Source organism: Lepidochelys kempii, chromosome 3, assembly GCF_965140285.1.
Source record: "Lepidochelys kempii isolate rLepKem1 chromosome 3, rLepKem1.hap1, whole genome shotgun sequence".
In the NCBI taxonomy this organism is placed as follows: domain Eukaryota; kingdom Metazoa; phylum Chordata; order Testudines; family Cheloniidae; genus Lepidochelys; species Lepidochelys kempii.
This window is the reverse complement of record NC_136382.1, coordinates 14,565,103-14,635,608: the sequence shown is the minus strand read 5'-3', so window position 1 is coordinate 14,635,608 and position 70,506 is coordinate 14,565,103. Positions and strand designations below refer to the sequence as shown.

The 70,506-nt window shown below is 43.1% G+C and overlaps 1 protein-coding gene across 3 annotated transcripts; it reads right to left on the bottom strand.

Moving 5' to 3' along the window:
- Positions 1–9,882: 9,882 nt before the first annotated feature.
- Positions 9,883–52,489, bottom strand: LOC140908504 (serotriflin). Of its 3 annotated transcripts, XM_073335742.2 has the most exons (9): positions 52,234–52,489; positions 51,726–51,757; positions 22,313–22,371; positions 18,442–18,564; positions 17,273–17,363; positions 15,851–15,996; positions 15,014–15,108; positions 12,299–12,387; positions 9,883–10,511 (listed from the first exon to the last, which is right to left on the bottom strand). In XM_073335742.2, the coding sequence occupies exons 3-9, from the start codon at positions 22,367–22,369 to the stop codon at positions 10,384–10,386; spliced, it is 729 nt and encodes a 242-aa protein (XP_073191843.1). In that variant the 5' UTR covers positions 22,370–22,371; positions 51,726–51,757; positions 52,234–52,489; the 3' UTR covers positions 9,883–10,383. The 3 variants fall into 3 exon arrangements, with proteins under 3 accessions (XP_073191843.1, XP_073191845.1, XP_073191846.1); XM_073335744.1 differs by lacking the exon at positions 52,234–52,489 and having other exon boundaries at positions 51,726–51,767; XM_073335745.2 differs by lacking the exons at positions 51,726–51,757; positions 52,234–52,489 and adding an exon at positions 28,148–28,225.
- Positions 52,490–70,506: the final 18,017 nt, after the last annotated feature.

Sequence of the window (70,506 nt, the reverse complement as noted above, 5' to 3'; positions counted from 1 at the left end):
CACGCAAAGACCAAAAAAAGTCCAACAACCCAAAAGTCCAGCCCCAGAGTTCAAAAGTTCATCTGCAGAGTGTTACTCCCCAGTCTGGGTGAAAATATGCGTTGGGGGGGGGGGAAAGAGGTAAGGGGCACCTTACGTGATCTGAAGCCAACTGCCCCGCAGCTCCATAGGGCTTCACTCCGATCTGCTCCACAAGCCGCTCTGCTCCGCTCTACCCCACCAGCCGGTCCACGAACAGCTCTGCGGCGCTCCGCGTCCCACAAGCAGCTCCCGCTGCCCCATGAACTGCTCCAATCCGCTCTAGATCTTCAGGCTCCCCACTACTTAACACAGTGCTCAGTGATTTCAGCTTGTAGTAGTGGGTGCCTTAGTGCTGGTGCACCATAAGGGCAAAGTGAATTCATCTCAGCACCTGTAGCTAGACTCTTAATAGACCCAAAATTAGCTCTGATAGTTTACAGTGGAGAGAGACAGAGGTGCAATTGATGTTTCAGACCCTCACAAAGGGGCCCACATCACCAGGTATTAATACCTATCTCCAACCTCTCTCAATTCACAGAGTTTTGGAACCCATGTCCCTTGCCTAGCGAGTGCTACTTAGTTGATGGCGCGTCCCTCCATCATAACAAAAGGCCAAGTACAGTTCCACTGTCCTTGATTCCCATAATCAGGGTAATAACAATTTATTCTTCCTGCCCCAATAACAGGCACTGGGGATCCCACAGCAGCCATTTGGGCAGCTATAGCCTCATTCTAGGTGGGGTGGGTGTGCCTATGCAAATGAGATCAGCCCCTGAAGTTCTTTTCCACAACTTGCCACACCTCACCACCAGATGTCAGGGTGGAGCTCATCCTGACTCTGCTTACATGTACGTGCACATATTTTGGGTTGAACTGACTATGGAATATCAGGAATATGAGTTGGAATATCCTTTGTCATTCCTAATTCTCCAGTTCTTCAGAAGTCTACGCTAGGGTCTCAGTTTCCTACCATGTGAGCTGTTGTCTTAGTCTGATGTGCTTTGTAGCTGTGATTAACCCATCTTCTGCCTATGTAGCCATGTTTAAGGGAGTTATTTTATGAGGAAGGCTGTTGCTGTAGTTTAGAATCCAATTCCTGATTTGATCAGCTAAGTCCTTAGAAGTGGCTCTCTCAGCAATAGGACATATGAAGAGAGTTGGGAGGCATGTGTATTTCCTACTCATCGTCCATATCCTTTATTACTGCACTTTATAATGTGATATGCACAACAGTATTTTGGGGAGAGCAGAGGATTGCTTTACAACTATTTTTCCACATTCTGCTGTGTGTGAGTGTTTTGGGGCAAACTTCTTTGGGGGTTGGCGTATTCTGTTTCAATCTGAAACCCTAACATCAGCATCTAAGAATCCTAGCAGTAGATTTTGCAAAAAGGTGACTTCAGGGACTGGACATCACAGGTGCCGACTTTCCAAAGTGCCAGGGGGTGCTCGACCCCAGGCTCTGCCCAAGCCCCGAAGCACCCACAGAGTCAGAGCCTATGCTGGACATAGGGGAGGGGCTGGACAGTAGGTGGTGTTGGCTGCACATCATTGTTATACTTCTAGCATGTCACTGGGGGGGCATGGATCAGCATTCACATCTCACTCCCTGTCAGTACCTGGCCCAAATCGGGGAAGCTAATGATCCAACCAGCGGTCCAAATTCAGTGATGAATCCTGGTCACGTGCCACCTACGGCACGTTGTGCATATGCTAAGAAGAATCACATCACCCCACCAAGAAATCTATGCAATACTCTTTTTTTGGGAAAGAGGACTAATCAAGTTCTCTAATAAGGCCCAAGCAGTTTACTTGCTGTGTGTATACTGGGTTGAGCTGACTGTATGGTTTCAATATCATCTGTCATTCCTAAACCCCCAGTGTTTCAAAAGTTTATGCTTCAATCTCGGGATTCTGTGGTGTGAGCTATTGTTTTAGTTTCAGGTGCCTCAGAGTTGGGAACATCCCATCTCCTGCCCAATTATCCCATGCTTAGGTGTTATTTTATGAGTTTTGGAATCTGGAGCTCAGCTAAGGATCAGAGCAGTTGAGTTAGCATGGAGGTGTCATGCTCAGCAGTACATTTAGAGAGTTGGGATTTACGTGGTGTTTCCTGCATATCACCTATTTATCATCAGCGCTGCACTCAACCAGGGGATTTACTCAATGACACGTAGGATAAAATGGAGAACTAATGTTTTAGAACTGGGTGGTCACATTCTGCTGGATGAGAATTTGTTGGGCCCTAACTTGTTTGGTGGTTGGACTATTCTGTTCCATTCCTAATTATCCCATTTTCCCACCAGCCTAAGACTAGGCCCCAACATTCTGCTCTACGTTTTTCATTTGTTTTGATTTACCTAGAGCCAGGAGCAAATATTCAGTCTCATTCCTAATTACTCGTTTTCACAAGTCTGCTAATGGACTCTCATATTCTTCTGTGTATTTGTCTTTTTAAATTTGAACCAATTTTTGCTGGGGATGTCTTGTTTCCTTTGTAATTATTCTAATTTTCCAGAAATGAATTTTTATTATATTTTGCCAGGAAAGGCGGCCCCTCCACTTTTGGAATCTTAAACACTTTGCATTGGGGTGACACTACCAAGCATTGGATGTAGCAGGAGCATGTCTGACATGGTATGCTGTCTTCCAGGTGCTAAGATACGGGATGTAGACCTGAGGTTGAAAAGGATCCTAAAGGGAGCAGGAAAGAATCCCCTAATTATCCTTCATGTGGGAACAAATGATACGGCTAGATTCTCGCTGGAAAGTATTAAGGGAGACTATGCTAGGCTGGGGAAGACACTTACGGAAATCGAGGCTCAGGTGGTCTTTAGTAGGACTCTGCCTGTTCCTAGAGAACGGCAACAAAGGTGTGACGAGATTATGACTATCAACAGATGGCTTAGGCAGTGGTGCTATAAGGAGGGCTTTGGGACGTATGGCCACTGGGAGGCATTCATGGACAGAGGACAGTTCTCTCGGGATGGACTTCATCTGAGTAGGGAAGGAAATAGACTTCTAGGATGGAGGCTGGCACAACTGATTAAGAGAGATTTAAACTAGGAATTTGGGGGAGATGGTTGGGAGATGTCCAGGTAATCTCCACGCTGGATTTTAGCATGGAGAGGGAAGAAAACGAAGTAAGAAAGGATACAGCCGTGGGTAGAAGAATGTATATAAGGAGGAAGGGCAGCGTGGATAGCAGTCTAATAGGTTATACTGGCTGTAGAATGACCGTGCCTAATAGGGTACAGAATGTGAGTGAGGCCAAACCGCAAAAATTAAGATGTGAGAAGCCTAGGTAACAAAATGGAGGAACTAGAGCTACTGGTGCAGATATTGTAGGGAGAACAGAAACAGGGCGGAATAGTCGTCATGACTGGACTACAGGTATTGAAGGGTATGTGCTGTTTAGGAAAGACTGAAATAAAGGTAAAGGTGGTGGAGTAGCGTTGTATCTCAATGATGAGGTAGAATGTAAAGAAATAAGAAGTGATGGAATGGATAAGACAGAGTCCGTCTGGGCAAAAATTACATTGGGGAAGAAAACTATTAGAGCCCCCCCTGGGATAGTGCTTGGGGTGTGCTATAGATCGCCGGGATCTAATTTGCATATGGATAGAGCCCTTTTTAATGTTTTTAATGAAGTAAATGCTAATGGAAACTGTGTGATCATGGGAGACTTTAACTTCCCAGATATAGACTGGAGGACGAGTGCTAGTAATAATAATAGGGCTCAGATTTTCCTAGATGCGATAGCTGATGGATTCCTTCAGCAAGTAGTTGCTGAACCGACTAGAGGGGATGCCATTTTAGATTTGGTTTTGGTGAGTAGTGAGGACCTCATAGAAGAAATGGTTATAGGGGACAATCTTGGTTCAAGTGATCATGAGCTAATTCAGTTCAAACTGAACGGAAGGATTAACAAAAATAAATCTGGTTTCAGAGTAACAGCCGTGTTAGTCTGTATTCGCAAAAAGAAAAGGAGTATTTGTGGCACCTTAGAGACTAACCAATTTATTTGAGCATGAGCTTTCGTGAGCTACAGCTCACTTCATCGGATGCATCGGATGCTGTAGCTCACGAAAGCTCATGCTCAAATAAATTGGTTAGTCTCTAAGGTGCCACAAGGACTCCTTTTTTTTAAAAAAAATAAATAAATCTGCAACTAGGGTTTTTGATTTCAAAAGGGCTGACTTTCAAAAATTAAGGAAATTAGTTAGGGAAGTGGATTGGACTGAAGAACTTATGGATCTAAAGGTAGAGGAGGCCTGGGATTACTTTAAAACAAAGCTGCAGAAGCTATCGGAAGCCTGCATCCCAAGAAAGGGGAAAAAATTCATAGGCAGGAGTTGTAGACCAAGCTGGATTAACAAGCATCTCAGAGAGGTGATTAAGAAAAAGCAGAAAGCATACAGGGAGTGGAAGATGGGAGGGATCAGCAAGGAAAGCTATCTTATTGAGGTCAGAACATGTAGGGATAAAGTGAGACAGGCTAAAAGTCAAGTAGAGTTGGACCTTGCAAAGGGAATTAAAACCAATAGTAAAAGGTTCTAGCCATATAAATAAGAAGAAAACAAAGAAAGAAGAAGTGGGACTGCTAAACACTGAGGATGGAGTGGAGGTCAAGGATAATCTAGGCATGGCCCAATATCTAAACAAATACTTTGCCTCAGTCTTTAATAAGGCTAAAGAGGATCTTAGGGATAATGGTAGCATGACAATGGGAATGAAGATATGGAGGTAGATATTACCATATCTGAGGTAGAAATGAAACTCGAACAGCTTAATGGGACTAAATTGGGGGGCCCAGATAATCTTCATCCAAGAATATTAAAGGAATTGGCACCCGAAATTGCAAACCCATTAGCAAGAATTTTTAATGAATCTGTAAACTCAGGGGTTGTACCGTATGATTGGAGAATTGCTAACATAGTTCCTATTTTTAAGAAAGGGAAAAAACGTGATCCAGGTAACTATAGGCATCTGTAGTATGCAAGGTCTTGGAAAAAATTTTGAAGGAGAAAGTAGTTAAGGACATTGAAGTCAATAGTAAATGGGGTAAAATGCAACATGGTTTTACAAAAGGTAGATCGTGCCAAACCAACCTGATCTCCTTCTTTGAGAAAGTAACAGATTTTTTTAGACAAAGGAAATGCAGTGGATCTAATTTACCTAGATTTCAGTAAGGCGTTGGATACCGTGCCACATGGGGAATTATTAGTTAAATTGGAAAAGATGGGGATCAATATGAAAATTGAAAGGTGGATAAGGAATTGGTTAAAGGGGAGACTACAATGGGTCCTACTGAAAGGTGAACTGTCAGGCTGGAGGGAGGTTGCCAGTGGAGTTCCTCAAGGATCAGTTTTGGGACCAATCTTATTTAATCTTTTTATTACTGACCTCAGCACAAGAAGTGGGAGTGTGCTAATAAAGTTTGCGGATGATACAAAGCTGGGAGGTATTGCCAATTTAAAGAAGGACCGGGATATCATGCAGGAGGATCTGGATGACCTTGTAAACTGGAGTAATAGTAATAGGATGAAATTTAATAGTGAGAAGTGTAAGGTTATGCATTTAGGGATTAATAACAAGAATTTTAGTTATAAGCTGGGGACGCATCGATGAGTAGTAACAGAGGAGGAGAAGGACCTTGGAGTATTGGTTGATCATAGGATGACTATGAGCCGCCAATGTGATATGGCCATGAAAAAAGCTAATGCGGTCTTGGGATGCATCAGGCAAGGTATTTCCAGTAGGGATAAGGAGGTTTTAGTACTGTTATACAAGGCACTGGTGAGACCTCACCTGGAATACTGTGTGCAGTTCTGGTCTCCCATGTTTAAGAAGGATGAATTCAAACTGGAACAGGTACAGAGAAGGGCTACTAGGATGATCCGAGGAATGGAAAACTTGTCTTATGAAAGGAAACTCAAGGAGCTTGGCTTGTTTAGCCTAACTAAAAGAAGGTTGAGGGGGAGATATGATTGCTCTCTTTAAATATATCAGAGGGATAAATACTGTAGAGGGAGAGGAATTATTTAAGCTCAGTACCAATGTGGACACAAGAACAAATGGATATAAACTGGTCACTAGGAAGTTTAGACTTGAAATTAGATGAAGGTTTCTAACCATCAGTGGAATGAAGTTTTGGAATAGCCTTCCAAGGGAAACAGTGGGGGCAAAAGATCTATTTGGCTTTAAGATTAAACTCGATAAGTTTATGGAGGAGATGGTATGATGGGATAACATGATTTTGGTAATTAAATATTCATGGTAAATAGGCCTAATGGCCTGTGATGGGATGTTAGCTGGGGAGGGATCTGAGTTACCCAGGCAAGAATTGTCTGTAATGGTGAATCATGCCCACATGCTCAGGGTTTAGCTGATCGTCATATTTGGGGTTGGGAAGGAATTTTCCTCCAGGGCAGATTGGAAGAGGCCCTGGAGGTTTTTCGCCTTCCTCTGTAGCATGGGGCACGGGTCACTTGCTGGAGGATTCTCTGCTCCTTGAAGTCTTTAAACTACGATTTGAGGACTTCAATAGCTCAGACATAGGTAAGGTTTTTTGCAGGAGCGGGTGGGTGAGGATTCTGTGGCCTGCGTTGTGCAGGAGGTCAGACTAGATGATCATAATGGTTCCTTCTGACCTTAGTATCTATGAATCTATGAGCTGGGAAGCATGTGGTACATCCTACACATAACCCTTATCCTACCCAGCTCCCTACCAGGGATCCTACTGGTAAATGTACAGTCTCAGAGGTAGTACATATGAATAGAGGTGGGGAAAGAGAGAACGCTTCCTACTCACCAGCCATATTTTGTATTCCACCCTATTTCAAATCAAGACAAGGTGCCTTTCTGGGTGATATGCTTTAGTCAGTCACAGGTTACTGAGTTCCGTACAGGAATAACAAAATTCTGTGGTGAGTGTGTAGCAGAGATGCCATCCTAATGTGCCCCTTCCTGGAGTGCTGATACAGAAGATCTGCCTCAGTTTCCCTACATAGTCTTCAGCCCACTTGCACTGGAGATGTGGCTTAGCCCTCCAGCCAAGTTGCTGCAGAGAATTCAACCCCTTCCAGATTAACTGAGTCCCTCAGTCAAAAACCAACCGAGACACCAGACAAACATAATCTTGACCCCAGCCCAGCTCAGCTCTTAATCCCCTTCCTGGCAGGCAGGCCCCCAGCTGCAACAGCCTGTCCTAACACTTAATAGGCTCCTGGATCTTAAGAGGCCAATGAATCTAGGTCAGGCCCACCCTTCTACACAGGAGCTCTGGCAGGCTGCAATCTTCAGAGAGCTCCTAGACCCAGCCATGTTTCTTGGCCCACACAGGAGCAGCCTGTCTGCTCTCCTTCCTCATCAGGCCCCAACTAGTGGCCTTCCCTCCTTTTAAGTCCATCTCCCAGGCCTTATGCCCAGCACAGGTGGAGCAGAGCAGAGCTAATCGAGTCTATGTCTGGTGTTTAAGCCTTTCCTGCCTGTTTCAGGGTTTGTCAGAGTGTGGTACAGGAGGTCAGGCTTGATGAACTAATAATGGTCCTTTCTGGCCTTAAAATCGATGAATATCTTCGGTATTGTACCCTACCAAAAGCTCTACTCAGTAGCATGTGGTAAGCTGAGCAGGGGAGTAACTGAGTAAAGATGATTAGATTGGGACCAATGTAATTTCTTTCTGTTTTGGGTTGAACAGACTGTGTGGGGTGAATATCCCTTTCTTGTTCCCACTATCCAGCTTTCTGTAAGTCTGTGATTAAGTCTCAATACATTTCCATGTGTGCTTTTGTTTTAATGATCAAGTCTCTTCTTCTGTCTTTGACATAAAAAGTGGATGGTGTTAAGTGTCGTGTCTTACTCCTCACCCCTTGGGGATGATTTCTGATCACGTTGGGATGAGATTTTTCATATGACTGGACCCGATGTTCCTCTTATCCCTTAAAACGAGCAGGATGGAAAAATCTGCTATCAGATTTAAGCTATTAGTTTTAGATTCTGGCCAGCATTTTCAAAAGTGACTAGTAATTTTGGGTGTATCAGTCGTTGGGTGTCCAATTTGAGTCACGTTGAAGGGGTCTGATTTTTCAGAGGATAGGTGTTCAGTTTTTCTGATAATTAAAACCTGTTGAGGGAACAGAAGGAGGGTGCCAAACACTGAGGCACTCCAAATCACTATTTGCTTTTGAAAGTCTTGGCCTCTTATCAGAGAAGGTGGCTCTCACTTACATTGGTTTTAATTCAGTTGAGGTCAGTGGAGTTGCTCCTGACCCACAGTGATGTAAGTCAAACCTAAGGGTCGAGTTCCTTCAAACAGACAAAAATCCTTTCACCATCTATTGGTTTGATTTTTGTCTTGGGTTTCAATGTGGTGCTTATCTCCTTTCTGTAGTAGAAAATGTTACTTAGCATGGGGATTATATTTCTCTGGCATCCATTTTATTGTCAGAGCAACATTTTACAAGAAGGGCTTACTTCTTGTTTGTCTGTATGTGGCTCAGCCATTGTATGGAAAAATGGTCTTGAGATTAAGGCATTGGTCTGTGGCTTGGGAGACCACTGTTCAATTCCCAAGCTCATCTCAGCCTTACTGTGTGGCCTTGGTTTAGTGTCTTAAACTTGAGCCTCTCCCACTGAAGCCAATAGAAAGGGTCTCATTGAATTCAATGGCCATAGAATTGGGCTACAAGTTTGTCTAGCCTTCAGTTCCCCATTGTTAAAAAGGGGACAATGATATTTCTTGACCTCAAGGGAATGTGAGGTTCTTGGGTATTATGGTGATGGGGACTAAGATCTCAGCTAGATTTTGTAGAGGAGCACAAACATTGTCCCATTCTAGGGAGCTTGCAGGTGCTAGTTTCCTAGATGAGGGTAAGGTGGATATGGGGCCAAGGCCCTCTCCATACCAGCTTGGACAGCCTATAAGGCACATCAGCGGCCCAGGGCCTGAGCTTAAACTTGATCTAACAATGGGCAAAGTCAATGCACATCCCTGATCTTGGCTGTACAGATGTACTCTGGAAAAGGAGGGTGGAATAACTTAATTTTATCTCCTCTGTGCCCCCTTTTCAGAACTCATGCAGCTCCCATAGCGCTCGAAGAATGTGAGACATGGCGGAAATTTCCAATTGGAAGGAGCTAATCACAGCAGAATCTAAATAACCGTCCCTCATCTTACTATACACTGCTCTCTCATCAAAATACAAATCACTGCACTGCAACACACCCTGCGTATCAGGCATTAGACCCTCAGTGGTAATGGATATTAGAATTTTGGAATACTTCATACTTTAAAAAGAAAAGGAGGACTTGTGCCACCTTAGAGACTAACCAATTTATTTGAGCATAAGCTTTCTTGAGCTACAGCTCACTTCATCGGATGCTGCAGCTCACGAAGGCTTATGCTCAAATAAATTGGTTAGTCTCTAAGGTGCCACAAGTACTCCTTTTCTTTTTGCGAATACAGACTAACACGGCTGTTACTGTGAAATCTTTCATACTTTAATACAACGTGTTTAATACCCATATGTAGGTCTGTAACCATTGCTCAGGTGTAACACTAGCGCCATCTAATGATCAACTACAATATAGTTAGGAGGTGCAGGAAGAACATGAAACATGGATGTCTGATTATTATTATTATTATAATTAAATGTATGTGAGTAATATATGTATTTGTCCTGTTTGCTATTTTTTCAATGGCTTCACATAATCTTTTCGGTGAATCAGTTGCTCTTATGAAGGAGAGGTAATTTGCATAAGTAAAGTTTAACTGAAAGCATTCTTTGGCTTAAATTCTTTGTGAAATATTACCTTCATTGTGGCAAAGAATTACAGGCAAGAATTACTTTGCAATGATGGAGTTAAACAATGCTTTTATTTAGCAGGATTACATTCATTTTATAATCAAAGGTCAGTGGCAAATCAAGTGAAATTTAATGTGCAATACAAAAAAATAGTCAAGTAGATTATGACTCTATTTCCTGTTTAAGAATAAAATTCAGCAGGAGTTCCATGCTCTGAAGTAGACTCATTTAGACTTTCAGACCAGAAGGGACCCATCATGATCATCATGCACATTGCAGGCCACAGAACCTCACCCACCCGTTCCTGCAATAGACCTATGCCCATTAATAGCTAAAATAAGATTTTTGAATAATCTAAAGTAATTATGGAAATAGTTTCAATTACTGAACAATATTCAGGACATATAACACATAATGCAGAGCGGAACTTCATCGTTTTACCCAGAATTCAAGCGGTTATGAAAACATTGAGAATTGTTTTGTTTTATCCTTGGTTCTTTTCTCTTTCAAATAAAACAATCTCAAGGAAGAGAAAGTGATGGATAGCAGGATATTATTTTATTTCAGTGGTGCATTTGCAGGAAGCATGACAACTTTCCTTCACCACAGAATGATTACAGCCAAAGAGGTCTTTTAAGGTGGCACAGTTTGTGTATTTATCCATATACTTGCAAGGGTTGGCTGAAATAAACCAAATGGTAAACAGAGTTAGATGATAAAAGGATAAGTCAGTCCTAAATCAGTTAATTGTTTTCCTTTCAAAATGTATTTTTCAATCCATTGTCTTCATAAACCTATGTAGTCTTGTTTGCCTCTCTGTTTTTAACCTGCTGGGCCGCATTCTGAGCTCAGTTAAACTACCTTCAATGGATTTACACTGATGTAAGTGAAAGTAGAATCAAAGTTGTGCTCAGGCCACGGTAGAATTTAGTCACTGGCATTCACTGAATATCACTTTGAAACAGAAGATCAGCCATATCATACAGTGTAACAAGCCAAAATCAACCATTGTACAAATCAACTGAAGTTAGTAGAGATACAAAAGGACTGAACTGTAAGGTTGTACCAAGAATAGGACAGTTTATTTTCATTTTTGTTAGGAATTTATTGTTCTGAACACAAATCATTGTTGGTATAATAATAAGCACCTTTCCTCTGAAGATCTCAAAGTGTTCTTTAAGCTTTAATAAATTAAGACCCACAACAAAGTACAGTGAAGTAGAGAATTATTCTTTCTCTCAGTTTCAGAGACTAGGGTGGGAGGGGGGTGAATGCAAACCGGAAGGTGAAACTATTTGCACACTTAACCATATACACACTTTTGCTCACACTTAACTGAGGCCTGCAAAGCTCCAATGCATATGCAGAGCTCTGTGCATATGTGTAACCCACCAGCTTGTGTGTGTATTGGGTGTCTGTGTCCCCAAGTGTATGGGGCTGAAAAACTTTAGATTGAATACTTAGTACGGAGGTCTCCAACAGAGGGCACTTCTAGCACTACCTAGATTACACAGATCACTGATGCATGTCTAACGCTATGACAGCACTGATGGGATTTACTTTACCCCTGACTGTTTTAATGTGACTCTGATTTATTAAATATTGCCCAAAATAGCACTTATATCGTTTGAGAGATACCAGAGGATTTTATCGTACAGTTTGAGGAAGAGCAGGGGAAAGTTGTATAAGTGTCTGTTTTAAGTTTCTAAGGGATTATTGTGAAAGAGTTGAGTAAACAACAGATTTCAAAGGGATGAGGACTCTCTTGACAGAACTCTCATCACAATGTTATTCTTAAGGCTATGATTCAGTCAGGAAGGTCACATCAGTCACGGATTCCGTGACTTTACCGGACCTCCCTGTCTTCTTCGGCTTCAGCTGTCAGCGGCTTCAGCTGGGCCTGGAGGAAGGACTGTGCACCCCTGCCCTGCAACTGGGGCCGGAACCAGGACCCTGCAGCTTGCAGTGGGGGCTGCAGCCAGGGTCAGCCCCCCTCCCCCCCTCGTGGCTTCCCAGGGCCGTGTGACTCTCCCCATCCCCCCATGGCTGCAGCTGGGGCTGTGAGCCTGAGTGGCTATGGCTGGGGTTGAACCTGGGATTATGTGCCCCTGCCCCACAGCTGCTGCCAGCTCAGGAGCTGGGGGCTGTGCGACCCCCCCCATGGCTGTGGCCGCTGGAGCTGGGGCTGTGCCCGCCCCAGTGGCTGGGGGGCTCAGCCTGTCAGTCTTCTCCATGGGACTCCAGCTGTCATTCCTCCCCCCCACCTAGCTCTGCCCCCTGATTATTTTTAGTAAAGTCACAAAGAGGTCAGGGGCTCCTGTGATTTTTGTTTGTTGCCTGTCACCTGCCTGTGACGTTTATTAAAAATAACTGTGAGAAAATCTTAACCTTAGTTACTATCCAAGGTAATCTAGCATTATTTATTTCTTCAGGAAAGATTTGGAAAGAACAAAAGACCATTAACTTACTGCAGAGTCCTCGGTCACAGGCATCAGGGCAATCGCCACACGTTGGTCCCTGTTTGTATGGTTTAGATAAGTCTGCTACATTGTTTCCTCTGAAATTAAAAAGCAACCCAAACATAATATATCCCTTTAAAATAAAGTTAACATACTGTATAACGTAGAACTCATTCCATAGATTGTATGGGAAACCTCCTTCTAAACAATCCTGTTTTAGTTCAAATTATGCTTTGGATAGAGGATGTTCTATTTGAAAGGAAAGAAAGACATACATTTCCATGATTATAATTTTTTTAAATTCAATATAATAATTCGGCCCTTGTATAGAATATACAGTAACACAATTAATCCTCTGCATCTTCCATCCAAAGAGTTCCAGATATGTTTTGGGCAGTAATGAAATAACCCTTATAGCACCCCTTTGAGGTAGGTCAGTATTAGAGGTATACAAATATTAAAATACCCTCTCTCCCTCTGAATATTCATTTACAACTAAATCAAAACTTGCTTTTGAAAATATTTGTGGCCCTCTCCTGTTTGCTTTGCATGAATGTCTGAGCGCTTGAGCTCCGATTCAACTGCCCAAACCTGTTCTGCAAGGCACTTAAACGTAGGCTTTCATTTCAACATTCGATAAAATAAATATTAACAATGTGACCCAACATCAGTGCAGGACTGTTTTAGTTTCACTCCCTTTGTATCGAAAAGTGTTGAGAACATCGATGCTTGCAAATTTTTACCCAATTGAAATAGGATATTTCTAGGATATTTCAATTCTAGGAGCCACTATCTGAGCATGCACCTGCTTCCTTGTTTCCCAGTTTTTAGTCATGTAGATACCTTAGAAGTAGGGCTGTCAAGCAGTTAAAAAAATTAATCATGATTAATCGTGCTGTTAAACAATAATAGAATACCATTTATTTAAATATTTTTGGATGTTTTCTACATTTTCAAATATTTTGATTTCAATTACAGCACAGAATACAGTGCTCACTTTATATTTATTTTTGATTGCAAACATTTGCACTGTAAAAAAGAAACTTCAGTTCACCTCATTGAAGTACTGTAGTGCAATCTCTTTATCATGAATGTTGAACTCACAAATGTAGAATTATGTAAAAAAGAACAACTGCACGTAACCATAAAACAATATAAAACTTTGGTGCCTACAAGTCCGCTCAGTCCTACTTCTAGTTCAGCCAGTCGCTCAGACAAACAAGCATTCAGTGTTGGGGGAGGACAGCAGAGGGGGGAAGGAAGCAACGACTTGTGCAGGAGGAGGGTCTGGTAGGACAGGGGCTGACAACGGGGAGGAGCAAGCAATCACTTGGGCAGGAGGAGAGGGAGGGAGGTGTCTTGCTGCTACTTCTGGAAGGGTGGTTTCTGGTACTGGGCTCTCCTCCTTTTACTGAGCTAGCTGAGCTCCCTTCAGCTGAGTGGGCCCTTGCTTGCAAGGGAGGGTGGCTTTTACCTCAGGGGCTCACCATACTCAGGAGAGGAGAGGCTGGTGCAAGGAGGCTGAGCTCGCCAGGCCCACATTCTCTATGGGGTACCCCCAGAGCGAGCGACTGGCTAGGGGCAATGGGGCACGATGCAGGGGGGTTGGTCCCGGGAGTGAGGGGCCAGCCGGGAACAATAGGGCCTGGGCTGGCTAGGGTGACGATACGTCCCTTTTTCAGCTCTGTCCCGGCTGTCCCTACTTCTTCGCCAAAACGGGTCATTTGTCCCGGAGGCAAGGCAGAGTGGAGAGAGGCGGATGCTGCCTGCAGGTCAGCTGAAGGCAGCCCTGCCCGCCCACAGGAAAGCAGAGACATTTGCTGCTGGAGAGCAGTGCTGGCTTCAGAACTGACCCCTGGGTGGCACAGAGATGGGGCAGGGGGGAAATAAGCCTCAGTCGGGGGAGGTGCGACGCTTGGGGGTGGGGATCAGGCTCAGCCGGGGCAGCGCAGCACTATGGGGCGATTGAGCCCCAGCCATGGGCAGTGAGAAGCTGTGGGGAGGGTTCAGCCTAAGCTATGGGCGACACAGGGCTCTGGGGTGGGGGTCAACCCCTGAGCTCGGGATGGAGGTCAGTCCCAGCCCTGGGTGGCACGTGGGGGAGGGGTCAGCCCCAGCTGCAGGCGGCACAGGGCTGGGAGGGGGAGACCCCACCATGGGCAGTGTGGAGTTCTGGGGGAGTGGGGGCAGCCCCAGATGTTGGCAGCACAGGGTGGGGAGGAGATAGGCATGGGGAGGGTGGCTCGGGTGAACCCTGCAAGGGGTGGGGGGTGGCCCTGGCATAGGGTGACCAGATGTCCCGATTTTATAGGGACAGTCCCGATATTTGGGTCTTTTTTCTTATATAGGCTCCTATTACCCCCTCCCGCCCCACCCCCGTCTTGATTTTTCACATTTACTGTCTGGTCACCCTATGAGTCTGGCGAGCGCCTGGCCGTCCTGCTTCTACTTAAAAAATGCGGGGATGAGACCTACATTATTTTCTGTAGCCTCTTCTCTTCCCACCCTCTGGTAGCGGCTTGCATTACTGCGCCTGACCAGACAGGTTCTTCGGAGCAGCTCATGAGGGTTTGCCATTAATGCGCGTTTAAAAAAATCCGTGCGTTAATTGTGCGGTGCGTTAATCGCATGCGTTAACGGCAGGTAATTGACAGCCCTACCTGGAAGGTTTCAAAACATCTTACAGAGTGTTTCAACTTAAAGGAAATATATATTGGTACGTACGCGGGACAGTACTGGCAAACATAAAAGAACTGGAACCTATTCTGAGGACAGTAGGCAACTCCACATCCAATCTGGTAAGAACGATACCAAACCACCTGCAGGCATGAAAATAAGTACACTCAATCAGCAAGGTTTCATTTCATTCATGGATTGTCTGAGATCCCCTTCATGGTCTCACAGAGCAGCAGCCCTTCAGTTCATAAAACCATAACATCCCTCTGGGAACTGTAGCAACTGCTTACATGGAAAAGTAATATCAAGGAAATATTTCTGTATATTTAGCTTTTAAAAAAATGCAATTTAGCAGCTGGGAGAAGGAAGAGCCTGAACCATGTGACCAACCACCTTTTGTAGAGCACCTGTATGATTTTTCAGACAAGAAAAGAAATGTTTTGTTTCTAATCAATGCTTTGAAATATGTTGCTTTGACATTTCCAAATCAACATTTTTCAGAAATGGTCATTCCACAATTTAGTATATTATTAGTAATTTAAGATACGTTGACATTTGGTCCCATTTTGGGAAGAAGAAAAATATCATAATTTTCCGCTGGAATATATCTTATTAAATATCTGATCCAGTGCCCTTTGAAGTAAATGGAAAGACTCTGAATTAGTTCAGTGGACTTTGGATCAGGCAGTGAATGACAGATAACAGTAATGATAAGTTTCTAGAGGTGTAGTCTCCTAACTTTCCTTAATTACACAGACACTTTTCCATTGACTTTGATGGAGACACATGGGTGTTCAGATAAATATATTTTATTTCCAGACTGGTATCACTTTTCTTCCTAAAACAATATTTCATTTGTTGGAAATTTGTCATTAATCCCCATACCTGAGTGTAGCCACCAATAGGGGCATTGTTATTGATTGCTCCAGTACCATATTTGAAATTAGCCACTTGCTTATACCAGGATTGGATTGCATCAGACCAAGGGAGCGGATAAGTTGCCTGTAATATATTTTCACCACAGAGGACATCTGAAAATAGAAATGAGGCAGTTTCAAGACAGCATGAGGACAACTAGAGAGACTGTAGGAATAGTGGAGGAGATGTGAGTTACACCCTACAGTTAAGTTAACCACCAGATTTCCACCCTGTGCATTGTCTCTATTCAGAGAGTCATCAATTCCAAGGCCAGAAGGGACCATTGTGATCAGCCAGTCTGACCTCCTGTATAGCACAGGCCAAAGAACTTCCCCACAGTAATTCCTGTTTGAATTAGAACAGATCATTTAGAAAAAAACATTTCATCTTGATTAAAAATGTCCAGAAATGGGAAATCCACCACAATTTTTGGTACATTGTACCAATGGTTAATTAACCTCACTTGAAAATTTACACCTTATTTCCAGTCTGAACAAAGCAGTACCTATAAGCCTGTACCTCTAAGAAGGGAATTATTGACCTGATCCAACCCCAGTGAAGACAATAGAAAGTGTCCCATTAACTTCCATAGGCTTTGGGGCAGACCCTGTATGCCCAGAGATGTTCATTTGCAGACTTTTTAAACTAGAAGCATCTCATTAAAATACTAGATGAAAAGGGCAGATTAAAAATAATAACACTGATTTCTAGTTAAAAGATACCATCTGTTCTTGGATTAACAGGCTACCATTAAATATTAGATGAAAATAGTCTCCCCCCCCCAATAGCTGATTATGGTGTACATACCACCTGTGCAAATTTCTTTGTAAAATTCATTCCTGTGCAGGAGACTCACTCAAAGCTTGTGCCTCACTCTAAGACCCACTTTACTAATTATTTGTATTACAATAGCATTTAAAGGCCCTAACAGAGATTAGGGTTTAGTTGTGCTAGGCACTCTAATGACATAGTAAGAGACAGTCACTTTCCCAAAGAGATTAGGGTTCATGTCTCAACAGTCAAGACATGGCACACAGAATTAATGGATTCCTCCCCCTGGTCCATAGAAGATGTCTGGGTTTTTTCCCCCATGGATTTTGGTGGGGGCAAATGGGAAGGAAAAAAAAGTTTGAACCAATTTTTTCCATGGTGAAGAAAACATTCACTCTCTGGAGGAGATTGTGTGTGTCAAGTTTCAACTCAGGTGGATTTTTTCCTTTATTGCATTGTTGGCCCCTAACTATATGGATTTGGAAGTGAAATCTCAACCTGTCCCATATCAGTGCTCCTGCTCTGCTAAAATAACACTTTTGCAGTAATATGGTTGTACCTGTAAGTCTCCAGATGGTTATTTCAATCATTCATAATTTATAGTTACTCTTCACTTACCATTGACAACTCTCTCACTTCTAGGACTGATGGACATTTTACACTGATCTGCCCATCTCTGAGCATTGTCCGCAGCTTCGGGACTCCAAAACTCAAGAAAACAAGGAGAGACATCATATTTACCTTTTGGTAAAACCAACCCGCAATAGTGAATGTAGAACTAAATACAGATCTGGAGATTATGGCCTGGCTATTCAAGGGGTGTCAGTCAGAATAGGCCCATGGAAGTCACTGTAGCTAGGCTGGTTTATACTAGCTGGGGATCCTGAATGTTATAATGTCCTGAAGATTTCTTCTGCCTATTTGAAGTGGATTGTTCCCTTAAATGAAAAATCCTCAGCCCCAGAGCCTAAGAGGTGACCCTCTTGTCACCATGAATGAATAAACCAAAATCTCTATAGTTTAGAGCCTAGCCCTGAAAAGTGCCATGGTTTGTGATGGTAGCAATGTTTGGACCAATGGAAAGGTCAGTAAACCAGTTTCCAATCTGCTTTAATAATGGTTTGGCAGTCATAAAGGACAGGAAACCTGTATTGTACATTAGAAATATGTTGAGGCAAACCTTTTTTGAACAGTTCCAGCACACAAAGATCCAGGAGCTGGAAATCCCTGCAAAGGGGGCCTGGAGGGACAGCATCTGCTATTCCAGGCCTAGGCACCACTCAGGCCTTATTTTGAGGGCTTAAATGGGACATAAATGGTGCAGAGCCCATGTACTAGACTCCTGCACAAGAATGGGAATTTCTCTCCTAGAGCTCCTTCCATTCAAAGATCTCAAAGCAATTTAGAAATGCTATTGATGTAAGATTCCCGGTGATCCTTGGAGGTAGGTGAATATTATTAATTCAGTTCAGCAGATGGGAAAACTGAGGCACAGAGGTTAAGGGTAGGATTTTCAATAGCATTTGGGCTTCTAAGTCACTTCAGTGGTTTTGAAAAAATTCCTCTGTAATTGACTTGCAGCAGAGCAGGAGCAGATCCTGGCCTACCAGTGCCTAGGCCAATGGCCAACCACAAGGACATGCTTCTCTCCCACTCTACTTACATTCCCACAGCTTAGCAGGAAAGTTGCACCTTATCATGGAAAGGATTCTGACGGCCAAGTTTGCCACTCTGTGACGATGGGAAACATTTCAGATCTATAGGAACAGCAATACCACGTAGCTTACCATCTTCAGCATGTTTCTGGCAGTGGGATTCACCCCTCGCCGAAGGTCATTGTGCTTGTCAACGATCATCTTTTGGTTATTCTCATTTAAATTGGACAACTCAGAAAAACCCAGACCTGGATTCTAAAATGAAAATCACAGGGAAAGTTTCGTCTCATTTTTGTTTGCCAAATCCCACCACACTCAATGCATTAACCTATGATCCCAGTTGACTATTTTAACAACCACTGTTTGATGATTCATAGAATATCAGGGTTGGAAGGGACCTCAGGAGGTCATCTAGTCCAACCCCCTGCTCAAAGCAGGACCAATCCCCAACTAAATCATCCCAGCCAGGGCTTTGTTAAGCCTGACCTTAAAAACTTCTAAGGAAGGAGATTCCTCCCTAGGTAATGCATTCCAGTGCTTCACCGCCCTCCTAGTGAAAAAGTTTTTCCTAATATCCAACCTAAACCTCCCCCACTGCAACTTGAGACCATTACTCCTCGTTCTGTCATCTACTACCACTGAGAACAGTCACAACCCTTCTGAGCAAAAGGCAATTAGTGGCCCTGCATACTTGGATGACAACAGCCTCACAGTGGATTTACCAACTCCAAATTGATTCCCCACTGACCGGTAGCAGTCTGGCATTGCAACTTTCCACACAGTGATCATCACTCGCTTCTCCACTGTCAGAGCAGATTTAACTTCAGTGTCACTGCACTACAGGGCTGAGGAGAGCTCTGCACACATTTCCTGGAAAGTAGCCTTGTGCATATGGAACTTCTGCCGCCATTGCTGCTCATCCCATAACTGCATAATCCCACCAATCAGTGGGTGTTTCTCGGGACCAGAAACGGCGCTCACCTGTGTTCAGCTGCCGCACAGCTACCAGCAGCACCCGGGAATTGTTTTGTTCTACAACTTCCTGCAGGGCTGCTTGAAAGACACTGCAATGTTCCGCCCCACGGCTTTGGAAATATTGCAGGATAAGGAGCGTGGTGTTTGTAATGCTTGCAACAACGGTGCACAACTGAGTGGGGTCCATGCTTCTTGGGATATGGCCTATGCATGGCTATGCCAGTCTTTTGGAAAAAAGGCATGAAATATTATGGGTTCCAGCTGAAATCAGGGAAAGGAGGGAGAAAGTGTTGAAGCCATGTTCCCAGTCCCCCCGGAGAGAGAGAATGTTTTGGTGCCATGGAGGCATTGCAGGCCCTTCCCAAAAACCCCTGTGGTGTGTTGCACTGTGGGATAGCTACCCCCAGTGCACTGCTCTCTGCATCGATGCCAGCACTGCTAGTGAGGACATCTCCACTGACATAAGCCATGTGGTGTGGACATGCACTACCGACTTAATTACTGTGGCAGCTGGATGTCAACTTAACTGAAGTAGACTTAAGTTTGTAGTGTAGACATGCCCTCTGGCTTCTCCAACCACCCGAGCGGGTGCTGGGGGTGCCTATCTAATGTGGCTTCCCAAAGAAGGTATGGGAAGCTGAGCCACTGGAGCCATCTCCAGGGAATAGACTTAGAGTGGAAGGAACCCAATCTGTGTCTCCGCCTCCTCTCTCACCACAGCTGTTTGAACAGCAGGCAAAAGGATTGCTCTCCTGGTATATACCCTACTTCTCTTCCTACTGGTTGGGCTCCTCCCAAAGGGGAAAGAGTTGCAAGAGCCAGCTCCTTTGTTAAAGTGCCAGTCCCAACCCCCATCTATAAAATGGGGATAATGAAACTTTCCTGAAATTCCTCCCTTTACAAGGTGCTTTGTGACCTATGAAGTAAAAACCCCATAACAGAGCCAAACATTTATAGTTTAGTCACCTTAATCCTCACACTAATAAATTCACACCCAAGTGAGAAAGTTCCTGTGGCTTACTATGGTATATGCAGCCATGATTATACTGTACTCATCATGTTCTTAGGATTTGTTTAACTGGCTCTCACTGGTGTTGGAAGCATACCCTTGGGTTATGGAGCACTGTCAGTAAATGGCTCTCCTTTTTAGTGAGTAGCAGAAAACCCATCTCGCAGCATTCAGCCCCCCACTCCTCCATTTAGTGCCTTCCCTTCTGCTTCCCCAGTCAGTAGGTACCCAAACTCCCTAGCTGTCTCTTGGTACCCCAGTCAATCTCTTCTGACTCTGCCCCCTCCCACTGTCCATCCTAATATGCATATATTTGGCTTCTTCTACCTCCCGCTTTCCTGGCTTTTCTGGCTTTCCCTTCCATTCAACCAGTTCATCAACTCCCTGCTCCTCTTTGCTCATTGCAATTTCCCTGGCTGCTTTACACTGCTCCTTTCCACTGATACTTCTATACCATCCATCTAGTCACCTCTGTCTGCCACTCCCACTGGTTAGCGTCATCCCTCCCATTCCCTTAGCATGCTATTTTCAGTGGTCCCCATCTTGCTGATCCCTCCCCTTCTACTTCACCAGTCAGTGGTGACCCATTTTGTTTTTATCTGCTGGTGAATTCCCTCTTATTCCTACAGCCACTGAAGCCCTGCCCCTCTCCCGTTCCTGTTCAATTGACCCTCTCAATCTGAGAGCTGGCTTTGGGAATGCAGAGATGGGCCTGAACAACATCCCCAGATCCAAACATCCCTGAATGTTTGGAAAGCACGGATGTCGATCCAATATTAAACTTTGCAACTAGCCTCTGTCTCTAGAATGGGCTGAACAAGCTGCTGGGGCCCAAACACTTCCCTACTTTGGAAAAGCTCATGTCTGGATCAGCACTCAGTGGATTCCTGGCATTTAAGTTAAATGGCTTTAGAGTGAAACCAACTTATGACCTGCCAGGGAAAGGTTTGTTGTCAGTACATCAGTGAAGAGAAGAGTATGGCTCACAACTAATAGGGAGAAGTATCAGAAATTTAATTTTAAAAGATGTTGGAAAACTGGAACTTTACACGTTTTTGAATTGAAATATCCCAAAATGGGACCCTTAATTCTCATAATCTCTACTGTACAGTATTTAGTATATAGCACTGAGATCAGAGCAATCAGAGATTTGTTCTGTAGCTGCTGATGTCAATGGAGATCCTGTGTGCATCTGTCTACATCAGTTTCAAAGAAAGAAAAACGTTTTAAAGGGAAAAAAAGTATTCTATTCCTGAAGGGACAGTGCAGGTAACAAAAGAGCAATGAATGAACCCAGTTTGCTATGGATCTCATTGTGGCCTGCATTTTTTTGTTTAATCTGTGATTAGAAAACAGTTTTATTGAACAAAATAGAATTGGAGTTGAATATCAGGAGGATGCTGAATGCATGCAAATGATGTTTCAGATCATTGTGGGAATTTCCAATGTAATTAATAGGTGTCAGAGGACATGTCAGGGGACATGGACAACAGGGAGTTTTGGATAGCGGAGATTCAGATAAATGAAGGTGCTCTGTATGTGAATAGCTATGAAGTGTCTGTCCTCTGTGAACAAGCAGTGCCTTTAGAAACAGCCAGCACTAAACCACCTGCTTTTCCACTTGTTTCCATTAGGATGGCAAAGTGCCAGGAAGGAGTTCCAGAAAATAATGGAATCACCACAGCACCAGCATTTCCATACCAACAAAGTTTGATTCTCCTCTTGCTTGCACCAGTTTAAATTAGATATAATTCCATTGAACTCAGTGGAATTACACCAGTATAAGACTAGTGTGAGAGGAGAAGCAGACCTTACTAGTGGTGAATATTTACATAAACAAGGGTGGATTCTTTGAAGGGGAAAATGTGGAAATGCTTAGAACACATGCTGAGGTAATGGGTACTGGTGGTCAAATACCATCTGTACTTATGGAACTCCAGGCAACTAACTATTTTGGAGGTGGCTTAGTACAAAACTCAGTCCATTCCTATTCCTCTGCATAGAAATAAAGGTACATACCTGTCCAACAGCTTGGTGCAGTGCAGCAAGGCACACGATCACAGTTAGCAAACCCATCTCTGTGAAAAAATAAACACCGTGTCATTTAGTCTCTTTTCTGTCAAAGCTTTTGGTGCACTTGCAGAAGCAGCATTTTTGTTTGTGGAATATATTTCTGGAGCAAGATGGGGTGATTTGGGATGAAGGCAACTTGGGTTCTAACATTTTAATGGGAAAAAAATCTTCTTTTGTCTCCATTTCTCTTATTTGAAATAACTTGAACATGCAGCAGTTTTCTGCCTGTCTTCTCCCCACTTTATTAAAGGAGCCTGCTTTGTTCATTGATGCAGTAGATCAGGATCTCACCACTGCCCTTCTCAAAGAACATAGCATTGAACAACTGTGTGCAGGAGAGAGGGGCTGTTTTAACAGATGCTGCACTGAGATGGATATGCTAGTCCTCAGTTCCTTGCCCTTCCTCGCCCATATCAACCCCACACTCATTCCTCCCACAGGTGACCCAGTCCTCTACCAATTTACACATAGACTCCATTCCTTGTTAATGTTTTTCCACTCCCTTCTCCTGCCCTGCTAGTTGCCTTTTTTCTGTATTGCTTCCTCACTGCTGATTGCTCAAACTCCCCACTGTTTCCCAGCTTGGCCCTAAACCATTATGTTTGACTTGCCTCCCCTAACTCTCAAGTCAGAGATAAGAAGCAGGGAGGGGGGTGAGGTGTAGAGCTGGTCAAAAATAAATCAGAATTTCTGCCCTATGGGAAGTTCTGATATTTTGAATTCCGCCCCCCCAAATTGGGTAGAAAAGTTAGAATATCAACATTTCTTATTGAACAGAAAGCTACAAAAAATTCATAAATGTTGAAACATTTCATTTTAGTTTATTTCAACACTGAACTGAGTCCACCTGAGCTTTTGCAGTGCCTCGTGGAAGTTTTAGTTCCAGGGTGTCTCATCCAGATTCTCCTCTCTGGACTGGGCTTCCTGGCTGGACTACACCTCCTATGATGCACCATGGCAGTTCAGAGGGGAGACTGGGATACATGATGAGAGATGTAGTCCAGCCAGGGAGCCCAACCAACAGAAGAGAATGGGTGTGTGCAGCACCCAAACTACAACTCCCTTGAGGCAGTGCAGCATCTTAAGTGGACATAGAGGAATGTTGCATTGACCTGAAATGAAACTATTTGATTCGATTTGACAAAGCAAAATATTTTGATTGGGGTCAACTTGACTCAAAAACAAAATGCTTCTTTGATTTTCCTGACTGAAAAAAAAATTAAGGCACAATTGATATTTTCCTGCAGAAAATGTTGATTTTGTGGAAACTGCATTTTCTGTCAATGTTTTTTTCACAAAAAATTCTCACACAGCTCTAGTTATGTGTTGGGGGGGAAGGGGAGGAGGGTGTCATATCAGAAAGCAGGCAAGAAGATCAGGTCTCTACCCTCCTTGTCTCCCCATTACTAGATATTTTCCCTGATTGCTTAATTAGCTTGCACTGGTAGGGAGACTGGCGAGATGACGCCTGCTGAATCTTTTCCATGTTTAGATTCTATGGGCCTGATTCTGCTCTCACTCTAATGCGACTGAAGTCAGTGAAATTATACAAGGGTAAAACTTGTGTGAGGAAAACCAAGCTCTTAATATCCCACCATCTCCTGGATTTGATCAGCCCTGCTACATTCACACATTAAAATATATATTTCTAGTACTGAGTAGGGATACCCTGAATACAGGTGCCATGAGTAGCACAGGTTACCAAGTTAGGAAACATAGCCTCATTTTTCACACCAGCTGACTCCTTGGCTATGCCAGGTTTCTCCATGGTTCCTGCCATGGCAGGCCTGCAGAGCAGCCGTTCAGACTTTTCCGGGAAGTTGGGTTTGGGGTTGATAACTTCTGCATTATGGTGCTGAAAGCAAGGGTGTATGTGTCTGTGTGTTTGTTAGTTTTTTGTTTTCTGTTGTGACCAGAATTGGAGTGAATATTCACAGAAGTGGTTTTTGCAGGATTTAACAAAGCTCTATTCACCTTCATATGGATGGATTATTCCCTCTGTGCATTTGTATAATACATCCATCCATACATAAGGTGAGATTATTTTTGCACTATTGCTTTTTTAGTTGGTCAATGTATTTGTTGGAACTCTTGATTGAAACTGGGTCATAAGGCCAGGTTACTTCAAACAGATAACACAGTACAAGGTCACTGTGATACCAGAACATATTCATGGGGTAAAATTGCTCCAGATGTTGAGAGTTAAATAGCAGATGCCGCTTGCCCTCACAGTGCCCAGATTATGAAAAGAGACTATTGTTCCTTGGGCTGATAAAGTGACTTCCATAGGACAATAGCCAATTGAGAGAAAATTTCAGCTCATAGAGCAATATTATATATAACAATAAATATTAGCTTCAGCCTGTTGTATAAACACAGAAACTAGGTAAAAAGAAAAGGAGTACTTGTGGCACCTTAGAGACTAACAAATTTATTTGAGCAAAAGCTTTCATGAGCTACAGCTCACTTCATCAGATTCATGTAGTGGAAAATACAGTGGGGAGAGTTTATATACACAGAGAACATGAAACAATGGGTGTTACCGTACACACTGTAACAAGAGTGATCAGGTAAGGTGAGCTATTACCAGCAGGAGAGCCGGGGGGGGGGGCGAGGGACAGGCGGGGATGGGGACGACCTTTTGTAGTGATAATCAAGGTGGGCCATTTCCAGCAGTTGATAAGAATGGTGAGGAACAGTGAGGGGGTGGGGGAATAAACATGGGGAAATAGTTTTACTTTGTGAAATGACACATCCACTCTCAGTCTTTATTCAAGCCTAAGTTAATTGTATACAGTTTGCAAATTAATTCCAATTCAGCAGTCTCTTGTTGGAGTCTGTTTTTGAAGTTTTTTTGTTGAAGAATTGCCGCTTTTAGGTCTGTAATCGAGTGACCAAAGAGATTGACGTGTTCTCCAACTGGATTTTGAATGTTATAATTCTTGATGTCTGATTTGTGTCCATTTATTCTTTTATGTAGAGACTGTCCAGTTTGGCCAATGTACATTGGCAGAGGGGCATTGCTGGCACATGATGGCATATATCACATTGGTAGATGTGCAGGTGAACAAGCCTCTGATAGTGTGGCTGATGTGATTAGGCCCTATGATGGTGTCCCCTGAATAGATATGTGGACACAGTTGGCAACGGGCTTTGTTGCAAGGATAGGTTCCTGGGTTAGTGTTTTTGTTGTGTGGCGTGTGGTTGCTGGTGAGTATTTGCTTCAGGTTGGGGGATTGTCTGTAAGCAAGGAGTGGCCTGTCTCCCAAGATCTGTGAGAGCGATGGGTCGTCCTTCAGGATAGATTGTAGATCCTTGATGAATACAGACTAACAGATGAACGCATCATCAAGGATCTACAACCTATCTTGAAGGACGACCCATCACTCTCACAGATCTTGGGAGACGGGCCAATCCTTGCTTACAGACAGCCCCCCAACCTGAAGCAAATACTCACCAGCAACCACACGCCACACAACAGAACCACTAACCCAGGAACCTATCCTTGCAACAAAGCCCGTTGCAAGGATACCATCATAGGACACCATAGTTTCATGATGTGACTAACAGTAAAATCAGTATGATGGTTACAGTTCCCTGCACTGCAGACATGAGTGATACCATTGACTGTAGCATGGGAAATGCCAGACCAAGTGGGAGGCAAAGGTTTTAAATTATTTTCATTTAAAGTGCATTTCTAATATTAAAGTCAGCTCATAGGACAAGCTCTGCTTGCTGCATTTGCAGAAGTAGCTACACTGAAGTCAAAATTTCAGTTTGTATGAGTGAGGCAAGCAGGATATGGCCATGTGTTGTAGCAATGAGAAGATGTTCCATCATCACGGAGTAGCCAGGGTCTAGGCACTGGGGAAACATTGTCCCCTCCCCTACCAGCCAATGGTATATTTATGGAGCCACTCATGCAGGCTCAAGCACCTCTAGTTTAGCTTGGCTGTGCTGAGGGGAGACCAGAGGATCCACACTGTCAGAACCTCTGCCTGGGCATGCTCTATCCTTCCAAACTCCATGTATCTTGCTACATAGGGCCCACACAGCACCAAACAGGGCATAGCTCATGTGCCCCCCACACCAGCTCAGACAGCCTCTTCCCCATTGTTACATAAGAAAACCACAGCAGGGGTTTGAGACTGTGCCCAATAAAGCTAGTGGCAAAGCTGTCATATAATGCAGGCTGAGTCTGAGTTCTGCAGAGGGAGGGAAATCTTTGGGTGCAGAGGTATTGTCTGGATTTCCCTCTGAGAACATACATTATCTTCACTTTTAAAAAGAAGACAATCACAGAATATCATGGTTGGAAGGGACCTCAGGAGGTCATCTAGTCTAACCCCCTGCTCAATGCAGGACTAATCCCCAATTTTTGCCCCAGATCTCTAAATGGCCCCCTCAAGGATTGAACTCACAACCCTAGGTTTAGCAGGCTAATGCTCAAACCACTGAGCTATCCCTCCCCCCAAGGGAGGCTGAATTTTTATGATGATTCAAGGCTTGATACAAAGTTAATTCTAAGATATTAATGTATAGTGCTTGAAATTCCCCAGATAAATGTATGTTAAGGGCTACAAAACATTTCTAGCCTTAGTAATAAATTAAATGTTTGTTTCACAAACTTAAAATATTAATACACATTTGCACTCAATAAGATCTGACAATCAAGCCCACCCATATTAATAAATTGGTCCATATCAGACTATATTATCCAAGGTTTTGAAACCTGGGCACTGAAGGTAGATTCTTAAATAGATATTTGTGCTCCCAAATACAATTTTATACCAAGTAAATGGGATTGATTTCAATGGAGTTAGGTGCCTAAACACCTTGAGGGATCTGAGCCTTAAGTGCTCTTGAAAATTCCAGTGCTAGAAGTCTAACATCAGGCACCCAGGTTTGAAAATTGTAGCCATTTTATGCAAATTGTAATCATACATTAAAAATTCCTAATGGTAAAAAATCTATTAAACTACAAAGTTAGAAACAAATTCATACATTTGCCTTTTTACAACCCAACACAATTTTTTTCCTAGCTGAGAAATTTTTCTGACCTGTTTTTAATGCTGGGAATTTTCTGATAATTTTGTGACTACCAGTCATTGGTAGGGTTTGTTTATTCAGTTTACATTGTAATAAATTATTTTCTATCTTTTATGTGTTTTACATTTATGTCTTTTAGTTTTTTTCCCATTCACTAAGAATATACAATTAACCTGTTTTTCACTGCAATATTTAATATACAGTCTAATATACTGTACACAGGAGCAAGTTGTTTAGTCTCTCTAGAGGAGAAAAACCTGTGCTCAGATACCCTGGTTTACATCAGGGGTAATTCCACTGAAATTACATCAGCATAAAATCAATGTAAGAGAGAGAAGAATCAGTCTTTCAGTGACTGAGCTTAACCACCTGCAAAGCAGGATAATAGATACCCACTGTGCAAAGTGATTTAAGATCCTTGCATGGAAAATGCCTTGAGATGATGGGCCAGATTTGGATCTGGATTACAATGGTGGGAATCAGATTAACTCCACTGATTTTTAGGAGAGTCATTTTTCATTTACACCAGCACAATTTAGATCAGAACGTAGCCTGGTAAACAGAAAATATTATTTATTAGTGTAGTTTCCCTGTGGGATTAGTGCATTAAAAGTGTAAAATTAAAAGTAAAGACATTTTGGTACTATTTACATTCTCAATAAAATACCATTGTGAGACAGTGCTGAATAAGTGTTTTCTCCAATATAATTTCTGTTAAAAAAAATTAGTTACCTTTCTCCAGTCTGAGTCTGTCTACCTTTGGAAGGGCTGTAAGTGTTTGAAGTTATCTCCACTCTAGAGGTGTGTATATATAGCACACCTACTTCCTGTTTTATAAACACGTGGTTTAAAAAAAATTACAATATCAGCACAGTGCAGCATTCTTTAAAAAGAACTAACTTTAATCAGGGAACAGCTGACTGAAATTCAGCTAGTCCACCTGTGGTGTTCTTGCCTTTAAAAAACAAACAACAACAACAGAACAAAACAAAACAAAAACAGAAATTGGCTCTCCTAACACATGCCAGGCCTGGGAAGGTCAGTCCTTTCACAGAGCAGGTGAAAATTCTTTGCCAATGTTCCACAAAGCTGACCTGTAGACACTTCTGCTAAAGGGGGAGGTGATGTAGCATTGATCCTCACAAAAAAGAAAGAAGGGTTATAGTGGCAATGACTGCTTTGTAAGTCTCATTTCCAGCCCTAGTAAAATAATGGAATAAATATTAAGGGGGGGAAATTACTGGGCCAGCTCACCCCTCTCTAACACAATAGCCTCCTTGCTAAGGAAAACTCTGTGCTAAGCCCACTTAGCGTTTTCCTGGAACTGTTTCCTATGTTAAAATATCTTTATTATGCTAGCTTCCAGAGGTGAGACTGGGGCCCCATTGTGCTAGATGCTGTATAAACAGAGAGTAAGAGAAACACGGATTGTGTTTGGAAAATGTCCAGTACATAGGTGCAAGTGTGTTTGGTTTGCACCTTTCCCCATGGAGCAGGACTCTAAATTCCCTTCCACAGCATGAAAAACTTTTCTACTTTATCACTGATTATTGCAGAACACCTTAGGGCATCTCACACCTCTGAGGCATTAAGGGTCCATAAGAAACAGCAACAAGACCTGGAGTAGCATTTAGAATTCTGATGAATGGAGCAAGGGGCTGAGCCAGTCACACTCTCCCCAGAAAGTGCCCAGGCTGCCAGCCCTCCTCCCTACAAGCAAATGGAAGAAGTAAATGGAAGGGGTCTAAGTATCTTCTACAGGGTTAGGACAGGACATGGGTCAGATAAATCCTAGAGTATTATGAGGAATAGGTCATTGGGCCTTTCCTCCTTCTTCCCATCAGAGCAGTGGTTCCCAAACTGGGGTTCGTGAACCCCTAGGGGTTTGCGAAATGTTACAGGGGGTTCTCGGGGAAAAAAATCCCTAATGACGGACAGAGCTGTCCCTAGGGACCCCGGGCAGCACAGGGCCAGCAGCCCGGAGCCCCTGGACTTCCAAGAGCTAAGCAGATCAAAGCAAGCGTATCTATCACACTGAGGAGATTTAAACTTCAAGACTCCTTATAAGAAATGGAAAGGGAGGTGGATATTTTTTGCCGTTTTTAAAATTAAATAGGCAGCTAGTATTGTTTTTAAAATTATTATGAAGAACAGGTTTAAGCTTTGTTGTCATGTGCGTTGTTTGCCTGGACTGCTCAAGACCTGAAAGCTTGTGTAGCAGTTGGCTTCTTAAGGGCAACAAAAATGATTAGGGGTCTGGAACACATGACTTATGAGGAGAGGCTGAGGGAGCTGGGATTGTTTAGCCTGCAGAAGAGAAGAATGAGGGGGATTTGATAGCTGCTTTCAACTACCTGAAAGGGGGTTCCAAAGAGGATGGCTCTAGACTGTTCTCAATGGTAGCAGATGACAGAACGAGGAGTAATGGTCTCAAGTTGCAGTGGGGGAGGTTTAGATTGGATATTAGGAAAAACTTTTTCACTAAGAGGGTGGTGAAACACTGGAATGCGTTACCTAGGGAGGTGGTAGAATCTCCTTCCTTAGAGGTTTTTAAGGTCAGGCTTGACAAAGCGCTGGCTGGGATGATTTAACTGGGAATTGGTCCTGCTTCGAGCAGGGGGTTGGACTAGATGACCTTCTGGGGTCCCTTTCAACCCTGATATTCTATGATTCTATGATTCTAAATATCTTCATGCTGTTTCACATCTGATACTCCTTGATAAAACATAGGAGCCTTGTCTTATAACAGCTTATTCAAAGTGATACAAGCTACGAAAGTGAAATCTTGGAAGAGTGTTGCCGTTTTCATAACGTAATAAAAATACTGTAATCATAAATAATAATAATAAATAATGTGTAATAAGCATGCCGTACAAACAAATGTTATGTTTCCAAGATCACTGCTTTTATAATTTATACGCAGGTAAAGGAGAAAATCCCCGGAAATATTCATTTTTAGGAGGGGGTTCACGAGACTTGACATTTTATTGAAAGGAGTTCACAGGTTGTTAAAGTTAGGGAACCACTGCATCAGAGGACAATGCCAGGCAAGAAGTGAGCCTGTACTCTGTAGGTGAGGATGCTTTGTGAGAAGACCTCGATCTATGGGGTTATGTCAAAAATTCTGCCACTCAAACCCTCTCTAAGAGTTCTGAATAGTTCAGATGAGCTTTGCATGAGCAATGTGCATATTTATTTTTGGATGCTTATCTGAACCTTTTGAAGTTCGTTCATCTAAGAGGCCTCACATTTCCTTTCATGCTCTGAAGTAGGAGCACAGAGGCTCCTGATTTCTGAGTCACTTGAGCTGCACTAGCTCTCTGAAGAGACCGGCAATTTTCCTTCAGGCACAGCACATTCTCCCAGGATACCAGGTGGGGAGCAGGAATGATCTAATATTAGCTCAGACCTACACCCAGGTAGCACACAATCCTTTCTGTGTGGGGAGGAACACTTTCACACGTCTAACGAGGCCCCTATTGAATATGAAAATACACAAGCCACAGTATGATAGATGTGAACCCGACATTCAGATAATCTGCAATGCCAACAGCAGTGCATTTATGTAAAACTATATTTCCATAAGCCAGAAAGCAAGGGCCTGTATAAAGAACAATATGCTCACAAACATTCCTTTACAAAATCCGTACTTGTATATACAGGCACATCCCTTTGGTGTACAGAACATTTTTTCCCCACAGCACTTTATAATTCATTACCCGGGGATGAAAGAAGGAGGAAGAACCCAAAGACCAATACACATGATGTCTGGGACTGAGGTACAGAAAACAATTTGGCACGGTAATTAGCTTATCTTGAATAGGGATAAGTGAAGGGGCGAGGCATTGGATACCAAACACTGTCATCAATTCCTACTGATCATTGCTAAATGTGGGTTGTAAATTGAGCTTTATGTATTTTGGACTGGGTCTATAATGAAGTGCTTCCTTCCCCATCCTACCCATAAATCATAATCACCAGAATCTGATTAGAATTGAAGTACTAGGGGTGTCATCTTCGTGCCATTAAAGTTAATGGGAGTTTTGCTACATTTTCTCTTAGGGTACGTCTACCATGCAGTTAAACACCCATGGCTGGCCTATGTCAGCTGACTCGGGCTCATAGGGCTGTTTCATTGCAGTGTAGACAATTCAGGCTTGGAGTAGCGCATGGGGTCTGGCACCCTTCCTCCTGGGGGTCTGTGAGCCTGAACATCTACACTGCAATTAAACATCCTGTGAGTGTTTAATTGCAGTGTAGACATACCCAGAGCCTGCCTGGTCCACCTCCCATTGAAGTCAATGGAAGAGTTCTAACTTCAGTGGACATTGGATTAGATCCCCGTCAGTTGAAGGGAAATAATGATGTTGTGAGGATTAATACATTGACCCTTGTGAGCTGCTCAGATGCTCTGGCAATAGGGGACATACAAGCACTCAGATCTTGCTAGGGAGCATAGACCCTGCTCCCTTCTGGTGCCTCAGAAGATGCTAGTTGCCAGAAAGGGGACAGGGTGGGTATAAGGCCATTCCAAACTAGCTTGTAAGGCACAGAGGAGAAGCAAGCTGCACTCTTGTATAGTGACTATGCAGGAAATATAGAACTTATTAACAGTAGTAATGCTAGAGACACCCACCCACCCAGATTAATATCTTGGCATAATTTAACCCTAAACCGTTAAAAAAACAGGAGATGCTCTTTCTGTGTTTAACTCAGCTTGAGTAATCACAACAGCTAACTGCCTAGGTAACCACAATCTCTTGCTAAATTGTGAAGTAACTTCCTCTTTTATCTTTTTCTTCTATTTTATATGCTTTAAACTTTGTAATAGAGATATAAGATCTCAAGCTATGCTAGTTGATGCAGTTTCATAAGGCATAATATAGATAGATACATTTAAAATGTGTTAATTACAATATCATAAAATTAAAGCTATCTAAAGTGATATATAAGAGCTAGGTATTTTATTTTATTTTTAAAGGCATTCTCTAGCAGACCCCTTCAGTTTGAAGAAGCTTCATCGCCTAGGCAACTTGATTACAATGTATTGCAAATAGTTCAGACCGTGTTGTCTATTTTAAAATAGAAATTGATTAGTAAGATATATAACTAATCTTTAACATAAGTATATCTAGCAAGGTGTTTATTTTGTATCAAAGAAGCTGATAAATTTAAATGGTATGTTGAGAAACCAATGTGAAGTTAAATCTTTAAGGTGAGTCAAAATGTTTTAAGGCCTAAATGATTGTAAGACCTGATTGACTGCATGATTGGCAGTTGCACAGAGAGAAAGTTCCATATATGCAGCAATCCTACAGACTATCACTGAAGTATAGGGAATAATCAAATACTGGTGCAGAAGTTTGCATTGCTCTTTTTGTATGATTTCATTAATTGTTATGTTTCAGAGTAGCAGCCGTGTTAGTCTGTATTCGCAAAAAGAAAAGGAGGCCTTGTGGCACCTTAGAGACTATCCAATTTATTTGAGCATAAGCTTTCGTGTGGTGTGGTCTGGGTGAAAGCTGGAGGCATGTAGGTAGGAATAGCGGTCAGTAGGTTTCCGGTATAGAGTGGTGTTTATGTGACCATCGCTTATTAGCACCCAGACCACACCACACGATCCACTGTCTACAGCCAAGCTCTATGATACAACCGCATTTGCTCCAACCCCTCAGACAGAGACAAACGCCTACAAGATCTCTATGAAGTGTTCTTACAACTACAATATCCACCTGCTGAAGTGAAGAAACAGATTGACAGAGCCAGAAGAGTACCCAGAAGTCACCTACTATAGGACAGGCCCAACAAAGAAAATAACAGAACGCCACTAGCCATCACCTTCAGCCCCCAACTAAAACCTCTCCAACGAATCATCAAGGATCTACAACCTATCCTGAAGGACAACCCATCGCTCTCACAAATCTTGGGAGACAGGCCAATCCTTGCCTACAGACAGCCCCCCAACCTGAAGCAAATACTCACCAGCAACCACATACCACACAACAGAACCACTAACCCAGGAACCTATCCTTTCAACAAAGCCCGTTGCCAGCTGTGTCCACATATCTATTCAGGGGACACCATCATAGGACCTAATTACATCAGCCACACTATCAGAGGCTCGTTCACCTGCACATCTACCAATGTGATATATGCCATCATATGCCAGCAATGCCTCTCTGCCATGTACCTTGGCCAAACTGGACAGTCTCTACGTAAAAGAATAAATGGACACAAATCAGACATCAAGAATTATAACATTCATAAACCAGTCGGAGAACACTTCAATCTCTCTGGTCACTCAATTTCTGACCTAAAAGTGGCTATTCTTCAACAAAAAGCCTTCAGAAACAGACTCCAATGAGAGACTGCTGAATTGGAATTAATTTGCAAACTGGATACAATTAACCTAGGCTTGAATAGAGACTGGGAGTGGTTGAGTTATTACACAAAGTAAAACAATTTCCCCTTGTTTATTCCACCCCCCTGCCATTGTTCCTCAGACGTTCTTGTTAACTGCTGGAAATGGCCCAGCTTGATTATCACTACAAAGGGTTTTCTCCCCCCCCCCCACGCTCCTGCTGGTACTAGCTCATCTTAAGTGATCACTCTCCTTACAGTGTGCATGATAAACACCCATTTTTTCATGTTATGTGTGTATATAAATCTCCTCACTGTATTTTCCACTGAATGCATCCGATGAAGTGAGCTGTAGCTCACGAAAGCTTATGCTCAAATAAATTGGTTAGTCTCTAAGGTGCCACAAGTACTCCATTTCTTTTTATTAATTGTTATGTTATTGGAGACTGACCAAGTGAATAATTCAAATGACATGATAGTGCTGCATGATAAATTACTAAACAAAGACAGAACCATCCAGGAGGGTGAAGACACTTTACAAAAAACCTCTAACTTCAAAATTGATGTTCCTACAGAAAGCTTACATTGCTGATGGAAAGAACATGGAATTGTGCAAGGTTGTCCAAGGGAACACACCACATAGCAGCCCACACAAAGTAATTTGTGGAAGTAGGTTACTAATGAGGGCTAAGGCAAAAGAAGTTCAACATATGGCCCAACGTGTCTTATAAAAATTGGCATGGCACAAAAAGTTTGCACAAAGATATGGGAATCTTCCAAACAAAGTTGCAAGAAGCCATAACGAGACACTCTGTTTTTTCACTGAGTCATGAGAAGGGACACAACTTGCATTCTGGTTGGACATTTCACATTTTTACCAGAAGCACTGGTCACTTTCCAATAGGCAGACATCAGCTTTGCCAAGGAAAAGAACGAGGCAATGCAGCCCTGTAGAAAATGTCTAAAATGTCCTGTGTTCTGCATATTGCTTGTTGAAGCTGAAACGTGTGGATGAGTGAGCTCACCTCCTCCTTGGAAACAACTAAGGTCTTGTCACTGACAAGCACTCAGTTAATTCTGTCTTTTAAAGTCCTGTGTTGGGAGACTGCTGCAAAACATTGAAAGAGAGGAGGAATTCAGCTATCATAATACCTTGAGCTAATCACCTGAATTAATTCTTTATCTATCTCGAGAAACTAGTAATTACAGTTTTGCAACTGAACTGGAGAACCAATCTTCCTGCCAGCTCCAGTTTATAAGTAGCAAAAGGACTTGTATTGTTTACTCATGTGTCAACTTGGTTATGTTAAGTTAAATGCTTCTCAGAAAGTACTTACGTGAGTTAAAAGCCTCTGAATAACTATAATGCACCATACGTACTTGTATTTCACCAATAAGTTTAGTCTCAGTTGTCTAGAAGTTATGCTAAATCAATAAGAATTGAGAATATTAAGGCTGGAGAAACTCCTTGCACTAACCAAGCCTAATATTGTTTGTAATAGGACCCTGTGCTACACTACAGCACAAGTTAGCTGTGAGAAATCCTGAGTTTTCTAATAATTCAGTTTAAAAAAATTTAAAAATCACAGATTGTGTGGTCAAGAGAATTGACAGCTTCTTAGACAAAAAGAGGAAGAAGTTTTGAATTGACTAGTAAGCTACAGATTTTACCACTATTTGAACCTTTGCTTAGAGTGGCATAAGAGTTTATAGCACTGGTGAAATAGATTGATAATTAAGGAACTTGTCCCAAATATCTAAATCCTACTTTGGAACTGTTCTGGTTGAAGTGACATGGGCAGTGACATCACTCCATTGGCAGATAAGCTTGATTGGAAGTAAACAAGTATCTATGTTTAGGATCAATACTTCTGTGTTGATGCTGAAATCATCTGCCTAGGCTAGGGTAAGATAAAAGTTGGCCTTTGGGAAAAGACTGTAATGAAACCTACAATTAATTGAACTGATTTCTTGTCTCTTGAAAATTGTAACATCCTGTGTTGAATTCAATTTGGACATTGTGAACACTATCATCTAACCAGCTTAATTTTTTTCCCGTAATTTCTCATTTGCTTTCAAAGCTATTTTGGCTAATTAAGATTTATACATTCATAATTCTCCAGTCTGTACTTTAACAAAAGAACACAGACCCAAAGAACTGCAAGAAATCTAGATGAGGTAACAGGTTATACTACACACAGTGGGATATAATTTAGTTAACCAATCTTTCTCAACCATTCCAGGGGGTCGGTTAACTGCCCTACCAATAGGAAATCTGGCTGAGTCAGACAGACTTCCTCTCAGAGATTCCAGGTGCAGCATGTCCCATATGCATCTCTGAGGGCACAATCTAGCCCGTAATATAGAGAAAGACTAACATACCAGATGTCACTGGACCAATGATTTCTGGGAAGGTATTTCTTTGATATATTGGGCTGCCCTTTAGGCCAGCTAAAGAACATGACCCAGATTATGCCAGCATGTGTAGGGCTATTTGAAAAGGATTAATACTATGAAGACTTTCTCCTTTGTTCCAGACCCTAGGTAGTACCAATAACCATTCTAGTGGGGTGAGGAAGGGAAGCCTAAGGACATTTTTTTTCCAGTAATGGATTTGCCATTACAATAAAGCTAAGCAGTTTAGATATTTATAATGATTTCCTAAATCTTTGTTCAAGAAATTTAGCATGTTGTCTTCTGTGAAGAGGTGACTGCTGAAGAAGAAGACAACCAACGAACTGTGAGGGCCTCCAGCTGAGTTAAGCAAACTGGGTCAGTGCTAGACTTATTTTCGTTCTACCAAGTAAAGTTTAGTATTTGTGTGTTTTTTTAAAAAGTTTTCTTTGAGTGATTTATTAGGATTTTTTCCTCCCTAATAATTGCATACTTTGAGAGACTCTATCTCTCCTTGTGGGAGGAAACCCGCTCAAAATAGAAGCTGAATGAATGCAAAGGAGAAGTATGAAATGTTCCAGGGTCAAGATGACATTATTGATTTCTTTAATTATTGCCTAAGGTCACTTCATTCTGGTCTGACAGCCTGATACTGGCTTGGTCCATTATCTTCTGTGGGAACTTTGCTACACAATCATGGATAAATCTCCTGGAAACATGCTTTTTATGTCCCACTGCTCACACAAAGATCCCAGAACCAGATTCTCATCTGGCTTAAATAACAATGGACTGAGAACTGGTTTACTGATGAATTTCAAAACACAATTGTTAATAGGGATCCTCAAGAAGAGGTGGTATTTCTAGTGGGATTCCACAGGGATTGTTTCTCAGCCCAAATCTAGTCAATATTTTTATCAATGATTTTTAAGAAAATATAAAATAATGGCTGATAAATCTGCAGATGATATAGATCAGAGGAGTGGTGAATATTGATGATGGCAGACCACTGACACAGAGCAGTTTGGGAAAATGGGCACTGCGAAAAAACATGCATTTTGTTGCAACCTAATGCAAAGTTTTTATTTATTTTATAGGAAAAAAATAATGTACTTACAGAATGGGGGATTGTATCTGGAAAGGCAGTGACTCTGAAAAGGACTTAGAAGTCATTGTAGATAACTAAATGTTCATGAGCTCCCAGTGTGAGGCTGTGGCTCAAAGAGCTAATGTGATCTTTGGTTGAATAAGCAAGGAAATATTGAGTGGGGGTGGGATAATGGTATTGGCTCAGTATATGGCATCAGAAAGATCAATACTGAAATACTGTGTCCCATTCTTGGTGTCTACACTTTAGAAGGATCTAGAAAAATGGGAAAAGGATTCCCAGAAAAGACAAAGCTGTGCTTTGAGGTCTGGAAAACCTGTACAGTGAGAAAGACTGAAGGGATTCAATATCTTAACTTGTAGAAGTTACTTGATCAGTCTTTGAGTACAATATGTGGAGAAGTGATCTTTAGTGTAATAGACAAAGGCATAACAAGATCCAGTTGTTGGAAACTGAAGCTACTAACATTCAAACTGAAAATAATGCAAACGTTTTGAAGTGAGGGTAATCAGTCACTGGAATAGTTTATCAAGGGATGTGGTAGATTCTTCATCACTTGGAGATGTTAAATTTGGAACTCCTTTCTAAAAGTTATGCTCTAGTGTTTTAATCACAAGTGACAGAGCTCAGTTCAGGAGTCACTGGGTGAAGTTCTTGGACCTGTGTTATTCAGTGTTGTATGCAGTGTTGTAGTAGCTATTGGTCCCAGGATATTAGAGACACAAGGCAGGTGAGGTAATATATTTTTATTGGACCAACTTCTGTGGGTGAGAGAGAGACAAGCTTTAGAGTACACAGAGGTCTACCTCAGGTCTGGGAAAGGTTCTCATAGGGTATGTCTACCAGGGCCGGCCCACAACATTTTGACACCTGCGGCAGGGAGCTCAAATGACACCCCCATGCCCTCTCGCTTGGGCCAAAACTTTGAAAGTTCTCAATTCTGCCTTCTTCCTGTTCTACTCCTCTCATGATACTGCTCTGCTACCTACCTCAATAAAGGAGAACTAACAACTTAAAAAGAAAAGGAGTTCTTGTGGCACCTTAGAGACTAACAAATTTATTTGAGCGGATGAAGTGAGCTGTAGCTCACGAAAGTTTATGCTCAAATAAATTTGTTAGTCTCTAAGGTGCCACAAGTACTCCTTTTCTTTTTGCGAATACAGACTAACATGGCTGCTACTCTGAAACCTAACAACTTAAAATGCCTTGTTCAAAAATTTTAAGTAACACTCAAGTTTCAAACGCCTGAACAGCAAATGTAACTTTTCTTGTCTGCATAGTAAACACTGGCATTTTTATCCATTTGAATAATCAAAGCGGTGCTTTCCGTGCTTTCTTGGCTAGAAAGATTTGAACTGCTTCCTTCTGAAGGTCCACAGTCTGGGCCAGCTCATGCTCTATTGAGATGGTTGCAAGGCCGACCAGCCTCTCCTGTGTCATTGTGGAGCGTAGATGTGTTTTTATTAACTTCAGCTTGGAGAAGCTGCATTCTCCACTGGCAACTGTTACAGGAAGTGTTAGAAGCATGCGCAGAGCAACAAAAGCATTTGGAAAGAGGGTGGTCATCTTATTTGTGCACATATATTCCAGAACAGCCTTTGGAGTTGATCCTGCTGAAATGTATCTTGAAAGGGCTTTCAGTTCATCACCTAAATCACTCATATCAAATATCACGCATGTCATCATGTGTTAACACTGTCTTTAGTGCCCTGCATAGCTGGTGTAGGTCTCCTTCAGGTATAGTGAGGAGTTTTGGAATATCATACAACATCCCAAACATACTGCTGTGTTCCATGAGCTTCATGAAACATTCTTCAACTGACTGTATTGCACAATCTAGCACCTGGTTAAAGAATTCAACTTTGAATTGTTGTTTGGGGTTTCTTATGGGATTATCCCGTGCCTCGTAATCAAAATGTCGTCTCCTTTGGTGACTCTTGTATTCTTGAATGGATGGAAAAATAGCTTCAGTGTGAAGTTCCTCTGCCAACTTCTGTGCACTCTTCAGAACATTTTGAAATCCCTCATCTGACCGGTAAGACTGTAGGTATGACTTTGCTTTGTCCAGTTATTCCATTGCTCCAGATATATCAAGGTCAACACCTTGGAGTCTCTTGCTTACAACATTTATTTCAAACAGTATGTCATGCCACAACACTAAGCCACACAGAAATTTGAAGTTATGTATGTTTCTGGTGATTCCATTTCCCTCTGCCACTGTTCTCCCACGAACGGTTCCTGTCATAGCATTATCCTCCATAATGGCAACTATGGCATCATCTGTCTTCCCAATTTGGTGTCTGATAGGCTTTATCGCTTCCACTTGACTTTCCCATCATGTGGCACTCAGTGGTTTCAGTGTCAGAGAAGATGTTCTCAGATGTTGCTTCGCAATTCCCATATCTTCCAGCTTTTTAAGAAGCACATTTGTCATATCCGCTCCTGTAGTATCATCAATGTCAATACATTCTAGAAAATGCTCTCTGACAGTCAGCATTGCAGGGACATTTTCACTAGGTTCTGTTGTTGTTACAAAACGCACCATTAAAGTCATTTGTTCCATATGGCTGATGTCAGGTGTGCAGTCCAGAATAACAGAGGAATATCTTGCTGACTTCAGATCTGCCACAATCTTCTGTTTGACTTTTGTTGCCAGTAACTGTATGATCTTATTTTGAATTGTTTTTCCAAGGTAGTGGTGTGTGTACATTTCTTGGGTGGTGACTATTTTTTTATATGCTCCTGGAGTACAACATCAAACTCAGCCATCAGCTCCACAATTTTAAGGAAGTTTCCATTGTTTGGCACATACAGCTGTCTGAAGTGCCACACAGTGCTAGGTTGTGCATAGCAAGCATTCTCACAAATGCAATGAGCCTTTTCAGCACATTTTGCCAGTAAAGAGACTCTGATGCAATCTTCTCTTGATGCTGATCATCTATGGTGGCCTTTAACCTTAGTCTCCTCTCAAGCTCTTTCCACCTATGGAAAGCTCTCTGGTGATTTGCTGCTTTCTCATGGCATGCCAGATTTCAAGCCAGATTTTTCCAGTCCTTTGTTCCTGTAGAACCCAATGTGGCTGGAACATTGGACTGGAAGAGTTTGCAACAAAAACAGTATGCAGCATTCTGGGTTTTTGAGTACATAAGCCCTGGCCTCTCCACTTTGTCACCATTGGGGATTTCACCCCAGTAATGTGTTGGATGGAAACTTCTATTTTCATTTTCTTTGGGGAACATGAAGTTTTTCACTTGTTGTGGCCCATGCAGTACAAGGAAGTCCCTCAGGCTACTGCTCAAGTGGGTCCACAGTCCTGGATCATCTAGACTTAAGGAACTAAACTCAGCAGCACCTGTTTCTTGCGCCCCACCACACTCTTCTCTGAACTACACTTTTCTTCAGGAATGTGCATGGTTACATCCATTTGAGATGGAGATACGGATGCTGCAGTAGCTGCCAGGTCACCTGCACTCTGACTAACTGGAAGATCAGGCATCTCCTCGCCACTCACATCCTCACTGGGGCCGGAAGGCTCACCGTGAACATTTGTGTCTGTATCTCAGGAGAGCTCCTTCCTGCTTAGATAGAAAAACTTCCTTTGCTTTCTCTCTTTTTCTGAATGCTGCCTCTTCTTTCACTCATGACTGCTGTTCTGTGCCAGCTAGAGTGGCTCTCAACACTCAGTTGAAGGGGACAAATAAGCAGGCTGGTAGCAGGGCCTAAGTGAGGGAAGACATCGGCGTCTTAAGGGCCTAACTGGCTCCTACTACTTCAGTTGACTGCCTGTTCTCCTCAAGAGGGTTCAGGGAAGCAGCAGGAAACAAGGAGGTCCCTGAGAAGCTGGTGTCAACCAGTCCAGGCTCCTGGGGGTGCTAGAGAGGTACATAAGAGGCTTCTCCTCCTCTCTCTCTCTCTGCAGCTCCTGCTGCTTTCTGTTGTTCCCTCTCACCTTTTCTCCTGCCTGCCTGTTAGGTCTCTTGTGCCCTCCTTCCTCCAGCACAGCACTCCACCATCTCTGTGCATTGAGAGCAGAGAGAATACAGATGCACCAGCAGCAGACACAATTTTCTACACTCTGGGTCCTAGTGGCGCCCCCGCACAGTCTGACACCTGAGGTGGTCGCCTCAGTTCTCCTCATGGTAAGGCCCGCCCTGATGTCTATACAGCAACTAGACACCTATGGCTGGCCTGTGCCAGCTGACTTGGACTCCTGGGGCTCAGGCTGTGGGGCTGTTTCACTGCTATATAGATGTCTGGCCTTGGGCTGGAGCTCAGGCTCTAGGACCCTGTGAGTGGGAGGGTCCTAGAGCCTGGGCTCCAGAGACGGGGGAGAGCCAGAGATGTAGGAAAGGCTCAGGGGAAAAGCAGCAAGGCCTGGACCTTGGCTACTGATTAGAGGGTCCCTGAGCTAGACCCCCAAGCAGAGGGAAGGCCCTGGTTCTATTACAAGGTATTGGGGAAGGGGTAAGCCCAGGCAATGGAAAATGGAGTGCCTGGAACCGTTTGCCCTGAAAGATCTTGACACCCCAGAAGGGGGCAGCATGTGTAATGATCTGGCCGGAGGGCCAAGTTGCAAAGACTTGGAGTTGCAGAGATGGGTGAAAAGCCTGTGAGATGAGGGTGCAACACCTGAAGGAGCTAATGCCGAGTGGCCAGGAGGAGGTATCCCAGCGGTGAGTAGAGTGCCCCGGGAAAGAAGCACTTCAGTATGTGCTTGAGACACACATTTTGGTGAAACTGAAGCAAAAGCTTAAAGCTAAGCATGTGCTTACCTGGCTTCCTGTGAATAGAGATGGGCTAACATATATGCCTAAATGTTTTCCTTACTCAGGGTCTAAGGGCTTCCTTAGAAGTGTGTGAGTAGGGTCTTAAGGTAGCCCTGTGTCTTCCTACATGTCTGGTTCTAGATGAATAGTCATGCCTTTACTCTGTTTCCTTACAATCATTTTTTCCTTGAAAATAAATTTTCCTTTACCTCTGATTTTGTTTTCCTCTCCACATCTTAAGTCTCTTCAACAGGGTCTCTATTAGATCAGTGTCTCAATGATCACTGATTAGTTTCTTCTTAATAGCTCTTTATTGCACATGTTGTTTTTTCAGAAATCTCCTTCTTTCTTCCCTTTATAATTGGGCAACAGCAGGACTTCAACAACTTCCCTGTTCACTTAGCCATTGAAAAATATGCTTTCCTCTTACTCTGACTGCCTCAAGTGCAGTTGTACATACCCACACTGGTCCAATATATCATGTAAATTGCCAGATTGCAGCCAACTGGAAATCTCCTATTTCCTTTCCAGAATAATTACAAGTTTCAGAAAGCTTTGTCTAATCCAGTCTTTGGAAAATGAATCAGAAAAGAGAAAGATATTTACACAGCACTATGCTGTTTGTGACCATTTCAACAAAAACACCCTTTCCCCCTCTAAACACTTTTAAGCATCCATAGATTTCCCACAATTAACTTTTCATGTTCTGCTCCTCATTCATTTCTCACTCTAGGTTTACAAAATGCTTTCCATATACTCTTCCCCCTGTTCAAGCTCACTGGTGGCAATCTAGTGATATCTGACCTTTTTATTAAAGCCCCAGCTCCTGGACTCATGCTTATGAGAATTTCAGTTTTCATTTAAAAAAAAAAAAGGAGGAAAAAGGAAGTTTCTAGCCCTCATGACTGCAGAGAAAAAGCATAGAAACAAGAACTTTAAAGGATTGAAAACTAGAAGGCAAATAACCAGACAATCTGCTCATATATTTATATATTTTTCAAGTCACTTGATTTTGGGGAGCTCTGACTCGTGATTTTGAACAATTAAGTTTGGCAGTGCTCACGGGGCTCATCTCACTTGGAATTTGTAATGCCGATGGCTGAGTTGTCAGCAGTGGCTTGCATGTTAATTTGCTAGCCACTGTCTCAGTCTGGTTAGATGATTTCTCCCCTTTTAGAAAAGTGCATTGTGGAGTTTAATGGTTCATAATTTGTTTGTGTGTATGATTCACATGCTGTGTCATTTCCTGTCTTTCTGTCGTTTATGCACGTTGGTATGTCTATACTTACAGTTAGAGCAAATCAAAAACTTTTAATTGAAAGCAGTTTTCCATTGGAAAATGCCATTTTGCCTAAACCAAAATTTTTCATGAGGTAATACCAATTTATCCAAAACTTCTTTTCCAAAAAAGATTGGTAAAACATTTCGAGAATGTCACAGCAGCTCAATCTGACACTTTCAGAATGGAAAGTTTTGATTTTTTCATTTTGCAACTACTTTATTTTGTATAAAAAAGATCAAAATTGAAAAGATTGACCCAAACAATAATATTGTGTGTGTGTGTGGGGGGGGGGGGGGATTCAACTTAAAAACAATTTTAAAATGTTGACTTTTTTCCCAATTAAGGATGGTGGAAAAAATGAAACCTCAAAATATTTTGCAGGATAGAAAATTCCTTTTCCAGCCAGCTCTACCTATAGTCATCCTTCTGCTACAGTTCTAACCAAACATTATTCTCATACACCGTAGCAGTGAATGAGTGTGTGCACGTGTGCTCCAGGGGGAGCTTGGGAAGGGCTTGCCTCTTGCAGCTCTAAGGAGGATGATGGCAATTGTTGGGATTGTACAGGACATTCAACTTGCTTCTGGCCATGACCTCATCTTCTTCCCTATCCCTCCCTGCCTGGCCTTGCTGCTCTGCATCCATCGAGTCCATCTCTAGTGAGAATCTGTTTGACCTAGGCAGTAGCAGGAACACACACAAACAATTCTTGAAATTAAGTCATAAATGTTTGCCCAGGGAGAGACACTTGTCTGCAAATATAAATACTTGGATTCTTACCTCTGCCCATCAGAAACATGGGCTGGGATAGGACTAGGAGACCTGATTCTGTCTCATCTTGCAAATATCAATTCTAATATTATTGAGTCCATATTCTCCAGAGGAGAGGGGCAGAGAAAAACAACCATGGAAACAGGGCAAGTGATGAGAGGCAATGAGCTCTGACAATATTATTACCTATTGATATCTTATATGATTCTAGCTCTGGACATTGTTGGGCTAAGTTAATGTCTTCTCCTATTGCAGTTTCTATTGCCCATCTTCTTTTGCTAAGTCTCTTTTGTTACATCTACCGTTGCATGGTAAAAGTATCAGGGGGTAGCTGTGTTAGTCTGTATCCACAAAAACAACAAGGAGTCTGGTGGCACCTTAAAGACTAACAGATTTATTTGAGCATAAGCTTTCATGGGTAAAAAACCCACTTCTTCAGATGCATGCATGCATGTGGGGTTTTTACCCATGAAAGCTTATGCTCAAATAAATCTGTTAGTCTTTAAGGTGCCACCGGACACCTACCATTGCATGTGTCTTGGTTTAAACAGACTTAGAACAAGGCCTGTCTTTCTATTGTTTGTCCAGTGCCTCATGCAACAGAGGACCTGATAGAATATTAATACAAATAATAAATTAAAGAAAGAAACTGAGTGGGCAGAGGAAGACAGAGGGAGAGAGCTGTTCTAATGAAAACACAGATACAGCCTGTAAACAAAGGATCCATTGTTACCTAGCAAAAACAATGAGGAGTCCCTGTGGCACCTTAGAGGCTAATAAATGTATTTGGGCATAAGCTTTCGTGGGCTAAAACCCACTTCATCAGATGCATAGAGTAAAAAATACAGTAAGCAGTATATATATTACAGCACATGAAAAGATAGGAGTTGCCTTACCAAGTGGGGAGTCAGTGCTAACGAGGCCAATTCAATTAAGGTGGAAGTGGCCTACTCTCAACAGCTGATTACTTTTGTAGTGCTAATTATTACCTAGAAATATGATTTTTTAAAAAATCGAAACACTCTTAGAAAAACCCGTGGATTTAAATTATTAAACCTGACCAAGCATTCTCTCTGGGTGGGATACTTTTTACACTGTCTAAGCAACGTAGGTTTTCTAACAGTAGTTGCACAAGAGGAGAAAAACTGGCTGTACCTGGAGGAGGAGGAGGAGGATATGCTCAGGATAATAACTGTGCTGATGCTGTGGGAGGCAGAAAATGTTCTGATATTGTTCAGTTCTTGCCCAATCATCATCATGTTTTGAGGAGGCAGCTTGATACCAACTCGCTCCTAGTGGCATAGATAAAACAGAGAGCAGGATTCTCCTCTGACACAGCTGTACAGCAGAAGTAACTCCAATAAAATCAGTGGAGCTGCAATGTGTAGTAAGAAGAGAGTTAGGCCCAGAATCTTTTACTGCCTTCACTCCTGTAGTAAATTTGTTAGAATCCCTTTGTCTCTTTAGCACATGTGTGTGTGGTCAGCGGATTTGGGCTCACCGTGCCCTACCACGAGTATCCGGGGGAAATTCTGCCTCCCACTGCAGCTGCAGAGGCCTGAAAACCAGCAGGGCTGCTGTGACACACTGTAGCTCTTGCATGGAGCTTCCTGTGCAAAAAGGAAGTGAACTCTGCAGGAGCAGTTCCCAACCAGGGGTCTGGAGCCCCTGGGGTCTGTGAGCAGGTTTCAGGGGGTCCACCAAAATAAACCAGAGAAGAGCACCAGCATTAGACTCACTGGGGCCCAGGGCAGAAAGCCGAATGCCAAGCCCTGCTGCTCGGGGTTGAAGCTGCAGCCCGAGCCGCTCCTCCCTGGGCTGAAGCCCAAGCAATTTAGCTTTGCTGGGCCCCTTATCGCATGAGGCCCTGGGCAATGGCTTTGCTTGCTACCCCCTAACGGTGGCCCTGGCTTTTAATCGACTGAAAACCAGTTGTTGTGGTATGTGTGGGCTGTGGCATTTTTATGGGGGGTTGGGGAAGGGGCCTCAGAGTTGAGAACCCCTGCTCCACAGCGTCCCACATCTCGGCAGCAAAGAGAGGGGAGTGGGCATGGTGGGTGGGGCAGGTCCATATGTGGTTGGTCCATGAACTGCAGGGATCCACTGGCTCATAAAAGCCAGAGAGTGAGGGTGGCTATCCATGTTTGCTACCCCCGTCTATGCCCTGCTGCAGTGGACTGGGGTCTTTCTGTGCTTGTTGCTGCAGGTTAAAGCTGAGGACAGACAGCTTCAGTGTCTGCCTTATCCAGCCCAGACTGTGCATCAAGTGTGTTTCCCAAAGTATAAGTAAGACTAGGACCTTGAGAAGCAAGCCAGCTGAGACTCAACATTGAACTGAATTGAGATCATGAGGGATCCATAAGAAGAGCTACATTGGGTCAGACCAATGGTCCATCTAGCCCAGGATCCTGTCTCTGACAGTGGCCAGTGCCAGAAGTTTCAGAGGAATGAACAGAACAGAGCAATTTTGAGTGATCCGTCTCTAGTCATCCAGTCCCAGCTTCTGGCGGTTGGAGGTTTAGAGACACCCAGAGCATGAGGTTGCATACCTGACCGTCTTGGCTAATACCCATTGATGGACCTATCCTCCATGAATTTATCTAATTATTTTTTAACCCAATTATACTTTTGGCCTTCACAACATCCCCGGCAATGAGTTCCACAGGTTGACTGTGTGTTGTGTGAAGAAATACTTCCTTTTGTTTGTTTTAAACTCGCTACCTATTCATTTCTTTGGTTGACCCCTAGTTCCTGTGTTATGTGACGGAATAAATAACTCTTCCTTATTCACCCTTTCTACACCATTCATAATTTTAGATATCTCTAGCACAGGGGTCCCCAATGCGCGGGGCATTTTTGTGCGCCCGCAGGACACCCCGCCGCCAATATGCTGCCGAGAAGTGTTGCCGTTTCTTGGCGGCATTTCGGCGGCGACGCTTATTGCCGCTGCTGCTTGTTGGCGGTGGCATTTTGGCAGCGGAGTGTCTGTCGCCCGCCACAGTCTTCTGGGAATAGCAATGTGCTCTAGCAGGTCTGAGGTAGCAGATCCCTTCTATGACCCTCATTGTATGGGAGGTAGTAGAATCTTGTGTCTGGTCAGCAAATTACCATAAGAGGAGATACCTCACTCCAGTGAACACTTGTGTGTCCAAAGAAATGCAGTCATACCACAAGGAGGAAGGAGTGTGTATAGATTTGGAGCATTTGCATGCAAACAGGACAGGATTATTTAGTTTGACTGACAACATATCTTACAGATCAGTGTTTCCCGGGAGGCACCTTACTCCTGACTATGACTCCTGAGGCTTCAGTGATTCCAGAGAACCTGAAAAGAGGAATATTGATTTTGTCTTGCTTGCTTAGGGCCAGACTGATCACCCGCTGTGCAGGTGTGCAAGGTATCTTGCCTGCTTTGTGCAGCCTTTGATAGTTCCTACAATGACGTGCAGGGACTGCTTCTCTAATGGGTCCCTGGGGATATGCAGGACCTCAAAGGGGACAGGAATGAGGCAGCAGTATGTTTCCCCTCTGCACTAGCCCAGAGTCCTCCTCTCCCCCAGTGCCCTGGGTTAATGGGGCCTACTCAGAGCAGTGGCTAAACTCTCCATCCTGTAAAGTGATGAGCAGCTGGATCCCAATCCAGCAAAGCCCTTAACCAGTTGCTCATTGAATTCAAAGGGTTTATTTCTGTGCTTAAAGTTAAGCACATGCCTATATGTTTTGCTGATTCAAGGCTAGTGTTCAGCACCTTCCAGGATCGAGCCCTTCATGTCAAGATTGACCCTTAATTTTCATTTAAGACTTAGCAGAGTCTGAATTGTCTCTTGTAAAGAGACTGTTTAATAGCTGTATCTTTAGTATTATTTTTTAAATTCTGTCTGGAAACAAGAACAAGCAGATTGTCCTCCACTCATGTTTAATAAACACACTTGGAATTTCTTCTTTTTCAGTATTGTTTTTCCTACCCTTCTTTTTTTATTAGGTTTCCTTATGAGTAGCTTTCAGAGCCTCTATTCATTTAGATTTAGGAGAGGAACTGATGTAAGTGGCAACATTTGTATTTATCTTTGAGAAGATATGAAAGGTTTATAAACTTAATATTCACATTAATTGACACTGTCAGGTTAAACATGCATGAGCCAGAACCTCACCTTTTGTAAATTCCTTGAAATCAATGGGCCTATGTCAATTTATACCAGCTAGTATAACCTTTAAAAAACAGTTTCCTTAATTACATTACAAATAGCACCTTTAAACAGTGAAAACAGAATTCTAAACGTCTAATTTAATTATACTATTCTATTTGGTTATCCTGTGCCTTTATTTCTTCTTGGATACTAGAAACAAACCAATTGCTAGACAATTACATTTCCAGCTTCTTGTGCTGTTGTACAATACTGAAATGTTTGGATTGAAAGCACTGAAGTCTAGCATTTGTTGATAAACCATTTCCATTTAAAGTATATACACATGCACACACCTTGAGGGCATTTTTATTAAGCTCAGGCTTTGTAATTATCTTGCTGTGTTGCTGGAGAACATTTAAAATATGTCTTGTTAGCATGCAATAAAAGTGTCATGATTCTTAGTCATCATGCTTGCTTAGCTGATAATCATTTCATAAACTGATTTAAAATCCTGGGGAAGAAACTCTCACCGAGTTGGAGAATTTCAAGATTACCAGAGATTTCAGAAGCTGCATCTACAGAAGCCCTCGGGTGCAGCCTCTTTTTTCCCTCTGGGGCTGAATGCAATTAACGTTCTAACACTGCATTTCAAGGCTTAACTCTGACTAGCTTGTATTTACTCACACAAGTAACTTCCATTGTCTTCAGTAGGATTAATTGTGTGCATTCTCGCCAGCAAGAGTAAGGAATGCTCAGTTGTGACCCTAGTGAGTATACAACTGTGCATGGAAGATGAGAGACAAGGCAGGTGAAGTAATATCTTTTGTTGGACAAACAGCTGTTGGTGACAGAGAGAAGCTTTTGAGCTTACTTAGAGCTCTTCTTCAGCTGGAAAGCTTGTCTCTGTCACCAACAGAAGTTTGTCCAACAAAAGACATTACCTCACCCACCTTTTCTCTCTAATATCCTGGGACCAACCAGGCTACAGCAACACTGCGTAATGGAAGATGAGGCAGAAAAAGTTTTGCCCCGAGAAAAAGTTTAAACAATCAAGGTTGGTGAGATTTCTTCTTCTGTACTGTTTCCAGCTCGGGATTCCATTATCTGTGTTCACTGTTATTTCTCTTTTAATATTTGTTTTGTTACTCCATTAGGAATAAATGGTTGATTCTTCTGCAGCATGGGCCGTGGATCACCTTATGGGATCATCTGGGCATATCCGTCAGGTGTGAGGCCCTCAGCTGTGCCTGCTCAGTACTTCTGATGCCCTAACAAGCCTAACATCCACAGCCATGGACACTGTCTCCCTGTGCTCATCTCTCCAAGCTTTACTTCTCCACGGCTCCAGCCCAGATCCTGCCCTGCACCCAACCTTGTTCCCATTCTTGCAGGGGCATTGGGTATTGGTGGTGCCTTGGTTTCTCCTGTGGCACACAAGAATTTAGGGCGTGCCTATACTGCAATTACAGGGTGTGGTAGCGGCTACGTACCCAACCTAGCTTTAGCGGCTATGTACCCAACCTAGCTCTAATTAGCTCAGGTACTGAAGCACTGAAGCTACAGCATCACGTGCTTCAGCATAGGCTAGCTCTGCATTCTGGGCGGGCTTGTTGAACCCCCACTGAAGACCAAACTGCTTGTGGCTTTGCTACTCTGATCTCTGAGCTAGCTAGATTAAAGCTACCTCCAATATGTCTACACGAGCTACAGTCACACCCTCTTGTTGCAGTGTAGACATACCCTTTGTCTCCTGAAGACTGAACTTTGCTCTAACTAGAGTCATTGGGCCTAATATAGGGGAAACTGGCTTGTGTTACTCAGGAGATCAGACTAGATGATTTAATAATCCCTTCTGGCCTTAAATGCTATGAAAAGTATGGGTTAATTACCAAGATCACTCTTCTTTCTTTCTTTGAAAATTGATACTGCTTTTACTTATTTCCAATCTTTGGTATAGCCCAATTAGTACATAATTTTAAAAAATGTGTTATTAGTATGCCCTAAGTTGCATATGTTCAAATTTTGTATGTATCCGTTAACCTGCTCTTAAATTATTACTTTTACAAGATCTTTTCCTTACTTGTTGTTCAGTTTTAGCTTTTATGTTTTTCTTGTTAGAGACTTGTTGGGAGAAGTTCAGTCTCAATCGTCTCTGGTGGGGATCAATGAGATCTTTGCTACAATTAATGGGCCAGTTTTCCTCTAGTACAACTCTGAATGCTTGGAAGAAGGATATTGGGCAGCATGGCCAAGCTCATGATATATCTTCAGGGGAGGACCTTTAGTGGTATGAACATTAACATGAAAACAAAGGTCAGAAATAATGAGTGATGCATTTTTGGTTGCAACATACAGGGTACTGTTATACATTAGGCAAGAATAGTATTTGCATCAATATTACCTTCAGTTTACAATGAACACACAAGTTAGAATCCACCTGTGTGTTATAAAATTAAGCTGGAGATTCTGTGGAACTGAACTATCCGGTGTGAATATCAGTGTACTAACATTTACAGAAGCCAGTGGCAGTAGTAAAGAATGTGTAATTATTTTATAATTCTTTGGAAAAATCTGCTCTTAAATATGCCCAATTCCAGCTGTCAGATAGAACATTGCAGAGTTTAATTGTTCATAATTTATTTGTGTGTATGATTCACATGCTGTATCATTTCCTGTCTTTCTACCATTTATGCACATTGGTCTGTCTATGCCTGCAGGTCGAGCTAGCTGAAAACTTTTAATTGAAAACATTACATTTTACCGTGCTGACCAGAAGGCCCACCCAACCCACAAGCTTCCTTTTTACTTCGAGATGGATTGCCAGATCTTTATCTGGAGTAAGCTGGCATAGCATTACTGACTTCAAAGGAGCCATGCTGCCTTAAATCAGCTGAAGAGTTGGCTTGGAAGGCTTCAGTGAGTGGGCGGATGCTGAAGCACACTCAGAAGATAGCCAGGTTTTGGCCTGGTCTTACCTCCTTCATTGGCTCACTCCAGTGTTCTTCATTGTTCTGCTGATGAAACGTCCGTGCTGTTGAAATTTGGACCTCAGACATACATAGTGGGGTAGTCAGGGCACAGGCGCATATGGAACAATGACATCTTTAGCTCCAGTGGACAAACAAGACGTTATCTGCCATTTCATTGAATGGGAACTCCCATGCCAATACAGAATGGGCATGGAGCAGAGTTTACAGTGCAAGCACAAGGGACTAAGACAGAAGAGAGTTAAAAAGAATTTTCTTATCAGGACTTGTGGGTTTTAAACAATTTGTATCAACTGAGTGCCAAGTTAGTGACACACCTACCATCTCAGATAGTATTTGCAAAATGTCACTGTTTACACAAGGACTTTTAAAGAAGCCATATGTATTTAAATAGCCTTATTAGAAAGGCGAGGGTTTTTTTTATGAGCTGAAAGAACAATTGCCATATTTCACTGGAAAACATTAGGTTCCTGTCAGCTGATTAGTAGTTTGATCAACTGAATGTTACATATATTTACCTTAAAGGGGCACCCTCAATGTGAAGTATAGTCTGTAAAAAGGAAAAGATAGCACTAGTTTCAGGTAATACACATGCCCCTAAGTCCTCCTCCAAAATCCCCCCTCCCCGCCCCTGCTGTTGTGAGAGTGACCCAAGCAAACAGGCCAAACATAGCCCAGCCCAGTGGTCCTTCTAGCCCAGTGCCCTGTTTCTGACAGTGATCAGTACCTGCTGCTTCAAAGGAAGGTACAGGGAACCCCTTTGTGGACAGTTCTGATTTAGTATGAAACTTTCCCTCTGAGAAGGTTAACTGTCATCAGTTAGTGGCTGGTTTTTACCCTGAAACATCCGCTTTAATTTTCATTTAATCCCATGTATTGTAACAGTGGATGCTCTCATTATCCCTATATTGTCTGATCCCTTTTTCTGAATTGTAGTAAATGCTTTGCTTCAGTTATATCTAGTGGCAATGAGTTCCACGGGTTAATTATGCATTGTATCAGAAAATGATTTCTTGTGATGCTCACCGTAAATAAGCTTAAGGCTTGATCCCAAGCCCCTATGGCAGTCAGTGGGAGTCACTGTGGACTGGAACAGTCATAAAGCAGTTTAGAGCACAGCAGGCAGGTTGTGTTTGATCTCTGCACAGCCCTTTCCTGGAGACCCAGCAGGATCAAGTGGGGAGCTGAAGAGATCTGTCTCTGTTCACTCTTCTCCTAAATTCTGTTCTGCTGCGTCGCGTTGTTTGCATCCTCTCTTGCTTAGCCCAGAGGAAAGGGGAACAACAACAGGCTGTGAGAGCAAAGGTCTCTCCATTCACAATGAGCATTCTCTCGTGGTAACACAAACCTTCACTGACAGGCATGAGACACACCAGAAGGGAGGGGCTACACTTAAACCATTAACTCTTATGAATTTGACCTTCTACGTGGCACATCAACCCCTTTATTCTATGTACTTTGAAACACTTGCTAATATTTGCATGACCTTAGTGAGTATACAACTGTGCATGGAAGATGGGAGACAAGACAGGTGAGGTAATATGTTTTGTTGGACAAACAGCTGTTGGTAACAGAGACAAGCTTTTGAGCTTATTTAGAGCTCTTCTTCAGCTGGGAAGTTTGTCTCTGTCACCAACAGAAGTTTGTCCAACAAAAGACATTTCCTCACCCACCTTTTCTCTCTAATATCCTGGGATATTAGTATGCCCTAAGTTGCATGTGTTCAAACTTTGTATGTATCCCTTAACCTGCTCTTAAATTATTACTTTTACAAGATCTTTTCCTTACTTGTTGTTCAGTTTTAGCTTTTATGTTTTTCTTGTTAGAGACTTGTTGGGAGAAGTTCAGTCTCAGTCGTCTCTGGTGGGGATCAATGAGATCTTTGCTACAATTAATGGGCCAGTTTTCCTCTAGTACAACTCTGAATGCTTGGAAGAAGGATATTGGGCAGCATGGCCAAGCTCAAGATATATCTTCAGGGGAGGACCTTTAGTGATATGAACATTAACATGAAAACAAAGGTCAGAAATAATGAGTGATGCATTTTTGGTTGCAACATACAGGGTACTGTTATACATTAGGCAAGAATAGTATTTGCATCAATATTACCTTCAGTTTACAATGAACACACAAGTTGGAATCCACCTGTGTGTTATAAAATTAAGCTGGAGATTCTGTGGAACTGAACTATCCGGTGTGAATATCAGGGTATATCTACACTACGAAATTAGGTCGAATTTATAGAAGTCGGTTTTGTAGGAAGCGTTTTTATACAGTCGATTGTGTGTGTCCCCACACAAATGCTCTAAGAGCATGTAGTCGGCGGAGTGTGTCCACAGTACCAAGGCAACCGTCGACTTCCGGAGCGTTGCACTGTGTGTGGCTATCTCGCAGTCTCCGCCGCCCATTTGAATTCTGGGTAGAAATCCCAGTGCCTGATGGGGCTAAAACATTGTCGCGGGTGGTTCTGGGTACATATCATCAGGCCCCCATTCCCTCCCTCCCACCATGAAAGCAAGGGCAGACAATCGTTTTGCGCCTTTTTTCTTGAGTTACCTGAGCAGACGCTATACCACGGCAAGCATGGAGCCCGCTCAGCAAACCATCACCGTATGTCTCCTGGGTGCTGGCAGACGTGGTATTGCATTGCTACAGAGCAGCAGTTTATTGCCTTTTGGCAGCAGACAGTGCAGTATGACTGGTAGCCGTCATCGACGTAGTCCTGGGTGCTCTTTTAACCGGGCGCCTGGGCAAACATGGGAGTGACTCAGCCAGGTCATTTCTCTTGTTTCGTCTTGTGGCAATTCAGTCCCGCACTGTCTTTTAATCTGCAGCTAGCAGAAGATGATGGCCAGTAGTCATACTGCACCCTCTTCTCCCGAGCACCCAGGAGATGACGATGGCTAGCAGTCGTACTGCACAGTCTGCTGCCAGCAAGATGTATAAAGATAGATGAAGTGGCTCGAAACAAGAAATAGACCAGATTTGTTTTGTATTCATTTTCTCCTCCCTCCCTCCCCCTGTGAAATCAACGGCCTGCTAAATCCAGTTTTGAGTTCTATCCTTGAGGTTTTGAGTCCTATCCTTGAGGGGGCCATTCAGTTTCTCACAAAGCCACCCCCTTTGTTGATTTTAATTCCCTGTAAGCCAACCCTGTAAGCAATGTCATCAGTCGCCCCTCCCTCCGTCAGGGCAACGGCAGACAATCGTTCCGCGCCTTTTTTCTGAGCAGACGCCATACCACAGCAAGCATGGAGCCCGCTCAGATCACTTTGGCAATTAGGAGCACATTAAACACCACACACATTATCCAGCAGTATATGCAGCACCGGAACCTGGCAAAGCGAAACCGGGTGAGTAGGCGATGTCAGCGCAGCGACGTGAGTGATGAGGACATGGACACAGACTTCTCTCAAAGCACGGGCCCTGCCAATGTGGGCATCATGGTGCTAATGGGGCAGGTTCATGCAGTGGAACGCCGATTCTGGGCTCGGGAAAAAGCACAGACTGGTAGGAGCGCATAGTGTTGCAGGTCTGGGACGATTCCCAGTGGTTGCGAAATTTTTGCATGCGTAAGGGCATTTTCATGGAACTTTGTGACTTGCTTTCCCCTGCCCTGAAGCGCAAGAATACCAATATGAGAGCAGCCCTCATAGTTGAGAAGCGAGTGGCAATAGCCCTGTGGAAGCTTGCAATGCCAGACAGCTACCCGTCAGTTGGGAATCAATTTGGAGTGGGCAAATCTACTGTGGGGGCTGCTGTGATGCAAGTAGCCAACCCAATCAAAGATCTGCTGATATCAAGGGTAGTGACCCTGGGAAATGTGCAGGTCATAGTGGATGGGTTTGCTGCAATGGGATTCCCTAACTGTGGTGGGGCCATATACGGAACCCGTATCCCTATCTTGGCACCGGAGCACCAAGCCGGCGAGTACATAAACCGCAAGGGGTACTTTTCAATAGTGCTGCAAGCACTGGTGGATCACAAGGGACGTTTCACCGACATCAACGTGGGATGGCCAGGAAAGGTACATGACGCTCGCATCTTCAGGAACTCTGGTCTGTTTCAAAAGCTGCAGGAAGGGACTTTATTCCCAGACCAGAAAATAACCTTTGGGGATGTTGATATGCCTATAGTTATCCTTGGGGACCCAGCCTACCCCTTAATGCCATGGCTCATGAAGCCATACACAGGCAGCCTGGACAGTAGTCAGGAGCTGTTCAACTACAGGCTGAGCAAGTGCAGAATGGTGGTAGAATGTGCATTTGGACTTTTAAAAGCGCGCTGGTGCAGTTTACTGACTCGGTTAGACCTCAGCAAAACCAATATTCCCACTGTTATTACTGCTTGCTGTGCACTCCACAATATCTGTGAGAGTAAGGGGGAGGTGTTTATGGCGGGGTGGGAGGTTGAGGCAAATCGCCTGGATGCTGGTTACACACAGACAGACACCAGGGCAGTTAGAAGAGCACAGGAGGGCGCGGTGCGCATCAGAGAAGCTTTGAAAACCAGTTTCATGACTGGCCAGGCTATGGTGTGAAAATTCTGTTTGTTTCTCCTTGATGAAACCTCCCACCCCTTGGTTCACTCTACTTCTGTGAGCTAACCACCCTTCCCTCCTCCCTTCGATCATCACTTGCAGAGGCAATAAAGTCATTGTTGCTTCACATTCATGCATTCTTTATTCATTCATCACACAAATAGGGGATAACTGCCAGTGTAGCCTGGGAGGGGTGGTGGAGGAGAGAAGCACCAGGAGGGGTGGTGGTGGAGGGACGGACAAGGCCACACAGCACTTTAAAGTTTAAAAGTTTAAAACTTATAGAATGCCAGCCTTCTGTTGCTTGGGCAATCCTCTGGGGTGGAGTGGCTGGGTGGCCGGAGGCCCGCCCACTGCGTTCTTGGGCGTCTGGGTGAGGAGGCTATGGAACTTGGGGAGGAGGGCGGTTGGTTACACAGGGGCTGTAGCGGCGGTCTGTGCTCCTGCTGCCTTTCCTGCAGCTCAACCATACGCTGGAGCATATTGGTTTGATCCTCCAGCAGCCTCAGCATTGAATCCTGCCTCCTCTCATCACGCTGCTGCCACATTTGAGCTTCAGCCCTCTCTTCAGCAGGCCACTTACTCTCTTCAGCCCGCCACCTCTCCACCCGATCATATTGTGCTTTCCTGCACTCTGACATTGTCTGCTTCCACGCATTTGTCTGTGCTCTGTCAGTGTGGGAGGACAGCATGAGCTCAGAGAACATTTCATCACGAGTACATTTTTTTGCCTTCTAATCTTTGCTAGCCTCTGGGAAGGAGAAGATCCCGTGATCCTTGAAACACATGCAGCTGGTGGAGAGAAAAAAAGGGACAGTGGTATTTAAAAAGACACATTTTCTAGAACAACGGGTACACTCTTTCACGGTAAATCTTGCTGTTAACATTACATACATAGCACATGTGTTTTCGTTACAAGGTTGCATTTTGCCTCCCCCCAGCGCGTGGCTAGCCCCTCCACCCATCCCCCTCCCCGTGGCTAACAGCGGGGAATATTTCTGTTCAGCCACAGGCAAACAGCCCAGCAGGAATGGGCACCTCTGAGTGTCCCCTTAAGAAAGCATCCTATTTCAACCAGGTGACCATGAATGATATCACTTTCCTGAGGATAACACAGAGAGATAAAGAATGGATGTTGTTTGAACGCCAGCAAACATACACTGCAATGCTTTGTTCTACAGTGATTCCCGAGTACGTGCTACTGGCCTGGAGTGATAAAGTGTCCTACCATGGTGGATGGAATAAGGCTGCCCTCCCCAGAAACCTTTTGCAAAAGGCTTTGGGAGTATATCCAGGAGAGCCACGAATGCCAGGGCAAATTAATCATTAAACATGCTTGCTTTTAAACCATGTGTAGTATTTTAAAAGGTATACTCATCAGAGGTCCCTTCTCTGCCTGGTGGGTCTGGGAGGCAGCCTTGGGTGGGTTTGGGGGGTACTGGCTCCAGGTCCAGGGTGAGAAACAGTTCCTGGCTGTTGGGAAAAATGGTTTCTCCGCTTGCTTGCTGTGAGCTATCTACAACCTCATCATCATCATCTTCCTCGTCCCCAAAACCTGCTTCCGTGTTGCCTCCATCTCCATTGAAGGAGTCAAACAACACGGCTGGGGTAGTGGTGGCTGAACCTCCTAAAATGGCATGCAACTCATCATAGAAGCGGCATGTTTGGGGCTTGGACCCGGAGCGGCCGTTTGCCTCTCTGGTTTTCTGGTAGGCTTGCCTCAGGTCCTTAAGTTTCACGCGGCACTGCTTCGGGTCCCTGTTATGGCCTCTATCCTTCATGCCCTGGGAGATTTTGACAAATGTTTTGGCATTTTGAAAACTGGAACGGAGTTCTGATAGCACGGATTCCTCTCCCTATACAGTGATCAGATCCCGTACCTCCCGTTGGATCCATGCTGGAGCTCTTTTGCAATTCTGGGACTCCATCATGGTCACCTCTGCTGATGAGCTCTGCATGGTCACCTGCAGCTTGCCACGCTGGCCAAACAGGAAATTGAAATTCAGAAGTTTGCGGGCCTTTTCCTGTCTACCTGGCCAGTGCATCTGAGTTGAGAGTCCTGTCCAGAGTGGTCACAATGGAGCACTGTGGGATAGCTCTCGGAGGCCAATACTGTCTAATTGCTTGCCCAGTACCCCAAGTTCGACCCAGCAAGGCCGATTTCAGCGCTAATCCCCTTGTCGGGGGTGGAGTAAGGAAATAGATTTTAAGAGCCCTTTAAGTCGAAAAAAAGGGCTTTGTCGTGTGGACGGGTGCAGGGTTAAATCGATTTTAACGCTGCTAAATTCGACCTCAACTCCTAGTGTAGACCAGGGCTCAGTGTACTAACATTTACAGAAGCCAGTGGCAGTAGTAAAGAATGTGCAATTATTTTATAATTCTTTGGAAAAATCTGCTCTTAAATATGCCCAATTCCAGCTGTCAGATAGAACATTGCAGAGTTTAATTGTTCATAATTTATTTGTGTGTATGATTCACATGCTGTATCATTTCCTGTCTTTCTACCATTTATGCACATTGGTCTGTCTATGCCTGCAGGTCGAGCTAGCTGAAAACTTTTAATTGAAAACATTACATTTTACCGTGCTGACCAGAAGGCCCACCCAACCCACAAGCTTCCTTTTTACTTCGAGATGGATTGCCAGATCTTTATCTGGAGTAAGCTGGCATAGCATTACTGACTTCAAAGGAGCCATGCTGCCTTAAATCAGCTGAAGAGTTGGCTTGGAAGGCTTCAGTGAGTGGGCGGATGCTGAAGCACACTCAGAAGATAGCCAGGTTTTGGCCTGGTCTTACCTCCTTCATTGGCTCACTCCAGTGTTCTTCATTGTTCTGCTGATGAAACGTCCGTGCTGTTGAAATTTGGACCTCAGACATACATAGTGGGGTAGTCAGGGCACAGGCGCATATGGAACAATGACATCTTTAGCTCCAGTGGACAAACAAGACGTTATCTGCCATTTCATTGAATGGGAACTCCCATGCCAATACAGAATGGGCATGGAGCAGAGTTTACAATGCAAGCACAAGGGACTAAGACAGAAGAGAGTTAAAAAGAATTTTCTTATCAGGACTTGTGGGTTTTAAACAATTTGTATCAACTGAGTGCCAAGTTAGTGACACACCTACCATCTCAGATAGTATTTGCAAAATGTCACTGTTTACACAAGGACTTTTAAAGAAGCCATATGTATTTAAATAGCCTTATTAGAAAGGCGAGGGTTTTTTTTATGAGCTGAAAGAACAATTATAATATTTCACTGGAAAACATTAGGTTCCTGTCAGCTGATTAGTAGTTTGATCAACTGAATGTTACATATATTTACCTTAAAGGGGCACCCTCAATGTGAAGTATAGTCTGTAAAAAGGAAAAGATAGCACTAGTTTCAGGTAATACACATGCCCCTAAGTCCTCCTCCAAAATCCCCCCTCCCCGCCCCTGCTGTTGAGAGAGTGACCCAAGCAAACAGGCCAAACATAGCCCAGCCCAGTGGTCCTTTTAGCCCAGTGCCCTGTTTCTGACAGTGATCAGTACCTGCTGCTTCAAAGGAAGGTACAGGGAACCCCTTTGTGGACAGTTCTGATTTAGTATGAAACTTTCCCTCTGAGAAGGTTAACTGTCATCAGTTAGTGGCTGGTTTTTACCCTGAAACATCCGCTTTAATTTTCATTTAATCCCATGTATTGTAACAGTGGATGCTCTCATTATCCCTATATTGTCTGATCCCTTTTTCTGAATTGTAGTAAATGCTTTGCTTCAGTTATATCTAGTGGCAATGAGTTCCACGGGTTAATTATGCATTGTATCAGAAAATGATTTCTTGTGATGCTCATCGTAAATAAGCTTAAGGCTTGATCCCAAGCCCCTACAGCAGTCAGTGGGAGTCTCTGTGGACTGGAACAGTCATAAAGCAGTTTAGAGCACAGCGGGCAGGTTGTGTTTGATCTCTGCATAGCCCTTTCCTGGAGACCCAGCAGGATCAAGTGGGGAGCTGAAGAGATCTGTCTCTGTTCACTCTTCTCCTAAATTCTGTTCTGCTGCGTTGCGTCGTTTGCATCCTCTCTTGCTTAGCCCAGAGGAAAGGGGAACAACAACAGGCTGTGAGAGCAAAGGTCTCTCCATTCACAATGAGCATTCTCTCGTGGTAACACAAACCTTCACTGACAGGCATGAGACACACCAGAAGGGAGGGGCTACACTTAAACCATTAACTCTTATGAATTTGACCTTCTACGTGGCACATCAGCCCTTTTATTCTATGTACTTTGAAACACTTGCCTATATTTGCGTGTAAATTTCCCATAAATAGTGAATTGGGAGGAGTGGTAGATAGGCTGGAGGGGAGGGATAGGATACAGAAGGACCTAGACAAATTGGAGGATTGGGCCAAAAGAAATCCGATGAGGTTCAATAAGGATAAGTGCAGGGTCCTGCACTTAGGACAGAAGAATCCAATGCACCGCTACAGACTAGGGGCCGAATGGCTAGGCAGCAGTTCTGCGGAAAAGGACCTAGGGGTGACAGTGGACGAGAAGCTGGATATGAGTCAGCAGTGTGCCCTTGTTGCCAAGAAGGCCAATGGCATTTTGGGATGTATAAGCAGGGGCATAGCGAGCAGATCGAGGGACGTGATCGTTCCCCTCTATTCGACATTGGTGAGGCCTCATCTGGAGTACTGTGTCCAGTTTTGGGCCCCACACTACAAGAAGGATGTGGATAAATTGGAGAGAGTCCAGCGAAGGGCAACAAAAATGATTAGGGGTCTAGAACACATGACTTATGAGGAGAGGCTGAGGGAGCTGGGATTGTTTAGTCTGCAGAAGAGAAGAATGAGGGGGGATTTGATAGCTGCTTTCAACTACCTGAAAGGGGGTTCCAAAGAGGATGGCTCTAGACTGTTCTCAATGGTAGCAGATGACAGAACGAGGAGTAATGGTCTCAAGTTGCAGTGGGGGAGGTTTAGATTGGATATTAGGAAAAACTTTTTCACTATGAGGGTGGTGAAACACTGGAATGCGTTACCTAGGGAGGTGGTGGTAGAATCTCCTTCCTTAGAGGTTTTTAAGGTCAGGCTTGACAAAGCCCTGGCTGGGATGATTTAACTGGGAATTGGTCCTGCTTCGAGCAGGGGGTTGGACTAGATGACCTTCTGGGGTCCCTTCCAACCCTGATATTCTATGATTCTATGATTCTATGCCACAACATTTTCATAGGCCCCTCTCTGACATCTGAATTTGTTGGTTCAGTGTGACCATGAGAACAAGAGCATAAGAATTAGAGGCAAACGGCAAACTATTTAGAGAGAGATCTAACAGATTTGTATGTACAGATACATGTGCACAATTTCCTTTGAGTTTTGTGTGTGGGTGTGTGTGTGTGTGTGTGCAGGTGCAAGAGATTATCGGTGCAGACAATAAGCTAGGTCTAGCTATTAGCATTTGTAATGTTCAGAAGTCAACAAAAATGTTATTGACTATTCCCACTAGGAATACAGTTATAGGAACAGAGTATTCTTACAGGCCAATGCTGCAATGGTAACTAATTGTCATGCCATGCTGCCCTCTACTGCATAAACATTGTATATTCTGTGGTAGCAGCACACTGTTATAAATAGAGCCCTGTGAAATTCTTTTTACTTTCTGTTTCTTGGGAATTTGGAGCTAGTTTGTTTTATCCTCCCCTGAGGTGGGGAGTTGGGTCCTGCCCCCGAAGGGAGTGTTGCTGGGGGGGTGCACTGCCAGTCCATCCTGGGCCTGACTCCCTGCTCAGGACATTGCAATCTATTGCATAGAATTGCAGTGCTACTCCTGTTTCACCTGGCCACCCCATCATCATGACGATGGAGGGGCAGCCGGTCTGTATCTGAGTGAACGGCATAGCGACCCCATACGCCAAGTCACAACATCACTCACTCAGATTAGGCCTGGCTGTCCCACTCCCCTCCTGACTGGGGCAGCTGGGCCAGACCTGAGGAGCGCTGTAATCCTGTGTGCCCGGTCACAACGCCAGGAATGTGAAGCTGGGCTCAGTCCTGTGGGACAGGAGCCATGGAAGCTGCCGCTGTGGGGCAGTTTTTCATTTTATGTCGCTTTTGTATGTTCGTCTTCGTTTTATTTCGTGTTGTTTCACATTTACAAAAAACATGGGGCTCTAGTTATCCACTACTGTGCTGGACAAGCTGCCCTCTGCTGGCTGAGAGCTGTGCTCTCAGGGTTGGGGTGGCTATGGTAGCAGGGAGAGCTGGTCAAACTACCTTTGTATCAATAAGTTTAGGTCTGCAGTATGTCAACCCCAAATGTTCAAAAATCATGAGTCAGGCTCACCAAAAACCAGGAGATTGGCTTTAAAATCACGAGATTATATAAAAATAATAGATTTGAGGTTCTTTTTATTTGTCTTCTGCTTTCCAAGCCTTTAGGGTGAATTGGGGTCACATTTTGAAGCTGTCTCCACAGCCCCAAGGGCTAGAAACTTCCTTTTTTCTTTAAGAATGAGGGCTGGAATCATCACACATCCACTCAACTCCAGGAGCTGGGGCTTTAAGAAAAACAATAATTATCATGAGACTCATAACAAAATCATGAGACTTGGCCACTTTGTGGGGATTTTCAGAGGAGCTGCTAGCTTTGTTTGCCCACAGTTTTATATTGGTTGAGCTATTTTGGTCAGGGCTCTGATATTTTTTTCTACCTGTGCAAGCCCTATTGTGGATGCTGTTGCATTCGTACAAAAGGTGCTTTATACCAGTAGAGCTTATTCCCCTTCTCTATGGAAGTAGCTATACCACTACGAAACCAATATAATTGCTTCCATACTAGGGGGCTGTTCTGTTTTAACTACACTAGTATAGATAAAGTGGCATAATTTTGTGTATAGACTAGGCTTCTGGGAGTCGTCTTGGTTTCTGTCCTCTGTTTTTGAGTTATTCTACCTAGTGTTCCTGTAATTGATGAGTCCTGTCACTATTTCTTCTCAGTCATATCATGGAGAAAGTAGGGGTGGATACAAGACCTGATAGTTCACCCACTTGCACTGGTGAGATTCAGGCATCGCTCCATGTCAGAGGGAAAATCAGACCATTAGCCTTCAGTGCTTGCCATACCTTGCTGGACTCAGAGCACAGTTCCAGCTCTACCGCACAGACTCCGCCAAAGACATTGCTTCTGACCACGGTCATTTAACTTAACATATTGCAAATTAGCACAACTCAATTGAGTCTAAAGATCAAAATATTATATTAAAAATACTAAAATTCTTATTTGTGTAGCACCAATGGTTGCCAATTTTGGTTAGATGTATTTCTGGAGGTTTCATCACATGACAGTCTTTAATTAAAGATTAATCTTTAATTCCTGGAGAAGCCAGGACAATCCTGGAGGGTTGGCAACCCTAATTGCAACCAGTACCCTGCCCAAAAGTGTGCTCTCCAGGACTGTATGCTTAGAGCTTGTTCAGGGCATGTGTGCTGCTTCCTTCAGTCTTTTTCTTGTGCTGTTTCTCTCTTGCACATGCCCTTCTCTCACCCACATAGTTCAGATTCCTGAATGGGCTGCACCTGTACCTTTATTTTTGGCAGTGATAAGTTCCTGTCCTTGGGGTGAAGTCTGCTATTGTTTCCTAAAGCAACTTAACTGTTTCTTACAGCTAACTTAAATGAAGGGTGAAACTTGGGAAGCTACACCCTGTCTCTTCAAAGACCTTTCGCCCAACCTCCAATAATATGCTCACTTAAGACTGTTTTGCCAAATCAGGAGTCTGGCTGGAAAGAGGAAGAACTAAGAGCTAGGATCTTTCATAAATATTTTCCTACATGTTACCTAGTCATTTATTATTAGTCATTCTGCTAAACAAAAAGAGCTATTTAGAAATCTCTTCTGAAGCTTAAGTTTTGAACAGTGGACTAGTCACACACTCCATTGTTCAAATCGTTCTGGTTTCTTCTTTAAAACCCCCATTAAATCCTTCCGTCTATGTTTGGGGAGGGGAATCAAGTCTGAATATAATGATTGTGAATTCATTATTCTCTTTGACGTCAGTGCAGCCAAGAGTTCACCCGTAGGGGCCTTTGTAATAACGGAGGGCTATGCTGAGCCTTCCACAGTTACGATTATAACAGGAAGCAAGCTGCAAATTTTATTTTCAGACCTTCCCCCAAACCAAAGTTTTCTGCAGTGGTACAGACAGCCTCTCATCTCAGCAGATGTGGGATTACTGTCTGCAATGCTAAACCTCCCCATTTAACTGGAACCTCACCCCCTCCTCTCCCCAATCTGTTTGCCTAGTCACATAAGAGCAGGCTAGACAAACACTGTCAGGAATGGTCTAGATAATACTTAGTAGTATCATGAGTGCAGGGGACTGGACTAGATAACCTCTGAAGGTCCCTTTCTGTCCTATGATTCTAACTTATAACTGAGGCCTTCATCCTACACGTGCTCGTGCATGAACAGTCCCCTGCAACCCTGTGGAATCGCCTTGAAATACAAGGGGATCCACCAGCACAGAGGAAGTTGCAAGGTCAAGGAGCTTGATTTTTGTAAGCTTTTTGGGGTAGGGATTTTTTATTGTATTTATATAACACTGGACCTGGATTCCTGAGTGGAACATCTAGTACTGCTCAAATACAAATTAGAGCAGCCTGAAAAACTTCCGACTTGAATCTCTTTTACAAATCTATGTTATAGTCAGTGGTGCAAGTAGAAATCATTTCTTGTTGGTACTACACACATGGGAGGGACACAAGGGGAGGGGCATGTGACCTCCTCACGTGGCCCTCCATGTGACTCCTCTCCACCCCACCCTGAGCCCAGGGCCCCCACGCTCTTCCCATCTCCTCCGACACCAATATGCTTAACTACTAACTTCCCCCAAAATATGTTGTCTGTTTATATGCAATATGGGAGTTGGGTGAGGAGCCACTCCAGCATATGTATGACTCTATTTGCGATTTCAAAGTCCAGAGACTTTGAAATCACAAATAGATTTACGGATGAAAATTAGCCACCAGAGGGTGCTCCCACATTTTAAATAAAGGAAATGTCACTCAAATGTTAAGCCAGAGTTCTGGGTGTGCTAATTCTAGTCAAGGTCTGATATGCAAAGATTTACCAGATCAGATTTACTTTTAGTATGATTCTGCATCAGGAAAAAATATCCCACTCAATGTAGGTATCTATCTGGGCTGCCCCTACTGTAGTATCAGATTTCTCTACTTTATGCAGGTATATTTCCTTATTGCTAACAATGCCTGTTTGAAGTTCCCCTCCCCCACTGAATCAAATGTTTATATCACCACAGGATGTCACCATGTTTTAAAATTAATGCATTTTGGGTTGAGGTAGCAATTGTGGTCCTATTATGAAGTTACTGTTGTATTTTTTTGGTAAGTACAATATATTCAATCGGAAATTAGAGGTGGATGAGACCATTAGGTCACCCAGACCCCTTCTCACCAGCAAAGATCGTTCCCTCCAGTTATATATAAATAAAGAGGAAGGATGATCTTGTGGTTAAAATACGGGAGTGGTACCCACTTGGCTCTTCTTCATTCCACCCTCTGGGCTCAATTCCCAGGCTTTTCAGGACTACCTTTCAGTCTTCCCTACTCTGAAACAGGGCTTTGACTCCCAGGCTGCTTCCCTGGAGTACCCTGTTTCTTCCAGACCCAGCTTCCACAGGAGCCCCAATGTGGTCCCAATGATTTCTCCACCAAACTGAGTTCTCAACCCTGTTATGAGGCCAGCTACCCTGTGACAACAAGTCATTAAGGCAAACTAGAGGTTCCCAAGTCTCAAGGTAGGAGTTTTGGGTGTGAGCCTGGGTAGACACTTAAGTAGCCCTCAAAGTGCAAACAAAGCAAAGATAGGGGAACAGAACTCATACAGGATGAACCGGAGGTTGGAGTGTGGTCTAGAGGAGTGAGCTGGGACCTGATGATGGGGCTTCACTAGCGTTTTAGCTGTATTGATGCCACTGACTCTTTTCATAGCCTAGGGCTTGTCTACAAGGGGAAATTGACTGGAGTAGCTATTGTGGAATAGCTCCCCCCTGTGAACACTGTTCTGTAGTAAGTCACTTTATTTGCGAATAATTACTCTACCCTGGAAATGCACAAATGTTCCATTGCCTATTCTGTCATCTCTAGTGTGCTATTTGATAAGAATGCTGCCCTATCCCACTCATGCTCAGCAGTGAAATAGTTAACACTTACATTGTCAGCTTTCGGTTTCAGAATGTACACACTACTGGGGCAAATGGGGCAGTTCACCCACCTCAGAGCAATTGTTTTGGGGTATCTGAAGACTTTGGAAGATGTCACTGCATCATTTCAGTTGCCATTTCCAAGGTTATCTTCACAAACATGAGCACTGGTATCACTTAGCTTCAAATGTGGAGCACAGTTCTGTAGGAAGGGTGGACAAGGCATGCATTCTGCTGGGAATACTTCAGGCGCAGCATATTGCCTGTATACAACTTTGCATTCCTCACAGTCCCAATTCCTCCTGAACACCAGCGTGGCACAAAATGGGGAGTATGCTTTGTTGGCCCATCGTCAGATGCAGTCAGTGTACTCCATCTCTATACTCACACCTCTGTGCTGGCTGAGGCATGGGAGATGGAAACATGGCTCCACCTACTTCCTGTCATTCATCCCAGCCTCTCCTCCCTCACTGGTTTATGAGGGCAGGGGGAGGAACAGCAACACGGGGCCTATTGTTCCCCCTGTTCCCAGGCTCCCAATGCAGGCAAGATCTATATTGCTGTATAGGATAGTGCAGCAGTGGTCTGCCCCTGTATGGCCAGGTATGGCAGTGTCACAAATGAGCCCACCATGATTATGTTTGCCATCAGTCTCAGGCTGATCTCCAAAGGGTGGTGAAGCTACAATCTCCTATTTCATAGAGTTTTATTATGATTGACTAAAAGCCAAATTCTGGCAGATTTTCAATTTCATCAAATCCAAGCAGATTTTTAGCAAGCATGAAATTAAACCCTCCTTCCTGGTTTGGATGCAGAGATCAAAAAGATAAACACGACCAACTCTGGGTCCAATTCTCCTCTCACACTGCTTTTGTTGCATTTAAGTCAACAAAGTTAGAGAGGAGAGATTCCCTGTGGTTCTCCCCCCAACCTCTTTAATAAAAACATTGCAGCTATGGATTACGTAGGAGCATTTATACAGCCTGTAAGAAGATTGTCTAGTTCTAAGGCAAGTCTTACAGAAATCATAAACCTCAGCTATATACATGCCCATGTGCATATGTATAGGGGTATGAAATATGTATATAGAGAGAATAACATATTGTCTATGCAGGGAGTGTGTAATATCATTTGAGGAATTGTCTTGGCTGTTCATAATCAATTATTGGGTGGCAAACAGATGAACTTCGAAGGGTCATTAAGGATGTTTGAGGTGCCTAGGTATTAGGACAGGGAGAATGTATTGGACCATTAACATTGTGAACATTAGTGCAAATGGGGAGGATCTGTTGCTAAAATAGGAAAAGAATAAGTTAAGAATTACTTGGATAACTTAGATATCTTCAAGTTGGGACAGCCTCATGAAATATGTCCTAGTATACTTAAGGAACTAGCTGAAGAGATCTCTGAGCCATTAACAATTATCTTTGAGAAACTGTAGAGGATAGGAGAGATCCCTGAGGCCTGTAAAAGGGCAAATATAGTACCTATCTATAAAAAGGGGAACAATGACAACCCAGGAAATTTTAGACCACTCAGTTTAACTTCAATACCCCCCAAAAATAATGGAGCAAATAATCAATCAATTTTTAAGCACCTAGAAGAAAATAAGTAACAGTCAACATGGATTTGTCAAGAACAAATCATGTCAAACCAACTTAATATCCTTCTTTGACAGGGTAACAAGCCTTCTGCATAAGGGAGTAGCTGTAGATTTGATCTATCTCGACTTTAGTAAGGCTTTTGATACTGTCTCACATGGCCTACTCATAAATAAAATTGAGAAACTCAGCCTAGACAAACCTATTATAAGGAGGGTGCACAATTGGTTGGAAAAACGTACTCAAAGTAGTTATCAGTGGTTCACAATCAAGCGGGAAGTGCATATCACCTGGGGTCCCACAGGGATCTGTCCTGGGTTTGGTTCTATTCAATATCTTCATAAATGATTTGGATAATGGCACAAACTTACAAAGTTTGTGGACGATACCAAGCTGGGAGGGGTTCCAAGTGCTTTGGAGGACAGGATTAGAATACAAAATGATCTGCATAAACTGGAGAAATGGTCTGAAATATAAAGGATAAAATTCAATGAGGATGAATGCAAAGTGCTGGACTTAGGAAGGAATAATCAATTGCACAAATAGAAAATGGGAAATGACTGCCTATGAAGGAGTGCTGCAAAAAGGTATCTGGATTCTGAAAAAAAAATCTGTGGAATGTTTATGGATGATTTACCAACACAATATGAAAAAACCTAACACTTGAACATTCTGTGATAAACTGTCATAAGAACGGCCATATTGGCTCAGACCAAAGGTTCATCTAGCCCAGTATCCTGTCTTCCGACAGTGGCCAATGCCAGGTGCCCCAGAGGGAATGAATAGAAGGGGTAATCATCAAGTGATCCATCCCACATCGCCCATTCCCAGCTCCTGCTAATAGCCATTGATGGACCTATCCTCCATGAGTTTATCTAGTTCTTTCTTGAACCCTGTTATAGTCTTGGCCTTCACAACATTCTCTGGCAAATAGTTACACAGGTTAACAGTGTGCTGTGTGAAGAAATACTTCCTTTTGTTCGTTTTAAACCTGCTATCTATTAATTTCATTTGGTGATCCCTAATTCTTGTGTTATGAGAAGGAGTAAATAACACTTTCTTATTTACTTTCTCCATACTAGTCATGATTTATAGATCTTTATCATATCCCCCACTTAGTTGTCTCTTTTCCAAGCTGAAAAGTCCCAGTCTTATTAATCTCTCCTCATATGGAAGCTGTTCTATAATTTTTTGTTGCCTTTTTCTGAACCTTTTCCAATTTCAGTATATCTTTTTTGAGATGGGGAGACCACATTTGCATGCAGTATTCAAGATATGGGCATACCATGAATTTATACAGAGGCAATATGATATTTTTCATCTTATTTTCTATCCCTTTCTAAATGATTCCCAACGTTCTCTTAGCTTTTTTGACTGCCGCTGCACATTGAGTGGATGTTTTCAGAAAACTATCCACAATGACGCGAAGATCTTTCTTGAGTGGTAACAGCTAATTTAGACCCCATCATCTTATATGTATAGTTGGAATTATGTTTTCCAAGGTGCATTACTTTGCATTTATCAACATTTAATTTCATTTGCCATTTTGTTGCCCAGTCACCCAAATCCCTTTGTAGTTCTACGCAGTCTGCTTTGTACTGAACTATCTTGAGTAGTTTTGTATCATCTGCAAATTTTGCCACCTCATTGTTTACCCCTTTTTCCAGATCATTTTTGAATATGTTGAAAAGTACTAATCCCTAAGTACTAATAGGGACACCACTATTTACCTCTCTGCATTCTGAAAACTGATAATTTATTTCTACCCTTTGTTTCCTATCTTTTAACTAGTTATGTGTCCAAGAGAGGACCTTCCCTCTTAGCCCATGACAGCTTACTTTGCTTAAGAGTCTTTGGTGAGGGACCTTGTCAAAGGCTTTCTGAAAATCTAAGTATACTATATCCACTGGACCCCCTTGTCCACATGCTTGTTGACCGTCTTAAAGAATTCTAGTAGATTGGTGAGGCACAATTTCCCTTTACAAAAAACAAGTTAACTCTTCCCCAACAAATTATGTTTATCCATGTGTCTGACAATTCTGTTCTTTACTATAGTTTCAACCAATTTGCCCGGTACTGAAGTCAGGCTTACTGGGATCTTATTGGTGGGATCACCTCTGGAGCCTTTTTTAAAAATTGGCATCACATTAGGTATCCTCCAGTCATTTGGTACAGAAGCTGATTTAAATGATAGGTTACAAACCACAGTTAGTAGTTCTGCAATCTCACATTTGAGTTCCTTCAGAACACTTGGGTAAATACCATTTGGTCCTGGTGACTTATAACTGTTTAATTTTTATGGCTCTGGTTTGGGAATCTCCCTCACATCCTCAGCCATGAAGACCGATGCAAAGAGTTTATTTAGTTTCTCCGCAATGGCCTTATCATCTTTGAGTGCTCCTTTAGCATCTCGATTGACCAGTGGCCCCACTGGTTGTTTAGCAGTCTTCCTGTTTCTGATGTATTTTAAAAAATATTTGCTATTACTTTTTGAGTCTTTGGCTAACTGTTCTTCAAATTCTTTTTTGACCTTCCTAATTATATTTTTACACTTCACTTGCCAGAGTTTATGCTCCTTTCTATTTTCCTCACTAGGATTTAATTTCCACTTTTTAAAAGATGCCTTTTTGCCTCTCACTGCTTCTTTTACTTTGTTGTTTAGCCACGGTGGCACTGTTTTGGTTCTCTTACTATGTTTTCTAATTTGAGGAAAACATTTAAGTTGAGCCTTTATTATGGTGTCTTTAAAAAATTTCCATGCAGCTTACAGGGATTTTACTTTTGGTACTGTACCTTTTAATTTCTGTTTAACTAACTTCCTCATTTTTGTGTAGTTCCCCTTTCTGATATTAAAAGCTACCTTGCTTGGCTGCTTTGGTATTTTCCCCTACACAGGGATGTTAAATTTAATTCTATTATTGTCACTATGACCAAGCGGTCCACCTATATTCACCTCT

Bases quoted from the DNA above. Each gene is read 5' to 3' on its own strand.
- LOC140908504 (XM_073335742.2), bottom strand. From the start codon at position 22,369: ATGGGTTTGCTAACTGTGATCGTGTGCCTTGCTGCACTGCACCAAGCT. The intron at 17,364-18,441 runs GTAAGCTACGTG...TGTTTTCTTGAG, and splicing joins CCAGAAACATGCTGAAGATG to TTTTGGAGTCCCGAAGCTGC. The intron at 12,388-15,013 runs GTACGTACCAAT...TTTTAATTTCAG, and splicing joins GTTTGCCAGTACTGTCCCGC to AGGAAACAATGTAGCAGACT.